Source organism: Colossoma macropomum, unplaced genomic scaffold, assembly GCF_904425465.1.
Source record: "Colossoma macropomum unplaced genomic scaffold, Colossoma_macropomum, whole genome shotgun sequence".
NCBI classification, from domain to species: Eukaryota; Metazoa; Chordata; class Actinopteri; order Characiformes; family Serrasalmidae; genus Colossoma; species Colossoma macropomum.
In genome coordinates this window covers 1,227,937-1,300,025 of record NW_023495007.1, presented here as the reverse complement: position 1 = coordinate 1,300,025, position 72,089 = coordinate 1,227,937, and the positions used below count along the sequence as shown (strand labels likewise).

At 40.7% G+C, this 72,089-nt stretch overlaps 5 protein-coding genes and 1 pseudogene across 5 annotated transcripts; all 6 read right to left on the bottom strand.

The window, feature by feature from the left end:
- Positions 1-4,232: 4,232 nt before the first annotated feature.
- LOC118800894 (putative gustatory receptor clone PTE01) lies at positions 4,233-5,225 on the bottom strand. The gene has a single exon (XM_036561057.1). It carries the CDS (start codon positions 5,223-5,225, stop codon positions 4,233-4,235), a length of 993 nt encoding a protein of 330 aa, XP_036416950.1.
- Positions 5,226-21,984: 16,759 nt separating this feature from the next.
- LOC118800891 (olfactory receptor 1571-like) lies at positions 21,985-22,980 on the bottom strand. The gene has a single exon (XM_036561054.1). The coding sequence runs from the start codon at positions 22,975-22,977 to the stop codon at positions 21,985-21,987; it is 993 nt and encodes a 330-aa protein (XP_036416947.1). The 5' UTR covers positions 22,978-22,980.
- Positions 22,981-28,867: 5,887 nt separating this feature from the next.
- LOC118800872 (olfactory receptor 1E1-like) lies at positions 28,868-29,860 on the bottom strand. The gene has a single exon (XM_036561034.1). It carries the CDS (start codon positions 29,858-29,860, stop codon positions 28,868-28,870), a length of 993 nt encoding a protein of 330 aa, XP_036416927.1.
- A 7,461-nt stretch (positions 29,861-37,321) lies between these two features.
- On the bottom strand, positions 37,322-40,472 carry LOC118800819 (olfactory receptor 2A12-like). Its single transcript, XM_036560962.1, has 3 exons — positions 39,528-40,472; positions 38,601-38,629; positions 37,322-37,328 (listed from the first exon to the last, which is right to left on the bottom strand). The coding sequence occupies exons 1-3, from the start codon at positions 40,470-40,472 to the stop codon at positions 37,322-37,324; spliced, it is 981 nt and encodes a 326-aa protein (XP_036416855.1).
- Positions 40,473-50,729: 10,257 nt separating this feature from the next.
- LOC118800863 lies at positions 50,730-52,041 on the bottom strand (annotated as a pseudogene).
- Positions 52,042-56,638: 4,597 nt separating this feature from the next.
- On the bottom strand, positions 56,639-57,631 carry LOC118800818 (olfactory receptor 2A12-like). The gene has a single exon (XM_036560961.1). It carries the CDS (start codon positions 57,629-57,631, stop codon positions 56,639-56,641), a length of 993 nt encoding a protein of 330 aa, XP_036416854.1.
- Positions 57,632-72,089: the final 14,458 nt, after the last annotated feature.

Sequence of the window (72,089 nt, the reverse complement as noted above, 5' to 3'; positions counted from 1 at the left end):
CATTCATTCTGACACACACACAATAGGTGTTTATGACAGAATTTGATTCATGACCTAAAGATCAAAGCTCACATCAATCAACTGGCAAGGGGTGAGATCAAATGTTATCCTAGATCATACATAGTGTGACAAATCAACTTTTTGAAGGTAAACCTGGCAATATTAACAAAAATCAGATGTTTAAATTGTGAAATTGTGTGTATAAACAGTCATCCAGGAAGTTATACTATTTAAGTTACATGCCATCACCAATCATATTTTTGGTGACAGATGAAGTGGTGAACCTTTAGTGCTTTTTAGGTCTTCAGAGAAGGTCTAATGATTCCTTAGAATTAAAAAAAAGGTCTGTAATTCTTAGCTCATTTTACCTCACAGAATCATAATACCTCTCTGCAAACACACTTATGTGGGTCCAGTGTGGGGTCACTTTGGCAAAAAATTTGGCTGACTGCAAGCTGCCTGTAGTGGAGCCCCACTCACAGTCGTAAAAACAGGAGCACATGCAGGGCTCCATGTTAAGGAATATGAGCATCATATGAGCCCTAACATATGCCCTACACATGGCCCTGGTTTCACAACAAATTGGGGGCCCACTACAGCCAGACTACTTTAACCCCTAATGTGGGCTGCCACCACTGGGGCCCTAACATGGGCCACTGCACTTGCTCCCGGCTTCATGACTTACTAGGGCCCCACTTTGTGAAGCCCATACCAAGCCCTTATACGAGACATGACTGACTGACTGGAAGCCTTATCTGGAGGCCCACACTAAACCCTCATATGAGGGAAATCCACACCAAGCGCTTATATGGGACATGCAAGGCCCCGATTTTAAAGCTTCATGCTGGCAGCCCACACCAACCCCTTACATTTTTGGCCCACATTTTTAGCCCATTGCTTGGGACAAGTTAGCTTTTGATTTGTCATCTGATGCAAAGGCTGCATTCAGGATTTTCTGCAGCACAAGCACCTCTGCAGTCATACTTGAGCAGAGGTTTGTATGCTGGAATGAACATAAGAGCTGTGGTTCAAGCAGCCAAGGTGGGGACAGGGAGAAGCCATGTATGCGCCATGGATGTTGGTATAAACAAAGGTCCATTTTGTTTACTCCATGAGTCACAAAATTAGCATGTTGGTAGAATTTAGGCAACACTGACTTTAGATTTACAGGAATAAAGTTCCTGGTGTCAATGAAAAATGCATGGGTGCCCAGTTTGGGAGTTACTGAGTTCATTCTGAGATTTCTTCGCGTTAGTGCCAGGGTGGACTGTACACCGCAAGAGTGATGTACAACCCCATTTCCAAAAAAGTTGGGATGCTGTGCAGAATGTAAATAAAAATAGGATGCAATGATATGCAAATCATGTAAACCATATTTTTAAAGGAAATTCTGCAAAGACAACATACCAGCTGTTAAAACTGGGAAAATTTATTGTGTTTTGAAAAATATATGCCCATTTTGAATTTGATGCCAACAACACGGGGGCATGTTTACGACTGTGTTTCATCACCTCTTCTTTTAACAAACTCTGTAAGCGTTTGGGAACTGAGGAGACCAATTGCTTTAGTTTTGAAAGTGAAATATTTTCCCATTTTTTTGTTTGATATAGGATTTCAGCTGCTCAACAGTTCAGGGCTCATTTGTCATATTTTTCATTTCATAATGCGGGCAGGTCAGGCAGGTAAGTTTTGCACCCGGACTCTTTTAATATGGAGCAATGCTGTCATAATACATGCAGAATGTGGTTTGACATTGCCTTGCTGAAATAAGCAAGGCCTTGCCTGAAAAAGACATCATCTGGAGGGCAGCATATGTTGCCAAAACATGTATATATCGTATATATGTATACATTGTATATATGAGCACATCACCCATGCCATGTGCACTAATGCACCCCTATACAATCATGAATACTTGCTTTTGAACTGTGCACTGATAACAAGCTGAGTGGTCTTTAGCCCGGAGGACACAGTGCCCATGATTTCCAAAAAAAATTCAAATGTTGACTTGTCGGACCACGGGACACTTTTCCACTTCCCCTCAGTCTATTTTAAATGTGATTGGGCACAGAGAAGGCGGCAGCGTTTCTGGATCCTGTTTATGTACAGTTTCTTTTTTGCATTTTAGAGTTTCAACTTGCATTTGTGGATGCAGTGACAAACTGTTTTCACAGACAGTGGTTTTTAGAAGTGTTTCTGAGCCCATGCAGTGATTTCCACTACAGAATCATGTCTGTTTTTAATGCAGTGCCATCTGAGGGCCCAAAGATCATGGCCAGCAAATACTGGTTTTCAGTCTTGTCCCTTGCATACAGAGATTTCTCCAGATTCTCTAAATCTTTTAATGTTATTATGTACCGTAGAAAATGAAATCCTCAAGTTCTTTGCTATTTTACATTGAGAAACATTATTCTTGAATTGTTGCACTATTTGCTCCTGCAGTCTTTCACAGAGTGGTGAACCCCTCCTTTTGTTGCCCCCTTCCCAACTTTTTTGGAACGTGTTGTTGGTGTCAAATTCAAAATGGGCATATATTTTTTTAAAAACAAATACATTTCTCAGTTTCAACATTTAATATGTTGTCTTTGTACTATTTGCAATGAAATATAGGGTTTAAATCATTTACACATTACACATTACACATTACACAAACTCACGCAGACAGGGGGAGAACATGCAAACTCCACACAGAAAGGACCCTGGTGGCCCGACCAGGAATCGAACCCAGACCCTTCTTGCTGTGAGGCGACAGCACTACCCACTGAAACCCGTGCATGTAAAATTTGGTTCCACGTTATGTTCCTCAATCTTCATACATACTCTGTATTCTCTGCACGACTGCATGCACCAAACGTCCAAACACACCTAGTATGCAAAAGAGAGTTACAGAAGATTACACACAGTTACAAACAGTTAGCCAGAGAAAGTCTGATCAGCTAGAACTGCATGTCTCCAATCTGATGCAAATTGCATAATAGACTGCAGGCCAGAGAGACACAGGGCACAGGGTTTGTTGACATCTGAATGGATGTGGCTGTGTTGTGCTCTAGTTTATTTCATCTTTGCATCGAGCTCGACCATACAGGCCAGCTGACAGGCCAGGCCACGAGAAAATCTCTCATGAGATGAGCGGTCTGAGCCTAGCACCCAGTCATGTTGTGAGCTTGGGGATTATAACTTTATATTTGACATTTTTGTTATGTGCATCTAGTTAACTTTTTACTACTGATTATTGCAGCTGTGATAAATTATTAAAAAATAGATAATGAAGCATATCCAGATCATTTGTCCACTCTTTGTTTGAGTGTTTGTATGGGTCTGAATGCAGAAACATGTAAATACATTAATTACTGGTTACATGACATTACAATAATGATAAAATCAAAACAGGCTGTTTATGCAGCTTTATTTTCATATATGGACTACATGGACTAGACACTGACACTACATTTTGATACTTTAACAATGTTTACATACTACATCAACCTTTTTTCTTTTATTAAAAAAAAATAAAAACCTTAATGTCTGTTACAAGCATTAAACAATTCCATGTTTGGAAAAAATAGGATCAAAAGCTTTTTATGAAGTGAATATTAAAAGTGACCTATGCTGTACTCTGCTGAGGCCATTGCTGAGCTCCCTTTTGCTACACAATGTCTAAACTCCTTACCCTACCCACCTCCTTTGAAATTTCCATGAAAAGACTAAATTATTTTTTTTATCTCAGTCTTAACAGGTGTCTTTCAAACAGTATGTGGAAGTAAATATTACATTCAAAAGATTTAGATTTTCTATTGTTTTTTTATGTGTGTGTGTGTTTCTTGCCTTGGCAACTGCACCTTTTTTGTTTATGTTTCATCTGTTTTTATAGTTGAAGACAATGGCTACATAAATGAAAACATGAAGAATAACCATGGGGGTTCAAAACACCTTTTGGAACATTTTTTAAAATATTCAGTGGTGTATATACATTTTTTCATAGATTTTTAATTCAAATATAGACCTAAATGCTAACCAAATCAATGTTCTAACTTCATACAAAATTGTTAACTTGCATTGTTAAATTTTGTTAAACTACAATCACATGCATATTTTAATAATAATAAAAAATATTATAATGGATGCCTGAAGGGAGGAATTTCAGCCTTTTAACTCAAAAACAAAAAAGAAACAAAACAATAAACAATTCTGTGTTTCATGACAGTAAGCCAAACTACATTTATTATATTATTTTAATTCCTTGCAATGCTTTTCACAGGATCTTCCTTTGCAAAGTTCACCTTGATTCGTTTGTAGAGTACTTTAATAGACTGCAATACCTCCTCTGTCTTCAGAGTATATATGATGGGGTTTAACATGGGTGGAATTGTTTGTGTAAGGACTGAGTTGATTATTCTAGTATTTGGATGTACAGATGTTGTACGAGCAGTAAAATAAACAGTGGTCACTGGTAGATAAAACATGGCCACTAATATGAGGTGGGAAGTGCAGGTTTTCATAGCTTTGATTCGCTCAGCCCCATGTGAGATCTTACACAGAGCAAAACCAATACAAACATATGAGAAAGCTATTAGCATCAACGGAATAAAAAGCACAACAGCAACATAGACATAGGCCATTATGATATTAGGAAAATTATCATTACAGGCTAGTCTGTAGGTGGGACCATGATCACAGAAATAGCTGTCAATTGTGGTAGATCTACAGATGGACAGTCTGGTAATCAGAGCTACAAGGATGGTGATGAGAGATACAGAGAAAAGCCACATAACACCAATGATCAGAGTCATTGTGGTTTTGGTGACAATAGCATGATACCTCAGAGGAAAACATATAGCAATTACTCTGTCAAAGGACAAAGCAAGCAGAGTAAAGGACTGCAGGGTCATAAAAAGAAAAATAAAAAACATGCTTGTCAGACAGTCTTCATAAGATATGTACTGGTTCTCAAGCAGAAACATGTCTGCATACTTAGGAATAATAGAAGAGCTTCCAAACAGATCAGACAAGGCCAAGTTGAAAACAGCTATATACTTTGCTGTGTGTAGAGCATGTGCCAGATATATAGTACCCATGATAAGAAAATTCCCTAAAATAGTCACAGTATATACAAAGCATAAAAACATATAGTAATACTTTGCATCTGGCATGTTGTACAATCCATTGATATAAAATAGAGGGGGGTGAATGAGTGTTGCATTTTCAAGGGACACCACAGACATCATGTCTGTTGAATGCAGGAAAGAATAATAATAGAACCTTCTAACAGGTTTTTTCACACTACAAATCATCAAACCATAAACTCAAATAAAAATGATTTAAGAGATTTTTTTTTACATAGAAAATAAATCAGTAGCAAATAAGTTTTGTAAAATGAGTCATCACATAAGAAACAACAATACAGGATGTTAAAAACCGATCCACAATGGTTTGATACAATACCTTCTGTAGCAGACCAAAACCTTTTAGAGCAGAATTTCAGGAGAGATCAGACACATTTATACCTGACCTATGTTTACATCATCCTCACGTAAACACAAATCCCTATAGAAAAGGCTGTATCCTAAACTGGAGTACATTAATGCAGTAAATTAAAAATGCACAAAAGGAATCTACAAGAAATTAAATGTGTGTACTGAATAAATCAGGACAGAATGTCTACAATGTAATTCATGCAGCTTACTCTTCCAGTGTTAGTAGAGGTTTGTCCAAAATGACTGCATAAAATGCTGCCTGCCTTCGATATTCAAGTGGAGCGCATATTTATCTTTGTTTACAATTTCCCTTAATCTTTTAGGAGAAAAAAAGTCTGAATGGTACAAATGGTTTTAACTCAAGGTTTTATTTGTAATGAAAAAATCATTGCAGCCTTCATTCTGATAAGATAAGTTAAGATAAGATAAGATAATCCTTTATTAATCCCACAACGGGGAAATTTGCGGTGTTACAGCAGCACAGAAGACAGAGTAGCAGGAAATATACAAACAATATTTAAATAGAATAAACAATAAAAGTATAAAGATATATATGTATATGTACAAAGATTATAAGAAAAATATACAAAGTATTAAATTTAAATTTAGAAATGTAGAAATGTATGTATTGTAGTGAGTATTGCACAGTGAATAAAATAGCAAATAAATAAACAGTAAATAAATGGAGAAATATTGCACTTGACATAATTGCACATAATGGTGGTAAACATGTTGACAATGATCCGCAGTGAATATACTACGCATGGTGGATTGAGATATTGCACACAGTAAAGTGCTATGGCAGTGGTGTTGAGAGTTCTTGCACATGGAAAGTAATTGTAAACTACTGTCTACTGAGTGCCGTGACTGTTATAGAGTCTGACAGCGGCTGGGAGGAAGGACCTGCGGTATCTCTCCTTCACGCACCGCGGGTGCCGCAGCCGGGCACTGAAGGAGCTGCTCAGTGCTGTCAGAGAGCGGTGCATGGGGTGGGACAGGTTCTTCAGCATGTTTGTTAGCTTAGTCCTCATTCTCCTGTCCCCCACCATCTCCACTGGGTCAAGAGGACATCCCAGGACAGAGCTGGACTTCCTGATGATCTTATTCAGTCTCTTCCTGTCAGCAATGGAGATGCTGCTGCCCCAGCACACCACTCCATAAAAAATGGCTGATGCCACCACAGCGTCGAAGAAGGTCCTGAGAAGTGCCCCCTGCACGCCAAAGGACCTGAGTCTCCTCAGGAGATGTAGCCTGCTCTGGCCTTTCCTGTAGAGGGCAGCTGTGTTGTCAGTCCAGTCCAGCTTGTTGTTGAGGTGAACACCCAGGTACTTATAGGACTTCACAATCTCAATGTCCATTCCCTGGATGTTCACAGGCACCGGAGGAGAATGTTTGGACTTGCGGAAGTCCACCACCAGCTCCTTGGTTTTTCCTGCATTGATCTGCAGGCAGTTCCTCTGGCACCATTCCACAAAGTCCTGCGTCAGTTCTCTGTACTCCCTGTCATCTCCGTCTGTGATGAGGCCGACGATAGCAGAGTCGTCAGAGAACTTTTGCAGGTGACAACTGGCAGAGCTGTATTTGAAGTCCGCAGTGTAGAGGGTGAAGAGAAAGGGAGCGAGGACAGTTCCCTGTGGAGCCCCCGTGCTGCAGACCACCGTGTCCGACTGGCAGCCCTGGGTCCTCACATATTGCGGTCGGTTAGTGAGGTAGTCCAGGATCCAGGTGGTGAGGTGATGGTCCAGGCCCGTGCACTCCAGCTTGTCCTTCAGCAGTGTGAGTTTGATGGTATTGAAAGCACTGGAGAAATCAAAAAACATGATTCTCACAGTGCTCCCAGCATTCTCCAGGTGAGAGAGAGAGCTGTGTAGGAGGTGGATGATGGCATCCTCCACTCCAATGCCAGGTTGGTAGGCAAACTGCAGTGGGTCCATTGAAGAGCTCACCAGGGGGCGCAGGTGGACAAGAAGCAGTCTCTCCAGGGTCTTCATCAGGTGAGATGTCAGCGCCACCGGCCTATAGCTGTTGAGGTCTTTGGGGTGTGGGGTCTTTGGCACGGGCACCACGCAGGATGTTTTCCACAGCTGTGGGACTTTCCCTAACCTCAAGCTGAGGTTAAAGATGTACCCGACCACGTCACACAGCTCGTTCGCACAGGTCTTGAGAAGCCTTGAGCTGATGGCATCTGGACCTGCAGCCTTCCTGATCTTCATCCTCCTGAGCTCACTTCTCACCTGGGATGTTGTGAATGTGAGGCTGGAGCAAGGGAGAACAGTGCTGGGATGTATGTCAGCAGGAGAGCCGTCTGATGGTGGCTGTGTGTTGAGATGAAGGGGGGTGGGTGCAGGAGAGGGGGGAGGGCCAAATGCCATCAGACAGGGAGAATTCAGCAGTGATGTGCCTGTGGTGGGGGGAGCAGGCGAGTGATCAAACCTATTAAAGAATAGATTGAGTTCATTCACCCACTTGTGGTCCCCCACAGCCCGGGAGTCGGGCTTCTTGTGTCCAGAAATAGTTTTGAGGCTATTCCAGACTCCACTGACATTATTCTGCTGCAGCTGGGCCTCCATCTTTCTACTGTAGCTGGCTTTCCCCTCCCGGATCTTCCTTCTCAGCTCCCTCTGCACAGATCTCATCTCCTCCTTGTCACCTGATTTAAAAGCCCTCTTCTTCTCCTTCAGGAGGGCCTTTATATCAGGATTAATCCAGGGTTTGTTGTTGGAGAAACACCGAATGGTCTTGGTGGGTACGGTATTCTCCACACAGAAGTTGACATAGTCCGTTATGAAGTGTGTGAGGCCATCAATATCTTCTGCATAAGGATCACACATCTCCTCCCACAGTGTTGTGCTGAAACAGTCTTTCAAAGCCTCTTCAGACTCTGCAGTCCATTTCTTCACTGTGCAGGGTGATGGTTGGTTCTCTGTGTACAAGTGGTTTGTACACAGGCAGGAGATGAACCAGGTTGTGATCTGATCTTCCCAGGGGAGGGAGGGGTAGGGAGTTATATGCCTCCTTTGTATTGGCATAAAACAAGTCCAGTATTTTATTGTCTCTGGTGTGGCAGGTGACATACTGGGTGAAGGTAGACAGTGTTGAGGATGGAGAAGAATGGTTAAAGTCCCCAGAGATCAGGAGGAGGGCATGTGGGTGCTGGGTCAGAATCCTGCTCACAGCTGAGTGCAGGACGTCACAGGCAGCGTCAGCGTTAGCAGACGGAGGAACATACGCAGCTATCGCGATAGCATGCGAGAATTCTCGTGGCAGATAGTAAGGTCTCATGCTAACGGCTAACAGTTCAATGTCCTTACAGCAGATTTGCTCTTTAATAGAGATGTGTCCAGAATTACACCATCTATCATTCACAAATACTGCCAGACCTCCTCCTTTCCTCTTACCGCTCTCCACTGTCCTGTCCGCCCGTACGAGGTGAAAGCCATCCAGAGAGACGAGTGTATCCGGAGTTAGCATAGTTAGCCAGGTCTCCGTAAACAGCATGACGCTACACTCACGGAATTCCCTCTCGTGCCGGGTCAGCGCCGCTAACTCATCCATCTTATTTGGAAGAGATCTCACGTTCCCCATGATGACAGAGGGAAGGACTGGTTTGTAGCGTCTTCTCCTCGCACGGCGCTGAGCCCCCGCGCGAGTCCCCCGTCGCTTCCTCCTCAGCTCGCGGGGGATCTGGGGTCGCTCCCCTGGGAGCGCCGCTGTGCCCCTCAGCGCTATCAGCTGATCCCTGGTGTAAACAAAGAGATCCCGCCGGGAGCACGCTGGATCCACTTTCGCGTGTGAAATGCGCGAGAAAAACAAAATAAAAAGAAGCGCAAACTTCACAAGTTTAATGTCCATGGTGCACAGACAGTGTGAAAAGTACTCAGGTTTAGAAAGTATTATAAAAGAAAGGAAAAATAAGAGAAAAAAAGCTCACGGTGAGCAAGAGCTGCTGTAACAGGCTGCCAAAAAAAATACAATAGGTGTTGTGGTTTATGAATGTTATCAAATGTTTTCATGAATCATATATAGTGTTACAAATCTACAATTTCAAAGTAAACCTGGCAATATTAATAAAATCAGATGTTTGAATTGTGAAATTGTGTGTATAAACAGTCATCCAGGAAGTTAAGTTACATGCCATCACCAATCATATTTTTGGTGAGAGATAAAGTGGTGAACCTTTAGTGCTTTTTAGGTTTTCAGAGAAGTTCTAATGATTCCTCATAACTGAAAAAGGTCTGTAATTCTTAGCTCATTTTACCTCACAGAATCATTATACCTCTCTGCAAACACAATTATTTGGGTCCAGTGTGGGGTCACTTTGGCTAAAAATTGGGCTGGCTGCAGGCTGCCTGTAGTGCAGCCCCACTCAGTCGTGAAAACAGGGGCACATGCAGGGCCCCATGTTAAGGCACCGTGCTGGCAGCCCACACTAAGTCCTCATGTGAGCCCTAACATACGGCCCCACATATGGCCCTGGTTTCACAACAAATTGGTGGCCCGCTTCAGGCAGCCTACTTTAAGCCCTCATGTGGGCCGCCATCATAGGGGCCCTAACATGGGGGCCTGCATGTGCACCTGGTGTCACAATTCACTGGGGCCCCACTTCAGGAAGCCCACACTAAGCCTTCATAACACTAAGCCCTCAATAGGTGGCCCCCTTCGGGAACAGTTTAGTGTGGGCTGCCACCATGCATGTGCTCCCAGGTTCATTAGGCTCACTAGGGCCCTCACTTAGTAAAGCCCATACTAAGCCCTTATATGACACATGACTGACTGACCGGAGCCCTTATCTGGAGGCCCACACTAAACCCTCATATGAGGGAAATCCACACTTAGCCCTTATATGGGCCATGTTAAAGCTCCATGCTGGCAGCCCACACCAGCACCTTTTTGGCCCACATTTTTAGCCTATTGCTTGGGACAGGTTGGCTTTTGCTTTGTTGTCTGATGCAAAGGCTGCATTCAGTGTTTTCAGCACACTTGAGCAGAGGTTTGTATGCTGGAATGAACATAAGAGATGTGGTACGAGCAGCCGAGGTGGGGACAGGGAGATGCCATGTATGCGCCATGGATGTTGGTATAAACAAAGGTCCACTGTGTTTACTCCACGAGTCACAAAATCAGCATGTTCGTAGAATTTAGGAAACACTGACTTTAGATTTGCATGAATAAAGTCCCCAGGGTAAAAGAAAAATGCTGAGTTACTGATAGCCCCACAGAGTTCATTCTGAGATTCCCTCGTGTTAGTGCCGGGTGGACTGTGCTCTGCAACAGTGATGTAGAATTACCGGGACTTTACAATAATCAACTCCACTAGCACTGAGCAGTGACTCTACACTACTACAGCATTTCTGTGTCATTTCTTGTTAGTGTAAACACACAAGCCACTACTGTGAATTACTGAATAGCGCTGCCATGTTGACATGTGCTGTCCATCAAGCTGAATGACAGGGTCTCAAATGCTGCCTGCCCCGGCTTGATTTCATCACAAAGCCACCCACTCCCACAGAAATTATGCGTTGTTTGTCCCGCTCCCACCTGCAGCCTAAACGTTTTGTCCAGCTCCCACCTTCAGACTTTATAACTGGTTTCCATCCGCATTAGTCATGATTATAAATGACTTGCAGAAGACACTAGCCATTAGTCTTGTTAATTCTCGCATATTCCACAGCTGTGGCCATCCTACAGGCTCTGCTGTTTCTGTAGCCTACAAGAAAGCAATTCACATGATTCACGTGATTGTTCATGTGACTGGTTGCTTCTATTTAGAACTAATTTAGAACTATTTGAAATGCAGCTGCAAAATATTGTGGTGAATGCAGAATTCTTGTTTAAGGTAGTTCGGTTTAGTGTTGAGAAAGTGGACACTGGAGAGGAGAAGAGATGGCAGCTAGGATTAGCCTTTAGCCTAGCTTTAATTCTGCTTTCTGACATCCTGTTTCTGGTGCTTTCTCTCCCAGTCAGAAGCATCAAGAAGTGTCACGGTCCGAAGGCCTGATTCAAGAAGCAGCCTGAGATCGTGGTGCACCGCCAACAGTCCATCGTTTATTACAGATGAACTCTGTTTTCTGATAAAGCAATGTCTGGTGATGATAGACATGTTCACCAGTGCTTCTTGGGCAAAACTGGGCATTTTTTTTTTACTGACTCACTACAAGAAACAAAAGAACCATATGATGTATGACCTTGTTGTAATCAGCTTAGTAAACTGAAAAATTCCATATTTTATAAGGAAACACACACACACATTTTGTTTGTAAATAATGCTGTATTCCATACAATATTTTAAATACTTGGATATCTGAAATTAAAGATCAGTAATAACTTTAAACAGACAGAACAGAAACCATAAATTTGTGTTGTGCACTAGGGGTGTAACGGTACACAGAAGTCACGGTTCCGTTCACAAAGCAGTTTAGACCTCATGATTCTGTACAAGTTTGGTACAACAGGAAAAAAAGCTACAAAAACACCCAAATGCATAAGGCTAGGTTTCTTTTGATTTATTTTGACAGTAGTGCAAGTTGTATTTTGTTCCACATGGCGTTGTACAGTAGTAGGTTATAGATAGTTGGTACAGCCTGTAGTGTGGGTCATTTGAACTCGGCAGGACACTAACATTTAACTAACGTGTACATTGATAGTTCAACTTCAGTTGTGATTTTGTAGTTAGGAGCAAAGAAAACACAATTTTTTATCAGGCTTTGTGCTGAATCTCTTTCACTGGCTCAAAAATAAAAATCAAAATACTGTAAACTGCAGGGATCTCGTTTTATTCGTTAAATTTCAGCTTGTGTTTTTTTTAAAATCCTTTCTCTTTTTATTTACCTCAATGGCTTTCTTCCTCACCTCTTGTTCACTGTTCAAAAACCTTAAAGTCAGCCACACAGCTGATCGGCAGTCAGGAGTTTTGGATTCGCAAATTTGGTTCCACATTCCGTTCCTCAATCGCCATACATACTGTGTATTCTCTGCACGACTGCATGCACCAAATAGCAACGTCCATACTGTGATGGTTCAGGATGAACACGTTACACCCCTAGTATACACAGGAGAGTTACTGTCACGCTTCCCTCCGTTCACGTTGTCTCTGCCTCCCAACCTCCAGTCTCCATTACTTATAATCCCTTAGGATCACATGACCTCCGATCTCCTTCACATGACTCTACACCGGTCTGCATTACATGACTACTGATTACACACACCTTTGTTCCACATGCTTGTCAGTTTAGTATATAAGCCCGGGCTTTAGCTTAGCTTATTTGCAAAGTATTTTCATGTATGAGATTCTCATCAGCTTTACTCATTGTATCAGTGAGTTAAAATAACAACAGGGCAAGCATTTTTGGTTTCTCGTCTTTCCGATAAGGCTTTGGAGTGGGCTACAGCGGTCTGTTAAGGATAAATCACATGAGCAGTTTTTAACTGAATTCCGCACTGTTTTTGACCCCACCTGTGAAGGTTGCACTAGTGGTGAACCGTTATTCAAGTTATGTCAAGTTAATTGCTCTTTGGCTGTTTATGCTTTGAACTTCTGCATTGAATTTGTCTGGATCAACTTTTGCAAAAATGTTCAATGCAAAGATTAGTACCACCAATTAGAAGTCTGTCTATTTCCAGCACCAGCCCCAACTCCAGTTCTAGCTCCTGCTTCGGTTCCTGTCAGAGATCCATGTCCAGTTCTGGTTTCGGCTCCAACCCAAGCTTCACCTCCAGTTCCAGTTTCGATTCCTGTTCCAGGTCCATCTCCTGAACCTATGCATTGCAAATCTTCAAGGCTGTCCAAGGAGGAGTGACATTGACCTGTCCATGAGGGCTTCCGTCTTTATTGCTGCGCTACGGGTCATGTGTTACATGACTGTCAGGTTCGCACACACAAGCATAAGGTGCCAACCCCGGGAAAGCGCAAGGAGACTACTCCACTTATGGGGTGAGTGTTCCCGCTAAGGGGCTGGTTTCAAAATCTTTCATGTTGCCTGTAACCATTTACTGCCAGAATCCTCTTGTTTTGCCAGCCTTGAGCGACTCAGGAACTGAGGAAAATTTCATCCACGCCAAGGTAGCGTCCCAGCTAGAAATCCCTGTTGAACCTTTACAAACCCCCCTCAAGTGTCAGTGCTGGATGGGGAACCGGTTGTCCTGGAACCTATCACTCAAGCTATTCACCCTCTCGAACTGCAGACCAGCTCTCTACACATTGAAAGAACTACGTTTTTCATTTTAGAATCATCTGAGTTTTCCATCGTACTAGGTCTTCCGTGGTCAGAGAAACATAAGCCACAAATCTCCTGGTTCAATAAAGAAATCATAGCCTGGTCCAACTACTGTAGACAGAACTGTCTAGCATTGCGTACTATCACCTCCACATCCATAGAAAGACCTGATGCTGTTAATGTCATTCAGATCCCAGAAGTGTACTCAAATCTGTCAGATGTCTTTAGCAAGGTCAATGCTACCACCATATCACACCTATGACTGCGCAATAGACCTTATTGAGGGGGCTACCTTTCCAAAATCCAGACTGTATCCCCTAACTCTGGAGGAAGAGAAAACTATGGGTGAGTATATCAATGAGGCACTAGTTTAAGGCTTTCTCCACCCCTCTACATCTCCCTCAGCTTTGGGCTTTTTCTTCATTAAAAACAAAGACAGTGGACTAAGACCATGTATAGATTACAGTGATGTCAGTGATGTCACCAAGAAATTTGCATATTCACTTCTGCTCATTCCTGTCGCCCTTGAGCAGTTCAGGGGAGCTCAGTTCTTCACCAGACTAGACCTCCGCATTGCCTACAGTTTGATTAGAGTCAGAGAAGAAGATGAATGGAAGATCGCTTTTGTGACCTCTAGAGGTCTAAAGGTATCTTGTCATGGCTCTCTAACACCATCTCTCTTTCAATCTTTAATAAATGACATCCTACATGACATAACTGGGAAGTTTGTAAGAGTATACTGATGATATTCTGGTATACTCCCCTGATCTAAACACTCACATTCAGCACATTCGCCAAGTACTTCACAGGTTGCTTGATAATCAATTGTTTGTGAAAGGAGAAAAATGTGAATTCCACTTACAGACTGACTTCAGTTCAGCCAGTGGAGTCCCTGGGCACAACAATCACCAGGGACCTGAAGTGGGATAACAACATTAGCTCCATCGTCAAGAGAGCCCAGCAGAGGATGTACTTCATGCGTAGGCTGAGGAAGTTCAATCTGCCCCCAGAGCTGATGGTGCGGATCTACACAGCCATTATGGACTCTGTCATCACCACGTCCATCACAGTGTGGGGTAGCTCAGCCACCAAGCATGACCTCCACAGACTGCAGGGCATCATCAGGTCTGCAGACAATTGGTGTTAAACTGCCCACACTGCTGGAACTGCATGCTTCCAGGAAGTGTGCAGAGAAAATCTCCACTTGCTCGTCTCACCCTGGCCACCACATGTTCCAGCTCCTTCCCTCAGGTGCTTCAGCCAAATGAGGATCAGGACATCCAGCCAACAGAGACGCTTCTTCCGACAAGCCATCACTCTCTTGAACAGTTAAAACATTACACTGCACTTCTTAAATATATTGGTCTATAGTATATATGGTATATAGTAACATGCAACATTCCATCCTCTGTAACTACCATCTCAGACCAGCGTTTCTTCTAGCACCCAACTTACTTGCCTTATTACCCCCACTTTTCTGTTACCTTACTTATCCCTTTGTAGCCCAGGGTACAAACTGATTCATTACTACTCTAGTGTTTGAATTATTCTATTTAGGTACCTCCTGTCCAGGGTGTATCATGCCTTCCGCCCGATGACGGCTGGGATAGGCTCCAGCACACCACCACGACCCAGAAGGATAAGCGGCTTAGATGATGTGTGTGTGTATTTAGGTACTATCACTTTAAGAACCGTTAGAAAGACTTGCACAATCGTGTATGAGAGACAACCTATTCTCCTTTTAGAATAATTAGAATTATTAGTTGAAACATCTGATTGGGTATTCAGAATGTCAATCACAGATTTCCCTAGTTTGATGGGTTAAGAGGATGGACTAGAGAGAGAGGAGGAGGAGTATACGAGAGAGGAAGACCGCCTGAAAAACGAGAGGAAACAGCAGCGAGAAAAACGAAAATAAAAATGGAGATTAGCTGAGCTGTAGCATTTTTTTTGTAACTCTTTTCTTTTGTATTAGAGCTTTAGAGGAAGACTGAGCGATATAACTCTCTCTGAAGAGATATATTTTCATGTGAGTTATATTTGTTTTGAGCACTTAGCGAGCCAGAACTAACTAACTGTTGATGCTGGTTCTTATGTGCTTGTGGACTGGATTCTTGCAAACTGTGGTTCATTGTGCATCGACTAGTTTGTTTCTACTTAAACAAGCTGATTCTCCAACCAAGAAGCAAGGTCAGATAGACCCCACAGCAGCCAGAAAGCTGTATGTGTCCTCTGATGAAGATTTTCATGTTCGCCGCTGTGATGTTCAGCCCGGAGAAGAAAGGGACTTTACTTCTCACCATTACTCCTTGAAAGCTTCATCCTTCCGCAGCCATTGAACTGTAAGTTGTATATTTTTTCAACTTAAACATGGGGCTAGTTGTTTAGTCACACCGCACTCGAGCATCACACAGGCCTGCAAAATCTTTTTTAGTGTGTGTGAGAGAGAGTGTGTGGGGCCCACACTGAGTTTGTGTTTAATACTGTAAAGGTTACTCGTTTTTAATGTTATGTATACTGTGAACAGCTTTTGAGCTTGAACTGCTAGTATTGTTGACTTCTGGAGCAGAGCTATTTTGACCAGAGTTATAGAAAGAGCTAATTCAGCTTTAGTCAGTAAGCTTTAAATTGATATTTAATTTTAATATTTTACTTGCTCATTGTTTTTTTTTATTTAATTTGCTGTGCTTTTGAAACAGTAATTCATCTCAGTTTAATTTCAAATTTAATATTAATGTGTCTGGTTTAGTTATTCGAGCAGATTTTTTTTTTGGGGTTAAGTAATCCTTATACCCTTTTGCTAAAGCTACGAAGCCATGGCCTCGTCCTAGTGGATTTATACTCCTTTTGGGTGCTTAGCCCGAGCTCCTCCGAATAACCCGAGTGACGACGGGAGGAGGAGGAAGACGACGACGGTGCCGGCAACGAGAGGCACCAGGGCAAGTAGCAAGTCCCGAGCTCCGCCGCCTGGGCCCCGCCCCCTGTTACGCAGCGAGGCCGCTCCATTACACCTCACTTTCGACCCGGGCGGCTGAGCTGCCAGCTGGTGACAAGGAGGCGGAGCAGCGAGCTCTCATTCCCTCTCGGCTCAGGTGCTCAGGTGAGCGCCTTTTAAAAGAGCTGAGAGGGAACGGAGCAGAAACAAGGACTGAAGAGCTGAAAAGCTGAGGATAAAGGACTGAAAAGTCTAGCCATCTTAAGCCACTGAAAAGTGGCCAGCATAGTTTGGTTGTTTTGAGTTGTGTTGATTTGTTAATAAATATGGCTGCTGCAACTGGGAAGCCTGCCTCCAGTGTCCTCCTTGAGCCTGGGGTAGCACATGTCGAGCTACAGTGGTGCCGAAACCCGGGAGGAGGACGCCAACGCACCGAGGGAGTCTCCGCGGCAGAAGAAGAGGCCATCAAGACCCTGGTCCACCTGCACCTGGCCGGCTGGCGGAAGCTGCAAGCTGTCTTCCAGGATGCTGAAAAGCACTGGAAGCAGCTTGAGGAGCAGCAGGTGGAGACCCATCAGATGGTCAGGAGCCTGCTGGCGGAGCGGCAACCCTCGGTGGGCGTGGGGGCAGGAGCCCCCCTCTCACTGCCCCTCAAACCTCCAGTCCCAGCTCCCAGGAGGACTGGAGCCCTTCTCCCCCCTCCCCTTCCTGCTCCGAGGGCGCTCAGAGCTCACCTTCTCCCCCCTCCCCTTCCTGCTCCGAGGGTGCCCGGAGCCTGGCTTCTCTCTCCTCCCGTCCCTGCTCTGAGAGCGGTCGGAGCACACCTTCCTTCCCTTCCCGTCCCCGCTCCGAGGAGGTTCGGAGCGGCCCTTCTCTCCTCTCCTATACCCGCTCTGAGAGGACTCGGGGCTCATTTCCTTTCCCCTCCCCTCACTGCCGCCGTAGACGTCGCCGAGGCCCCGCCTGCCGCCGAAGACGTCGCTGAGGCCCCGCCTGCCGCCGAAGTCAGTGCGACCCTGGCTTCTCCCACCCTCCTGCCCTGCGCTGGGTCCTTCCCTGGGGGGGTGCGATGGCTCAGGCCGGGTTCCCGGCCTGAGTTGGGTGGTGGGGGTATGTGGCATGCGCCCGCCCCCTGGACACCCAGCGACGGCAGGGAGAGAGCCGCGAGTGGGGAGGGGGCAGAGCGCAAAGCCCAAGCTCCTCCGAATAACCCGAGTGATGCGAGTGACGACGGGAGGAGGAGGAAGACGACGACGGTGCCGGCAATGAGAGGCACCGGGGCAAGGAGCGAGTCCCGAATAAAAGAATAAAAGAAATATGGCTGCTGCGACACTGAACCCTGCCTCCAGCGTCCTCCTTGAACCCGGGGTAGCACATGCCGTGCTACAGAGGGATACTGCCCAGGGGAAAGTGGTTCCCGCAGTCCTTCGCTTTCCCATCACCACAACTGCTCAGGGGTTCCGTCGTCCAACACCTCCAGTCGTGTGGATAGTGGTCAACACGGGTGTCCTCGTTCCAGAGCCATGCCTGACTCCTCAGGGGGAGGTACTCATGCTTCCCTCCATTCCCGTTGTCTCTGCCTCCCAACCTCCGGACTCCCAGAACCCCACCCCGGATCGCATGACCTCCGATCTCCCTCACATGACTCTACAACGGTCTGACTCAACTGACTACTGATTACAGACACCTCTTGCTTGTTCCATGTGCCTATCAGTTTAGTATATAAGCCCCAGCTTTCGCATAGCTTCTTTGTGAAGTATTGTCTTTGTTCTCAGAGCATTACCGACCCTTCCGTTTGTCTGTTTTCCTTATGGTGTATGACCATTGCCTTGTTTGTTTTTCAGCCTTGCCTTTAGCCCTGCCTTTTCAGTATTGTTGCATTTTATGGTTTGACCTTGTTTCTGGATTTTGGATATTGCTTTTTTGGACTCACTTGGTTACTGTTTTCGTGTTTTGACTGTGGATTGGCTGACCTTGATTTTGGATCCTCCCATTGTTAATAAACCCACCCATTTGGGTGGTCTGCGGGCATCTGAATTCTGTCCCCGGCCTTATAGTTACACATGACTACACACAGTTACACACAGTTAGCCAGAGAGAGTCTGAAATTCAACAGCAGAGATTGGATTATTATTTTGCTGATAGAATGAAATAGCTATATAGTTACATGAGTGCTCGTGTCAGTACAGGTAGCTTTTCTCCTGACTGACTTGTTGCTGACAATTATTTTGAGCACACATTCTTTTCTTTCCAGCTCCACTCTTTTCTGCTTATCTATGTTGAGAAAATGCTAGCTGACTAACTGAGCTAGCTGGCTTTTCAGCTAGCACTGCTTGTCTCCAATCTGATGCCAATTGCATAACACTGCAGGCCAGAGAGACACAAGGAACAGGGTTGTTGACGTCTGAATGGATATGGCTGTGTTGCAGTCTACTTTAGTTCATCTTTGCATCGAGCTCGACCATACAGGCCAGCTGACAGGCCAGGCCACGAGGAAAATCTCTCAATCCTAACAATGGGCAGTCTGTGCCTAACACCCAGTCATGTTGTGGGCTTAGAATTATAAGTTTCTATTTGACATTTTTGTTGTGCATAGTTAATTATTAAAGTCAAAGTCAAGTCAAAGTTTATTTATATAGCGCTTTTTACAACAGGTGTTGTCACAAAGCAGCTTTACAGAAAAATCTGAGTCCAAGCCCCCATGAGCAAGCCAATGGCGACAGTGGCAAGGAAAAACTCCCAAAGAGCAAGAGGAAGAAACCTTGAGAGGAACCAAGACTCAAAAGGGGAACCCATCCTCCTCTGGTTGACACCAGATAGCAAACAGCATTAGTATAAAATATTAGAATACAAAACGGGGAAAAACAGGTGGAGCAATGGTTAGTTAGATAGTTTGAGTTCATGCAGCAGCAGCAGCATCATCATCAGGAGGGTCAGTTCATGCAGGTGAGGTTTGCACAACTTTGTACGACATGAAACTCCATGGTGGTCAAAACAGTGCAGATCAGCCAACAGAGATGGAGCTCTGGTGACTCTAGCAGCTCTGGTGGCTCACATGTGGCAACTGAGGCAGACGTCTCTTTATGGAGAGATATTAGTGAGTTAATAGTGTAACAACTGATATTAGCAAAATGCTTGTGCAAACAGATACGTTGTGAGTCTAGTTTTAAATGTAGAGTGTCCCAAACAGAGGTCGGGAGATGATTCCAGAATTTTGGGGCTACGTAGGAAAATGCTCGACCCCCTGCTGTGGTTTTTCTAATTCTAGGAACTGTCAGCAAGCCATTATTTTGTGAGCGGAGCGTACATGTGGGTTCATATGACTGAATTAATTCACTAAGATACTGCGGGGCCAGGCCAGTTAATGATTTATACGTTAAGAGAAGGATCTTATACTCTACATGAAGTTTAACAGGTAGCCAGTGTAATGATGACAGGATTGGGGATATATGGTCAAAACACTGAATTGAAACATTGTGGTGAATTATTAAAATAAATAGATAATGAAGCATATCCAGATCATTAGTACACTCTGTGTTTGAGTGTTTGTATAGATCTGTGCCATCAATAAGGCTAATTTTATCATTAAGTCATAGTTTAGTATCCCTCTGGAGTCAGTTAAGATACACTCCCTTTTCATGTTATTCACTTTTAAGCATGACACATCTGAAAACCCACAATAAAACAGGGGGTTACATATGTACCCTTGGTTCTGTGGATGAAAGAAAGGCGGCCCAAAGCTGAATATTAATCCCAACCTACAGATGAGGTAGACAATGTCAAAATAATCATGTGGAACAGCCCTTCTGTTCTAGCATGACTGTGCCACAGTGCATAAAGCAAGGTCCATAAAGGCATGGCTGGGTGAGTTTGGTGTGGAGGAACTTGACTGGCCTGCATAGAGCCTCAAACGCATCCAACACTTGTGGGTTGAACTAAAATGAAGAATGCGAGCCAGGCCCTCTCGTCCAAACATCAGTGTCTGACCTCACACATACAAAATTTCCCACAGACACACTCTTGAAAATCTTGTAGAAAGCTTCCCAGAAGAGTGGAAGCTGTGATAGCTGCAAAGGGGGGGACCAACTCCATATGAATTACTTATGGACTTACAATGGGATGTCATAAATTGTTCTGTAGCTTCTGTAATATGTAGTTGTCCCAATACTTTTGTCCATATGGTTTATATTGTCGCTGTTCAATGAAAAACATGTATCTCCATTTTTTTTCGATTTTTACTTTTCTGCATCATTTGAGCTGAGCTGTCCTTTACATTGTTTGAAAATTTCATGATGATTGGACCATTAGAAATGCTCAAAAATTGCTTAGAATAAAATGTCTTTCCATTAACTTACACAGAAAGTAAAGAAAGTTTTGTCCTCTTCTGTAAAATTACTATTTTAGAGATACTTCGGACAGTGATGATATATAAATGATCTGTACTGCTGGCCTGCCCTGTATTGTACCTTATTCAAAGCAGTCTGGGCTGAAACACTCCTTTTAACTTTAGTGTGTATGAGGCTTATATGCTGCAGACTACATGCAGACACATGTAAATGCATTGGTTTTCATAACATTACAATGATAATGAAATCAAAACGGGCTGTTTATGCAGCTTTATTTTCATATATGGACTATATGGACTGGACACTGACACTACATTTTGATACTTTAACAATGTTTACATACTACATCAATAATAAAGGAGTCAACATTCACACCTTTGCTGTCCTTTGCTGAAGCCATTGCTCCAGCACAATGTTCACACTCCCTATCCTACCCACCTCCTTTGAAATTTCCATGAAGAGACTGAATTAAGTTTTTTTCGTTTTTAATCCCAGTCTTAACAGGTGTCTTTCAAAGATAATGTGGAAGTAAATATTAAACTGAAAAAATTTAGATTTTGTATTGTGTTGTTTTTTGTTTTTTTTGTTTTTTTTTACATGTGTTTCTTGCCTTGGCAACTGCACCTTTTTTGTTTTTCATCTGTTTTTATTGTTGAAAATAATGGCATCATAAATGCAAACATGAAGAATAACCATGGGTGTTCAAAACACTTTTTTGGAACATTTTTAAAATATTCAAGTAGTGTATTTACATTTTTTCATAAATTTTCAACTCAAATATATACCTGAATGCTAACCAAATAAATGTTCTTACTTCATACAAAATTGTTAGCTTGCATTGTTAACTAATGTTAACCTACAATCATAGGCGTGTTTCAATTTTTTTTTTTTAAATATTATAATGGAAGCCTGAAGTGATGAATTTCAGCCTTTTAACTCAAAAACAAAAAAGAAACAAAACAATAAACAATTCTGTGTTTTATGAAAATAAGCCAAACTACATTTATTATATTACTTTAATTCTTTGCAATGTTTTTCACAGGATCTTCCATTGCAAAGTTCACCTTGATTCGTTTGTAAAGTACTTTAATAGACTGCAGGACCTCCTCTGTCTTCAGAGTATATATGATGGGGTTTAACATGGGTGGAATTGTTTGTGTTAGGATAGAGTTGATTATTCTAGCATTTGGATGTATGTATGTTGCACGAGCAGTAATATAAACACTGAAGATTGGTAGATAAAACATGGCCACTAAAGTGAGGTGGGAAGTGCAGGTTTTCATAGCTTTGATTCGCTCAGCCCCATGTGAGATCTTACACAGAGCAAAACCAATACAAACATATGAGAGAGCTATTAGCATCAACGGAATGAAAAACACAACAGCAGAGTAGACATAGGCCATTATGATGTTAGGAAAAGTATCATTACAGGCTAGTCTGTAGGTGGGACCATGATCACAGAAATAGCTGTCAATTGTGATAGATCTACAGAAGGACAGTCTGGTAATCAGAGCTACAAGGATGGTGATGAGAGATACAGAGAAAATCCACATAACACCAATGATCAGAGTCATTGTGGTTTTGGTGACAATAGCATGATACCTCAGAGGAAAACATATAGCAATTACTCTGTCAAAGGACAAAGCAAGCAGAGTAAAGGACTGCATGGTCATAAAAAGAAAAACAAAAAACATGCTTGTCAGACATTCTTCATAAGATATGTACTGGTTCTCAAGCAGAAACATGTCTGCATACTTAGGAATAATAGAAGAGCTTCCACACAGATCAGACAAGGCCAAGTTGAAAACAGCTATATACTTTGCTGTGTGTAGAGCATGTGCCAGGTATATAGTACCCATTATCAGAAAATTCCCTAAAATAGTCACAGTATACACAAAGCATAAAAACATATAGTAATACTTTGCATACGGTATGTTGTACAATCCATTGATGTAAAATAGAGGGGGGTGAATGAGTGTTGCATTTTCAAGGGACACCACAGATGTCATGTCTGTTGAATGTAAGAAAGAATAATAATAAAACCTTCTAACAGGTTTTTTCACACTACAAATCATCAAAACATAAACTCTGAATGAAGGAAAGAATAATCATAGATAATAATAATAGAACCTTCAAACTTTTTTACACAACAAATCATTAAAACATAAATACAAAATAATAGCAAATAACATTTTTTGTAAAATCATTCATCACATATTAAACAACAGTACAGGGTGCTAAAATCTGATCCACAATTGTTTGATACAATACCTTCTGTAGCAGGCCAAAACCTTTTAGAGCAGAATTTCAGGAGAGATCAGACACATTTATAACTGACCTATGTTTACGTCATCCTCAAAACCACACCTCCAAAAAAACACAAATCTCTATAGAAAAGGTTGGATACTAAACTGGAATACATTAATGCAGTAAATAAAAAGCACAAAAGGAATCTATAGGAAATTAAATGTGTGTACTGAATAATAAATCAGGACAGAATGTCTGCAATGTCATTCATGCAGCTTACTCTTCCAGTGTTAGTAGACGTTTGTCCACAATGACTGCATAAAATGCTTTCTGCCAGGCACTCCAACATTTAAGTTGAGCACAGATTTATCTTTGTTTTCCATTTCCCTTAATCCTTTCGGAGAAAAAAGTCCAAATGGTACAAATGGTTTTAACTCAAGGTTTTATTTGTAATGAAAAAATTACTGTAGCCTTCATCCTGACACACACATGTCAATCATTTGGCAAGGGTGAGACCAAATGTTATCATAAATCATACAGTGTGACAAAGTAAACCATCACCAAAAATCAGATGTTTGATTTGTTAAATTTTGAGTATAAAGTCATTTAGGAAGTTATATAAGTTATGTCATCACCAATCATATTTTTGGTGACAGATAAAATGGTGAAACCTTAGTGCTTTCTTGGCCTTCAGAGAAGGTCTAATGATTACTCAGACTAAAAAAACAGTCTGTAGGTCTTAGCTCATTATACCTCATAGAGTCATTCATACCTTTCTGCAAAAACACTCAGGTGGTTCACATAGGCTAAAAATTACGTTGGCTGCAGGCTGCCTGTAGTGGGGCCCTAGATAGTTGTGAAAACAGGAGCACATGCAGGGCCCCATGTCATGGCCCCATGCTGACAGCCCACAATAAGCCCCCATGTGAGCCCTTAAATTTTTGGCCCACATTTTTAGCCCATTGCTGGGATGGCCCACCAACATTGAGGCTGTGCATACACCAATAAATTTTACTTATTAACTAATAAATGTTACTTATTTTTCCGTATTGGCAGACACACACACATACACAAAAGTCCACATACTGTCTCATTTTGCAGTCACATCTAACAACTTAAATATTTCATTTAATGTGACTTACACAGTCATGACTATTTGCCTTGCATTAGAACATGACAGAGTGATATGGTGGTGTGCAAATCTTGAGTGTGGGGATGTATGTTAAAATACATTAGACAAACCTATTCTAATATTGTCGTATTCTGTATGCAGACCTGATTTGCACTATACAGATGTAATGTATGTTCAAGTAAATTTTTTGTGTTAAAAGCACCAAGAACAAACTTAATCTTAATAAATGTTCTATTAAATAAGAACAGTGATAATGTAACACTATACAAACTTTTTACTAAACCAGCAACTTATTTTTAGCTCAACCGTAAAATGTATTATTATTCAGAAACAGAAAACAGATTAGATATTGCCATATAACCTACAATATATAATAATATATATATATATTTCTTTTTTGACAGGGGTCGGACTTTGAATAAGAGATCGAATTATGGAGGGAATTTGTTCAACCGTGAGTGTCTTTTACTTTTTCATTCCACCTTAAATGATATATGATGACAAAATATGTTAAAAGTTTTTCAGTCAAAGAACCAATTTCTTAAGTTGTCAGTTAGTTAGCTAACTGGCTGAGCTGCCTTCGTAGCAGTTGTAAAATACATAATATGTGCACACCTATTACTTTTTTTTCCCCCAACTGAGAGGGTTGACAACTTATTTCTTAACAAGATCTTGGCTAGTCAGAAAACTAACAGTTTAAAAGATAGCTAACAGGCTAAATGACTCCATTTATATCACAGGCTTGAATTAAAGTACTTACAATATGATTTATTGTAAATCTGCAATATAAAAGTCTGAAGAATGTCACTTAACTGGCTTACAAACTTCAAGCACTTCACCTGTTTCAGTCAGAAATAGCATCAAGCCCAGGCTGAATCTCAAATGGCTCTGTACTTCCTAAATATTGTGCTATGTAAGTTTTGAAATTCTAGCTTCTACAGCCATAAAGTGCACTATTTGTCGAGTGTGAATTTGGCCAAATCCCAAAGCACTATTTTAGCTATATTATGCACCGTTGGGTTGCAGTAGCCAGTATTTGAATTCATACATTGTGCACTATGTAGGGAGTAGGGAGGTGTTTGAGATTCAGCCCCTGCATGGGAGGAGTGGCACCTTTAAATTGGTGCTACGCTACATCGACATTAGGACACCAACACATTACACCCACAGGAGGAGCTTTAATGACATCTTATTCTAAATCCATAGACATTATTATGGAGTTGGTTCCCCTCTTTGCAGCTATAACAGCTTCTACTTGTCTGGGAAACTTTCTACAAGATTTTTGAGTGTATCCATGAGAATTTTTGCACATTCATCCAGAAGAGCATTTGTGAGGTCAGACACTGATATTGGACGAGAGGGCCTGGCTTGCAATCTCCATTCTAGTTTATCCCAAAGGTGTTTGATGGGGTTGAGGTCAGGGCTCTGTGCGGGCCAGTCAAGTTCTTCCGCACCAAACTCGCCCAACCATGCCTTTACGGACCTTAATGCTGAGGCTTTAAGATTTCCCTTAACTGGAACTAAAGGGGCCTAGGCTACCCTGAAAAACAACCCCATGGCATCCTCTACCAAACTTTACACTTGGCACAATGCTGTCAGACAGGTAATGTTCTCCTGGCATTTGCCAAACTCAGCCTCGTTTACACCCCTCCATCTGACACTTGGCATTGTGCTTGGTGATGTAAGGCTTGCATGCAGCTGCTTGGCCATAGAAAACCCATGCCATGAAGCTCCTGGCATGCAGTTTTTATGCTGATGTTAATGCCAGAGAAAGTTTGGAACTCAGAAGTTATTGAGTCAGCACAGTGTTGGTGACTTCATGCACTATGTGCCTCAGCACTCTGCGACACCGCTCTGTAACTTTGCGTGATCTGCCACTTTATGGCTGAGTTGCTGTGATTCCTAAACACTTCCACTTTTCAATAATACCACGCACAGTTGATCATGGAATATCAAGGAAGGAAGAAATTTCACAAAATTACTTTTTGCAATGATGCCATTCTATTACAGTACCACACTCAAATTCAGTGAGCTTTTTAGAATGACCCATTCTTTTTTATAAACATAAAGGCAGACTGTATGGATCGGTGCTTGTTTTTATACACCTTTGTCAATGAAACTGAATGAAACACATGAATTCGATGATTAAAAGGTGTTCCAAAACATTTGTCCATGTATACACACTTTATATGACTTGCAGTGATAATTTGGTGACCAAAAAGTACTTATAAAACTCCTTAATATCCCAGGGCTATTACGTACTAAAGCTCATTATTCAGTAACTACAGGCACTTCAGTGCAATGCAAAAATGACAAAGTTAATTAAATGACCACAATATACAGTGACTGTCCTTATTCAGCAGTCTGTGGTTGGCAATTCCCATTCTTAAAGGGATAGATGCCATTTAATGCCTAATCTTTATTATATTATATATATATATATATATATATATATATATATATATATATATATATATATATTCTCCCACTACTTACTTTCTCCCAACATGCCAGCCAGTGGTAGCTGAGCTGAGGGACTGCACAAATTCTGCCATTCATTTGGTCATTCATTCTCTTTTCCTTGCTAACCTTTAGAACGACAATGAAGATAACCGAAAAAACACAGAAGATGACATGAGTAATGCATCAAACAGTGAAGATGATGTGGACAATGAAAACTGCACGAGTAGCCTGTTTGACATTCAAGAGGTAAATACACAATACACATACATCACACAGTTTTTACCTTGGATTAAATAAATGCCTGTCTTCTTAAATCCTTTTTCCCTTAAACTGTAGAATGAGGAAGACCTATCAGATTCTGAAGGGAGCAGGCTTGATATAATGCTTGATATAAATGAACGTGATGGACAATAACAGACATAGCAATAGGGATTATGTCAAAATAGCAGCCTTGTGCCAACATTCAGCAAAAGTAGTAGCAGAATAATTAGAATTACATAAATAATGGAACTGTGACTTGTTATTAGTTATATTTGTATAATTTGCTCTGGATAATTATATAACCCAAAGACTCTACCCATATTGAACGCATACAGGTGGCTACTCTTTCTTTTGGGTTTGCAGCTTTTTAGGATATAATGAAATTGTCATCAGTTTTGTGATAACCCAGGGCAAGCATTTCTAAAAATCAATTTTCTAAAATAAAAGAAATCATGCTAGACTGGTGTTCCTGCTTCATTCTGCAGGTGCACACATTTTTTCATCTTTTGTCTCTCTCTCTCTCTCTCTCTCTCTCTCTCTCTCTCTCTGTAGGGCAGTGAGAAAAAGAGCAGATACTGGTGACAAGCCCTTGGATCCTGATGCACCTCTTTCAAAAGGAAAAAGTGTATTGTCCAGTCTGTTTAATATAATGTTACCAGGTCTTATTCCATATTTACATTACTTTTTCCACAAAGGAAGTTTTTTGGACGTTCATCTAAATTGAAAGTTCACTTTTGTTGTACAAGCTGTTTAAAATACCTTGGCATTAGAGCAGACTGTCCCTTTCAATGTGACTCTTGCAACACAGTTTTTGATGCCAATGCAAACCTAAAGAATGGCTTCTTCTTGTGTTGCCCCTGTGTGCACAGATTAAGTAAATTCTGCAAGAACATGGTGTCAGTCTTAATGAAAAAACTAGAACCTTCACGGTTCTCTCTGTTATGTGACAGTGGAGTTCTTGGAAAGGAAGACTTGACACCAACATATATAGCCTGTTACAACACTCTCACACCTTGGAAGAATATTGTCAATAAAATCTGCCAAATGTTTATGGGTTTCTATGTTGGTTAACACTGTGTTCATAAACGATGAGGTTCAGCTCCACCCATGTACTATTTACTCTAAGCTACAAGCTTAATTTACCCTAAACTACAAGCCAAGTATGGTTACACATTAAGTCAATAATATTTAATTATACTTTTCTTAAGTATGCCAAATATACTTAAGACTTTTTGTATACTTGTTAGTATAAGCAAGGTATACTTAAGTATAACTGTCTAGTATATCGCTGATATACAAAGGCTGAATTAAGTTTTTTCTTTTTTTTTTGAAATCTTAAAAGCTGTCTTTCAAAAATCATGGGGCAGTATATATCAAACTGAAAAAAAGCTATATACAAGGTTCACATTTTTATTTGTATTTCTTACATTGGCAAACGCCCTTTCTTTGTTTATATTTCATCTGTTTGTATTGATAGAAGCAATGGCTACATAAACATAAACCTGAAAAGCAAACATGCAGGTTCAAAACACTTATTTGGAATATTTTTATAAATATTTAAGCAGTGTATAGACATTTATTTAAAAGTCTTCATTCAAATATACAACTGAATGAAATGTTCTACACCCAAATAAATGTTCTAACTCAATGTTACAATTGTTAACTTGTAGTACATTATACTGCAATCATGGGCCTATTCTTTAATAATAATAAAACAAGTTACTATAATGGAAGCCAAAAGGGAGGAATAGCCGATTCTCTGTTTCATGCTAATAAACCAAATTACAGATGCCATTTCAGTTCTTTGCAATACTTTTAATTGAATCTTCAATCGTAAAGTTCACCTTGATTCGTTTGTAAAGTACTTTTATAGACTGCAGGACCTCCTCTGTCTTCAGAGAATATATGATGGGGTTTAACATGGATGGAATTGTTTGTGTTAGGACTGAGTTGATTATTCTAGTATTTGGATGTAGATATGTTGTAAGAGCAGTAATGTAAACGCTAAAGATTGGTAGATAAAACATGGCCACTAATATGAGGTGGGAAGTGCAGGTTTTCATAGCTTTGATTCGCTCAGCCCCATGTGAGATCTTAAGCAATGCAACACCAATACAAACATACGAGAAAGCTATTAGTGTCAATGGAATGCAAAGCACAACAGAAACATAGACGTAGGCCATCATGTAATTAGGAGAATTATCATTACAGGCAAGCCTGAAAATGGGGCCATTATCACAGAAATAACTGCCAACTACGGTAGATCTACAGAAGGACAGTCTGGTAACCAGAGCTACAAGGACAGTAACAATAGATACAGAGATAACCCATATAACACCTATGATCAGAGTCATTGTGGTTTTAGTGACAATAGCATGATACCTCAGAGGAAAACATATAGCAATTACTCTGTCAAAGGACAAAGCAAGCAGAGTAAAGGACTGCAGAGTCATAAAAAGAAAAACAAAAAACATGCTTGTCAGACAGTCTTCATAAGATATGTACTGGTTCTCATGCAGAAACATGTCTGCATACTTTGGAATAAGAGCAGAGCTTCCACCCAGATCAGACAAGGCCAAGTTGAAGACAGCTATATACTTTGCTGTATGCAGAGTGCGTGCCAGGTATATAGTGCCCATTATAAAAGAATTCCCTAAAACAGTCACAGCGTACACAAAACACAAAAACATATAGTAGTAATTTGCATGTGGCATGTTGTACAATCCATTGACGTAAAATGTAGGGGGGCGAATGAATGTAGCATTCTCAAGGGGTACCACAGAAGTCATGTCAGGAGTCTGTTCTTAAATAAAATGCAGGATAGTTATAGTTATAGAACCTTCAAACAGTTCACCACACTACAAATCATCAAAATATAAATGCAAATAAAAAATGAATGAGAATTTTTAATATACACCATAAATCAAATGTAAATGGCAATCTCTGTAATACTAATTAAAACATATGAAACAAGAATACAGAATGTTTAAAACACATCCATAATGGTTTAATACAATACCTTTTGCTGCAGGACAAAATCTTTTAGAGCAGTAATTTCAGGACAGATCAAACTTATTTATAACTGCTAGATGTTTACGTCATCCTCAAAAGTACACCTCAGACAAACCTCTATAGAAAAGATTGTACAGTAAACTGGAATTAATTTGTTGTAATTAAAAAAATCAATAATGGATTCCCTCATAAATAAAAATGCCATAATAAATGATAAATCACGCTAGAATTCAGGATTATCATAATTGTGTCTGCAATGTAATACACCTCCTGCCCTAGCAGTGTTTGGAGGCAGTAAGGTACCCAGGCATTGTCAATAAAAATAAATTCCATTTAGTTTATTTTTATTCCATAGAATCATCATACTCATCACAAATAAACTTTTTCATTGAGAAAACACATTAATAGGAATGTATTTCACACTATAGTTGCCTTGATTGTTACTCTGATGACACTAATAAGTAATAAGTGCTCACCAATTAAATTCTGTTCTGAATGTGCTTGTGCATTCACTCTTAAACTTTTGCAGTGCATCCAGCAACAAAAGCAGCATCATGCTTCTCTTATATAGTGGTAGAAAACATAGAAAGCTGCAATTCCACATGCTGATCCATTTTACTACGGCCAATATGAACATGCATGCATCATAGCTACTGCAGAGGCACATTTATATGAGTTAAAGAGGACAAAATGTATCTCCAGTCAGAAATTACATTTGATTAATGCTTGTCTTGTTTCTCATATTTCTGTGTTTATAATGTCAAACAGTGACTATAAGAGCTAGACCTTTAGTTCAGGTCATACATGTACGATCAAACTCACATCTGGTAGACCTGTGTGTAAATTTGTGTAATAGTTTAACAATCTGAAAAGATGCTTGATTTTCAGTTAACTAACCAAAAAAAAATGATCAATATCATAATAAGGATAAAAATGAAAGATCACAATAAAAGTAATGGTAACACTTTCTATGAAGGTCACGTTTGTAAGCATCTATAAATACATTCATAAGATGTTATAATGCATTCATAAGGCATCATAACCATGGCTATAAATATTTATAAATATGCATATGCTTATTATGCATTATGAATTGTTAACATAATGCATGATAAGTACTGTTCATAACAAATTATAATAGCTCATAACTTGTATTTGTCTGCTCTAAGTAAAGTGAGGCATACTGTACTAAAGCCTCCTCCAGTGTTGAGAGTGAGGCTTCAAGTTGAAGTATTTATTGAAGAATTTATTGAAAGACTAAATTATACACAGTAAAGCACATTACAGGCTTCAAATGCCAGATTTTAAACTAGTGATGTCATCAGTAGTGTTTTTATACTTGGTTTGCTGTGATGTAATGTAACATATAAAGTGAGAGTGCTGGTTAAGAAAAGCACATTGTAGCAATAATTCTAGGCTGGACAGCCTGTTTGGAGCATATGAATATTCAGGACTGAAGCCCCGAAGAGCCCTAACAGCAACAACAGCAAGAAATATAATACTGGAAATCCCAGGGCAAAAATAAAAAAAAAGTCTTTACACTCTCCAAGCTGGGACTGACTTCTGACAGTATAACATGTTATTAACACTACTTATAATGCATTATATTAACAATTCATAATGTATAAAAACAAGTGTAATGCAGTGTAATTCATTTTTTTGAATAAGATTTATAAGCCTTATGAATGTATTATAACATGTTATAAATGTGTTTATAGATGCTTACAAATGTGACATTCATAGAAAGTGTTACCAAAGTAATCATTTGTAATAATTTGTGCACATGGCAAACCAGTACAAAAGTAAGTGGATGCACTTATTTGTGTAGTATGTCTTTAACTATATCCATTTAAAGATATATTAAACAATGCTTTTGTTTTATACTTTTTACCCCGGCCCCCCAAAAAAAATACAAAACACAGCTAGTGCAAACTACAGCATGTACCCAATAACGATTTTAATCCACCATGTAACTTCTTTTCACTTAAGCATTGTTTTGAAATGATCTTTTAGCAATTTCATTCCTTTGTCTTAGGAGTCACATTTCTTTTATAAGTAGAATGGTTAATGATTCAAGTAACTGTATGTAACCATGGTATGGAATACGTTTAGGTATAATAATCCGTAAGGTCAATAATTACTTGTAATAGGTACTTGTGGAGAAGGGGGCGTGGCTGAGCGTCGAATGCAGGATGGAGAAGCCGGTCGGGCTGAACCAGCGGGCTAAGTAGCTGATTATGTTCACCTGTGCCTTGTTTCTGCCAGCCTACTTATCGTCATCTCTTCCCTCAGTAGGTGGCAGAGCCCAGAGAGAGAAGGAGACCTGTGAAAGCGTGAGAGCTGAGCTGAGCTGACTGAAAAGAAAGAAAGAAAGAAAGGACTAAAGAAAAGTCCCAGCAAGCGTCTTGTCTCACTTTGTGGGCTGAAAAGCCGAGTAGTTTTTGCATTGTGTATACAAAATAATAAAAAGCTCTCCGTCTTCACCCCTGCCCTCTGGTGTCCTTCCTCCACCCGTCATTAAAACTGTTACAGTGGTGCCAAAACCCTGGAGGAATGGATTCCTCACCTCTTGGAGAGTTAGACAGGAAGTTTCTTCTTAGTTTGTTGTCAGCCACCAGTACTCCAGCTCCGGCTACCATCTCTATTTCGAAGATGACTCCACAAGACGACCCAGAAGTGTTCGTGGAGCTCTTCAAGAGAGCGGCGGAAGACTGGGGGAGGCCGAAAAAGGACTGGGCCACCCGACTGCTGCCCCTGCTCATGGGGGAAGCCCAGCTTGCCGCCCAACAGCTCCTTGCTCAATCGCAGCTGGAGTACGATGAGCTGAAGAAGGCCATCATCCATAGGGTTGGTCGAACTCCGGAGCAACACCGTCAGCAGTTCCGCACACTGATGGTCCAAGAGTTTGACCGGCCCTTTGTGCTAGCTCAACAGCTCCGTGATTCCTGCAGGAGGTGGCTCTTGTCCGAAGAGCATGATTCCGAGGAGGTGCTCGACCTGGTGGTACTGGAGCAGTTCATCGCCCGCTTACCCGAGGAAATGGCAGCTTGGGTCCAGTGGCACCAACCGGAATCGCTGGACGAGGCCACAAAGCTGGCACAGGCGCCCATGGCGGCGTATTCGGGGGAGCCCACAAGAGCTGGGGTGAAGCCTGGGCAGGTGTGTTGGTGATGTGGGGAACCCAGACATTTCCATGTCAGTTTCCACGTCGCCACCCACCACCCCTGATCGAGCTGGAGCGTACCGCATACCAGTGAGTATTCAAGGGGGTACATATCAAGCCTTGGTGGATTCTGGCTGTAATCAAACCACGATCACCAATGCTTCAAGACGTGGCATTGGTAAATGTGCAGCATATCGGGCATATCGGGTAAAGGTGCAGTGTGTCCATGGGGATGTACACAATTATCCTGTCCTGCTCATTTACAATCAGGGAAAAAAGCATAGCGTGAAGGCGGCCGTTAGTCCTCACCTTACCCATCCTCTGATTTTGGGGACAAATTGGCTGCAGTTCGGGGTGTTAGTGAAGGCTTTGGTAGAGGATGGGTCCCGCATAAGGAAGGGGGCATGTGCCGCGCTCGAGGCAGGCTAGCTTCCACATCCATCTGTGACAGCTCCTGAGCTAGGGGGTGTGTGAGATGGTTCCTCCGGGGGTGGGGCCAAACCTGACAGCGTGGCCATACCTCCGGGAGTTACACTCCTGGCTCCCCTTGGGGATTTCCCTCTGGAGCAGTCACGTGACGATTCGCTGAGGCACGCCTTTGACCAAGTGAGGGTTATTGATGGTCAGTTGCTCGAGCCAGGTTGTCCCCTGTCATATCCGTATTTTTCCCACATTAAAGATAGATTACACAGAGTGACGTGGGACGCTCAAACTTCGGAGGTTTCAACCCAGCTGTTAGTACCGAAAAGCCGGTGCAAGTGGTGCCAGCTTGTAAACCCTCCGGCCATCCCAAAGGTGCCTTTCCGCCCCCTCCATTAATCGAGGTCCCCTTTGAAAGAATTGCTATGGACCTCGTCGGACCATTGGATCGAAGAGCACGTGGGTATCGCTTTGTATTGGTCTTAGTAGATTATGCAAAGCGATATCCAGAGGCAGTGCCTCTTTGCAACATTTCAGCATGTACCATTGCAGAGGCACTGTTGAAAGTGATCTCCCGAGTCAGGATCCCAAAAGAGATCCTGACTGATCAGGGCACTACGTTCATGTCACATACTTTATGCGAACTCTACGAATTGTTGGGCACTAAATCAATTCGTACCAGTGTTTACCACGCCCAAAAGGATGGACTGGTTGAATGCTTTAACCAAACCCTTAAAAATATGATTCAGAAGTTCGTTCACAAGGACGCTAAAAATTGGGATAAGTGGCTAGAACCCCCTTTGTTTGCAGGGCGAGAGGTCCCGCAAGCCTCCTCTGGGTTTTCTCCTTTTTGAATTATTGTATGGGAGGAGACCCAGGGGCATCCTAGACGTCGTTAAAGAGGGACCTTCAAACAGCAAAAATGAAATCCAGTACATTCTTGATCTGAGAGCAAAACTCCAAGCACTGGGGCACTTAACCCAGGAGAATTTGCTCCAGGCTCAAGAACGTCAGAGCCACGCCTACAACAAGGGCACCCGGCTGTGTAGGTTTTCACTGGGAGACAAAGTTCTCGTTTTACTCCCCACATCGAGCTCCAAATTTTGAGGTCACACAGTGAGTGGGAGAAGTTGACTATGAGGTCAGAAGGACAGACAGAGGCGGGGCACTTCAGGGATACCACCTCAATCTCCTTAAACCCTGTTTCTCTGACGACGGTGGTTCCTGAGAGAGCTGAGTTGGGGCCGGAGGTCCCAACCAAACTTAATCACACGCCGGTCCCCTGTGGGGACCAGCTCTCCCCGTCTCAGAAAGCAGAGGTGGCAAAGTTACAAATGGAGTTTTCCGATGTCTTTTCGCCTCTGCTTGGCCGTACTGAACTTATAGAGCACCATATTGAAACTCCTCCTGGTGTGGTTGTATGCAGCCGGCCTTATCGCTTGCCTGAGCACAAAAAAAAGCTGGTTCAGGATGAAACGAAGGCTATGCTCGATATGGGGGTAATCGAAGAGTCCCACAGTGATTGGAGCAGCCCCGTGGTGCTTGTCCCCAAGCCCGACGGGACTGTTCGTTTCTGTGTGGACTACAGAAAAATCAATGCTGTGTCTAAATTCAATGCCTATCCAATGCCGCGTATTGATGAACTGCTTGAGCAGTTAGGTGCTGCTTGTTTTTACTCGACACTGGATTAGACCAAGGGCTACTGGCAGATCCCCTTGACTCCAGTATCCCGAGTCACCCTCCCTTTCGGAGCACCAGCCACGTTTCAGCAACTCATGGATAGAATTCTCTGCCCCCACTATGCTTATGCCGCTGCCTATTTAGATGATATTGTCACATACAGCAATGATTGGCAGCGGCATGTGCAGCATTTGAGAGTGGTTCTGAGATCGCTGAGACGGGCAGGGCTTATGGCCAACCCAAAGAAGTGTGCGATTGGACAGGTGGAGGTATGGTATCTGGGCTTCCACTTGGGTCACGGACAGGTGCGTCCCCAAATTGATAAGACAGCGGCAATTGCGACCTGTCCGAGACCCAAGACCAAAAAGGAGGTGCGACAGTTCCTGGGGCTGCCTGGTGATTATTGTAGGTTCATACCTAATTATTCGGACGTCACCAGTCCGCTGACCGATCTCACTAAAAAGGGAGCGCCAGATCCAGTCCAATGGACAGAGCAGTGCCAACAGGCTGTGAACCATGTTAAGGCAGCTCTCTGTGGGGGCCCGCTGCTGCATTCGCCTGACTTTGCTCTCCTTTTTGTCTTGCAGACTGACGCGTTGGACAGAGGGCTGGGGGCCGTTTTGTTCCAGGTGGTGGAGGGGGAGGATCGCCCCGTGCTGTACATAAGTCGGAAATTATCATGTTAAAAAATCAAGTGACTGTGTCGCGTCACTCAGTATATATACACATAGTTGTGACACACAACTGTCCCCCTATTAATCCTGAACACCAAGTCTGAAGCTATGACAAAGTCTTTCAAGCTTTCTTTCATTCACAAAACAATGCTTCCATATGTTACCTCATGTTCTGTTTCATTCAAGAAAGGCTGCCAAAGGGCTTAACACCATACAAGTAATTAATTGAACCAAACAAGTTCTCAAAACTGCACAACAATGAGGTAGTAGATGCTCTCTTCTGACTGTAAAACCTGGCAAAAAGGCATTGACCACGCAGCTACCCTACAAGTGTTAGTGAGTGCAACACCAAGGCCCATGCCCCTAGTACAGCATGCAACTGCCCTTAATGGGTCTGGAGTATCTGCCTGCTAATAGACTTCCCTTATAGCCTCAACCACCCAGTCTGTCTTTGCTTGCAAAGACCTTTTCCTTGCATGTCATGTCTGTGACACACAAACAGTTGGTCTGCCCTGCCAATTTGCCAAGTATGAGCCGTATAATGCTGTAGTGCCCACACTGGACAAAATAGACCCACCTCAGATACAAAGGGACAAGGATAAAAGTAGTGGCTGTTGCTATCTGTCTTTTTCTCAAAACCCAGCCCAGGTTTAATAAGCAATGTCCAAAGGGTGATAACTCTAGAACCTAAAGGTAATGAACATTTATTTACTAAAAGGATCAACTCTGGGTCCCATTGGCTAAGGCTAAGACACTTAGTAACTAGTTCCCCTGACACTTTTCTTGCTTTTTGTCTCAAGCCATAAACTTCAGGACACTCTCCACACAAGCATACTGTGATCTGAATTCTCAATGAAATCTGTTCATCCCACATAATGGAACTTTACCAGTTCTTCAAATCCAGAGGTGTGTAGCATCCAAGACATTCTGTGACCATGTGACGCACCAAGTACATATTCTCTGAGTGATGCGACACAGTCACATGGATATTTTGATGTAGCCTATCTACACCGTATGGACAAAATTATAGAGACACTGTACAACGGCAGTAGTTTTATAACATACCATTTTAAATCCAAAGACATTAATATAAAGTTGGTCCCACCTTTGCAGCTATAACAGCTTCCACTCCTCTGGAAAGCTTTCTACAAGTTTTTGGAGTGTGAATGTGAATTTTTGCCCTTTCATCCAAAAGAGCATTTAGCTATTTTTAGCTATATTATGCAGCATTGGGTTGCAGTAGCCAGTTTTTTGAATTCCTACGTTGTGCACTATGTAGGGAGCAGGGAGGTGTTTGAGATTCAGCCCCTGCATGGGAAGAGTGGCACCTTTAAATTGGTGCTACACTACATGGACAAAAATATTAGGACACCTACACATTACACCCATAGGAGGAGCTTCTATGACATCTTATTCTAAATCCATAGACATTATTATGGAGTTGGTCCCCTCTTTGCAGCTATAACAGCTTCCACTTGTCTGGGAAACTTACTATAAGATTTTGGAGCGTTTCCGTGAGAATTTTTGCACATTCATCCAGAAGAGCATTTGTGAGGTCAGACACTGATGTTTGGACAAGAGGGCCTGGCTCACAATCTCTGTGTCTAGTATACCCCAAACGTGTTTGAAGGGGTTGAGGTCAGGGTCAGGTGCAGGCCAGTCAAGTTCTTCCCACACCAAACTCACACAACCATGCCTTTATGGACCTTGCTTTGTGCACTGGGGCACAGTCATGCCTGAACAGAAAAGGGCCTTCCCTACACACTTTTCCACAAAGCATTACGACGTCCCTACCCTGAAACTAAACGGGCCCTGAAAAACAACTTTGTAGCATTATCCCTCCTCCACCAAACTTTACAGGTGGCAGGCAAGCAGGTAACATTCTCCTGGCTAGATAGAGAAGCTTTATTTGTCACTCCAGAGAATACAATTGCACTGTTCCAGAGTCCAGTGGAGGCATGCTTTACACCACTCTACCGACACTTGGCATTGCGCTTATTGGTGATATAAGGCTTGCACACAGCTGCTTGGCCATGGAAACATATGCCATGAAGCAATCAGTGCACAGTGAAGATGTTAATGCCAGAGGACGTTTGGAACTCTGCAGTTATTAAGTCAGCAGGCTGTTGGCGATTTTTATGCACTATGTGCCTCAGCACTCGGCGACCCCACTCTGTAAATTTACATGGTCTGCCACTTCATGGCTGAGTTGCTGTGGTTCCTATATATTCAACAATACCACTCACAGTTGATCGTGGAATATCTAGGAAGGAAGAAATTTTGCAAACTGACTTGTTGCAATGGTTGCATCCTATTACAGTACCACTCTTAAATTCAGTGAACTCTTTCTGACCCATTCTTTCACAAATGTTTATAAAGACAGATTGCATGGCTAGGTGATTGACTTTATACATCTGTGGCAATGATACTAAATGAAACACTTGAAATTAATGATTAAGAGGTGTGTCCCAATATTTTTGTCCATGTATATGTGTATGTAATATCATAGCTGTATTGTGCATGATTAGACTAATATTCAGCCCTTTGATCATGTAGTCCTTTTGTGTGGTGGAACAATACCATAATGCAGTAGGACATAATGTCAAATTCTGAGTCCTATGTGGACATGTTTGGAGGTTATTTGTAGCTAGGAAATTAAACACCAAAATTAGCCAACTCACCTACTTTATCTAGCTGGCTAATATCCAGCTTAATTAGCTAAATTAACTAATCTGCAAACATAGCTAAAATAATTTTATAGAAGTATATTTTAAACATTAAGTTTCAGAAATACTGATGGTAACTGCAGAGAGATAGTGGCACTGAAGCAGAGGTACAAACAGCACAAAGAGAGAGACAACAGCAACTAAACACAGCCGTAGAGAGAGGATATTTCTAATGTTGATGTACTAGAAGATGTACATTTTACAAATATTACAAGCATTAAACAGCTCTCCTTAAGGGAAGACATCTGCTATAAAATGCGAATATACACCACCATTACCTTGGTGCTAACACACCATTAAAAATCCAATAGATATTCTTGAGAAAATTAGCATTACCTTATTAGTGGTAATTGGGTAACCAAAGGCTATTATGCAAATTAAAACTTTATTCTGCTGCAGCCATTGCTGAGCTTTCCTTTACCACACAAACTCCAGACTCCCTACCTCACCCATCTTCTTTGACATCATCAGTGACAATGGTGGTCATAGGGCATACAAACAGCACTTCAGAGAAATGTGTGACAGACCTTCGATACAAAAACTCAATTATGTTTTTTTTTAATTGTACCAGTTGTATTTTAAACCAAAAAAAATTTCTTTTAGTTTTATGTTTGTGGCATTGGCACCTGCCTCTACCCCATTTCCAAGACATTTGTTTTGGAAACATTTTTTATAAAATTGTTACAGCGGAGAATGCTCTGCCAGTAAGCCGAACTGCAGTTATTATATGACTTTAATTCTTTGTAATGCTTTTAACAGGATCTTCCGTTGCTAAGTTTACCTTGATTCGTTTGTAGAGTACTTTAATAGACTGCAGTACCTCTTCTGTCTTCAGAGAATATATAATGGGGTTTAACATGGGTGGAATTGTTTGTGCTAGGACTGAGTTGATTATTCTAGTATTCGGATTTAGGTATGTTGCAAGAGCAACCATATAAATGCTAAAGATTGGTAGATAAAATATGGCCACTAATATGAGGTGGGAAGTGCAGGTTTTCATAGCCTTGATTCGCTCAGCACCATGTGAGATCTTACGCAATGCAACACCAATACAAACATATGAGGCAGCTATCAGCGTCAATGGAAGGCAAAGCACAATAGCAATGTAGACATAGGCCATCATGTAATTAAGAGAATTATCATTACAGGCTAGTCTGAAGATAGGGCCATGATCACAGAAATAACTGCCAACTGTGGTGGATCTACAGAAGGACAATCTGGTAATGAGACCTACAAGGACAGCAATGATAGATACAGAGAAAAGCCATATAACACCTATGATCAGAGTCATTGTGGTTTTGGTGACAATAGCATGATACCTCAGAGGAAAACATATAGCAATTACTCTGTCAAAACACAAAGCAAGCAGAGTAAAGGACTGCATGGTCATAAAGAGAAAAACAAAAAACATGCTTGTCAGACAGTCTTCATAAGATATGTACTGGTTCTCAAGCAAAAACATGTATGCATACTTTGGAATGAGAGCAGAGCTTCCACATAGATCAGACAAGGCCAAGTTTAAGACAGCTATATACTTAGCTGTATGGAGAGTACGTGCCAGATATATAGTGCCTATTATAAAAGTATTCCCTAAAATAGTCACAGCGTACACAAAACACAAAAACATATAGTAATACTTTGAATGCGGCATGTTGTACAATCCATTGATGTAAAATGGGGGGGAGTGAATAAATGTTGCATTGTCAAGGGACACCACAGAATTCATGTCAGGAGACTGGTCTTAAATAAAATGTAAGGAAAGATTGTTATAGACTCTTTAAGCAGTTTATCAACCAATATATTATTGAAATGTAAATGCACATTAAACAATTTGAACATTAAACACACAATAAATCAAGAGCAAATAATTACTGTAAAACTAATCAACACATATGAAACAAGAGTACTTGATGTCAAAAAATGATCCACAGTGGCTTGATACAATACCTTTTGCAGTAGGTGGAGCAGAATTTCATGAGAGATCACATTTATAACTGACCTATGTTTACGTCATCCTCAAAAGCACACCTCCAAAAACAAAACAAAAAAAAAGACAAAAAAACAAAAACCCAGAAGTCTCTACAGAAGTTGTTGTATGCTAAACTAGAATGCATTTACGGTAAATGAAAACATGTAAAAATGGATTCTCTTATAAATATAATGACAAATCATTATAATAAATGCAAGATTATGATGGCTGTGTCTGCAATGTAACATGCTTCCTACTCCAGTAGCAGCTGCCACCCAGTCATGGCTGAACTGAAAGTCACCCACAATCACCCACATTTGCCTGATATTTGAAGACAATGTAAATATATCTTTTTCTGCTTTTCATTTCCCATAATTCTTTGTGTCAACACAGATGTAAACAGCTTTGTCCAAGTTGGGAGGGACCTTTTTTTGTAAAAAAAATTAAGTTTTGCTATCATTTTCAATAAAATAAGCTGCATATAGCATTATGGCCTTGTAGGCTATCAGAGAAGGACCAATGATTTCTCAGAACTAAAACATACAAGTCTGTAATTTTTATTAGGGATGCATCATGCCATTTTTTTCAGACCGAGTACATGTTTTTAGTACTCTCTGATTCATATACCGATTCCAATACCGATATCACATGAATTAACCTACTTAAAATTAAGTAGCCATTACTGTAAATGAATGCAATGAAACATAATAAGTAAATCATTAAAATCTAGTTGATTTTAAATGAAGTGCATTAGTAAGCTATGTTACATCAGCTTGAATCGAGTAGTGCTGTAACACAGAACAGCAGGTTTTTTCCACATCAGAAAAGCGCTGTCGCACAGCTGTAAGTGAAGTACATTTCATAGTTTTCATCCTGTTCTTATCTGTCTCTTTCAATAACAGTCTCTGTAGCACAGTTAGAGCGGGAATCATATCCGAAATTAATGCATAAGAGGAGCTCATATTTCAAGTTTTGCGTGTGTTGGAGTAATTTTTCGGCTTATTGAGCTGTAGTTAAATGTCCTCTAAAGTCAGGCATACAATGTGTGATTTTAGAAATCTTGTTCTTTGGTGTCTCACCCTGTATGTTTGAATAAACCATTGAGTATGGACAAAGCCTGCGCTTTATTTGTTCACACTGCTCATAAACGCTCCGATTGACATGCTACATGAAATGCAGCCTCTACAGACAGCTCTGTTTACAAACAATTATCAATAAAGCTCATCACAACTACTGTGGAGGCAGCTTTAAACAAGTTAAAGAGGACAAATGTATCACAGGTGAGAAATTACATTCAATAGGCCTCATTCTTCATGGTTATTTGCTTACAGTGGCAAACTGTGACTATTAGAGCTAAGGCCTTCAGTTCAAGCCATAAATCTCAAACATTATAAATATGAAAAAAAAAAGAAAAAAATCAACCAAATACCCTGCTGTATTTGAATAAACACTTTTAAACACTTTCATTCATTCATCCTTTCACAGCTGCTGTTTCTCATACAAACATCTCTCACAGGCCCAGCTAAGCAGGAGATTGGGAAGCTGGCTGAACAGGGCACTGGGAGGCCAGCAACCCATGGGGAACAGCCTAGAAAGACACATTGGGCTGGACTTGCATCACCACTTCAGAACAACAATGGGGGTTCAAAACACTTGTTTGGAACATTTTTATTTATATTTAAGCTGTATATAGACATTTATACTTTATTCGAAAAAGTTATTTATTCGAATGCTTACAAGCACTTGAATGCTAACCAAATATGTATTGTAACTATATACACAATTGTTACCTCTTAATACTGCAATTATGGACTTACTTTAATAATACATTTTTAAAAAACTAATTTCAGTAGCAGCCAAAAGGGAGAAATTCCATTCTTTTAACTCAGTGAAAGAAAACAGTGGAGAATTATGTGTTTTATGCCAGTAAGCCAAACTACAATTATGATATCATTTTATTTCTTTACAGTTCTTTCATAGGATCTTTTATTGCAAAGTTCACTTTCATTCAATTAATGACAATTAATTGTTAGACTACAGAGTATATGAAATGAGGTTTAACATACACTACATGGACAAAAGTATTGGGACACTCATCTTAATTATTGAGTTCAGGTGTTTCAGACACACCCATTGCTAACAGGTGGATAAGCACATAACCTTGCAATCTCAGCAAACACTGGCAGTAGAAATTTCTGCCTACTAGATCTGCCCCTGTCAACTGTAAGTGTTATTATTGTAAAATGGAAGCATCTAGGAGCAACAACAGCTTAGCCACAAAGTGGTAGACCACACAAACTCACAAAGTGGGGCTGCAGAGTGCTAAAGCGCCCAGTTACTATCCTCTTTGAATCATTTACTAAAGAGTTTCAAATTGCCTCTGGAAGCATTATCAGCAAAGGAACTGCACATTAGGAGCTTCACGGAATGGGCTTCCATGACCAAGCAGCTACACACAAGCCTAAGATCAAAATGCACAATGTCAAGTGTCAGGTGGAGTGATGTAAAGCACGCCACCACTGGACAGTGGAGCAGTGGAGCATCTGATGGATGAGGCTGAGTTTGGCGAATGCCAGAAGAACATTACCTGCCTGACTGCACTGTGCCAAGTTTAATGTTTGGTGCAGGAGAGATAATGCTATGGGGTTGTTTTTCAGGGGTTGGCTTATGCCTCTTAGTTCCAGTGAAGGGAAATCTTAATGCTTCAGCATACCAACACATTTTGGACAATTGTATGTTTCCAACTTTATGGGAACAGTTTGGGGAAGAGCCTTTCCTGTTCCAGCATGACTGAGCCCCAGTGCTCAAAGTAAGGTCAATAAAAGCATGGCTGGGTGAGTTTGGTGTGGAAAAGTGTGACTGGCCCATACAGAGCACTGACCTCAACACCATCAAACACCTTTGGGATGAACTAGAACAGAGATTGTGAGCCAGGCCCTTTCATCCAACATCAGTGTCTGGCCTCACAAATCTGAACGAATGTGCAAAAATTTCCACTGACACACTCCAAAATCTTGTAGAAAGCTTCCCAGAAGAGTAGAAGCTGTTATAGCTGCAAAGAGGGGATCAACTTCATATTACTGCCTGTGGATTTAGAATGGGATGTCATTAAAGCTCCTGTAGGGGTAATGTGTAGGTGTCCCAATACTGCTGTCCATATAGTCTAGGTGAAACTGCTGAAAGATAAAACATTCCCACTAATTTGAGGCGGGAAGTGCAGCTTTCCATAGCTTTGATTAACTCAGCTCCATGTGAGATATTAACCAATGCAAAACCAATACAAACATATGAGAAAGCTATTAGCATCTATAAAGAAAAAGTGCATTGCACCAATGATCAGAGTCACTGGCTTTGGTGACAAAAGCATAGGTCCTGCAAGCCCAGCTTTTCAATAAGTTGCTGAGGAATGATTGTGGTATGATGTTTTGAATGCTGGCCCACTAAGACCTATGAATAGCATTCTCACATAATTGTCTTTTCTGTCCAGGTGTGTCAGTGAGAGGTGAATGGCAGAAGGCATGGTGTCTTCTGTTTACTGATTAAGTGAACTGAAATGGATCCACTGTGGAAGAAATATTGCTCCTTATGTGTTTCATTACAACTTGAAGCACTTTGTGATGATGGGAGTGAATGCTATGGGTCGGTAGTCACTTAGGCAAGAAACAGTCACAGGGTAGTCCTTTTGAAGCACTCCAGGACAACTGCCTGGTTCAGAGAAATAATGATCATGTCTATCAGGACATCTGCATGCTGGTCCACACATCCCTTGTGCACCTGGTCATGTATGTTGTTAGGATGAGCAGTCGTCTGTGGGTCAACTCTAGAAAGAGTTGTCCTAATATCTACTGTGGACAGACAAAGGACCTTTTTGGCAGGAGAAGGTGTGATGGGGGCGAGGCAATTACGCAGTAATGTTAGCTACAAAGAAAAGCCACACAACACCAATTATCAGACTCATTATGGCTTTGGTGACAATAGCATAATATCAAAAACATACAGCAATTACTCAGTGATTAGCTGAAACATCAGAGACATGTCATTTTGATGCCCTGCCATACGTTGTGTGTCTCTGGTGTCTAGAAAGAGTCCATGTTCAGAAAGTTCTCTGTGCATAGTTGCACTTTACCTCTCTGATAGTCCAGGACTAAGCCATTGCTGTGCTGAGAGCTACACTGTCATCTGACCTAAAGTCAGCATCCACATTTTTCAAAACAATTCAAAAATTGATTTTCTAAATTGTAATTGATAATGTAATGTTGACAGAACGCAAAAGGCGGAAGCGCAAAAGGCAGAAGTGCAGCGCCTGGACAGACTGTGGCATGCACATAACAAAGACACAAATGGATGAGCGAGAAATATGATAGACACCCTCTACATTCAAAGCTAGGTCAGGGGTCGGCAACCCAAATGTTAAGAAGAGCCATTTTGTCCTTTCAACAAAAATCAAACTACCTTTGGAGCCACAACATTTTATGTCCAATACGTCTCAGTACATACTAATGTCCTAGTATAAACGAAAACACAGATTTTGCTCTGCTTTAAGCTTTTGCTCAGCTTTAACCGCTCTCCTCCCATCTCTGACAGGACACTTTTCTTCAACAGTAGAATACTTTCTTGTAAAATGTCTCTCAACATTCGACTTTTTACAAGGCTGAAGTCAGTTTCTCATTTGCCAGCTTCTTGTTAATCCTACCGATACCTGTCCACTGCCATTTTGTAAAATCTGAGCCAGACTTCCTTAATGTGATATCAAGGTTGCCAAATAATGACAACAAAATATAAAAAGAGGGATGCCCTTTCTTTTGATCATCTCATGCAGTGTTTCTAGTGCAGCCATTATTAATGGATTCGGTTACACTTTCTATGAATGTCATGTTTGTAAGCGTCTATAAACACAATTATAACATGTTATAATGCATTCATACGGCATTATAAACATGATTATAAACATTCATAAAAATGAATTACACTTTATAGCCATGTTTATTATACATTATGTATTGTTAATATAATGCATTATAAGTAATGTTGATAACATGTTATACTGTCAGTGTCAAAGAAGTCAGTCCAAGCTTGGAGAGCGTAAAGTAAAGACAAATACCAAGCTAACGGTGGTGTCTCTTATAATTTGTTATGATCAGTACTTATAAAGTATTATGTTAACAATTCATAATGCATAAAAAGCATGGCTATAACATGTAATGCATTTTAATAAATATTTATTATTATTTTAATGCCTTATGATTGCATTATAACATGCTATGAATGTTTTTATAGATGCTTACAAAGGTGACATTCATAGAAGTGTTACCATGGATTCTTTTTAGTTTAGGAGGGTATATTGCATATCTTTCTACCTAAAAGATCTTCATCTCCACCCAATTGCAATCTGATGGTGTATGAATCCAGTGATGAATAATTGTAGCCTGTGTAGACCATGTATAGTATCTAATGTTTGGGAGAACGCACCCACACCGATCCCAGGGAAGCTGTAATGTTTTAAATTTAATCCTACACTTTCTGCCCGTCCATATGAATAAAGCTTTATTTAAATCTTTTTCATTGTTTTTGGTAATGGGTGTATAACATGGAGAGCAGATAGAGGAGTGGAAAAAACAACATGCTTCTAGTTCAAAATAAAACTTCACCTAATACAAAGCAGAAAACAATTAAACACCAAGAATGGCAGAGAAAGGTACAATCTCTTATTAAAGATTAAGGATTCACAAATGAAAGCTGAGTTGCCTGAGTTGCCTGGGGCTGCAAATGACCAACTCACAAAAACCCACGGTTCTTGTACTCTTTCTGGGCAGGGGGGGTTTCCACCTGGCCCTCCCTTGCCCCTCCCAATTATTTCTTACCTTTTTGATTTGCACACCATTATCTCCAAAATAGCTCCCACCAATATTTCCAAACCAAAAGGTAAAATATTTTTCAAAATAGTCACAGGCCAAAGCCACTATCAGGCCTTGACCTTACAACTAAGTCTCTCTGTGTATGTGTTTTTTTTCCCCCCTCAAAAATAAAACAGACATTAGACACGGTAAATGGACAGTAAACAGACAGGACAGAGTAGCGCTGACACAGCACTCATTTCTGGGCATGAGGTAGTGAGAATAAGGTGCAAAGATTATTTAACATGCTGCGATCTGTGAGTTACGCAGTCAGATAACATACATTCGCACAACAGTTGCTGAGGTAGAATATACACAGTACTTGAGTAAACGAAGTGTAAACATGTGGCTTTGCAGATGCAGTGTGTGGTGTGTGGGGAGAGAGACCCCGATGATCTTCTCAGCTTTCCTCACTATTCGCTGTAGGGTCTTGCGGTCAGAGGCGGTGCAATTCCCAAACCAGGCGATGATGCAGCTGCTCAAGATGCTCTTCACAGTCCCCCTGTAGAACATGGTGAGGATGGGAGGGAGGAGATGAGCTTTCTTCATTCTCTGCAGGAAGTAGAGGCGCTGCTGGGTTCTCTTGGCTATGGTGTTCAGGGACCAGGTGAGGTTCTCTGTGATGTAGACACAGAGGAACTTGGTGCTCCTGATGATTTCCACAGCAGAGTTCAGTGGGGGGTGGTCACCTCGCACTCTTTGGAAGTTAACCACCATCTCCTTAGTTTTGTCCACATTCAGAGACAGGTTGTTGGTTCTGCACCAGTCTGTTAGTCATTGCACCTCCGTTCTGTAAGCTGATTCATCATTCTTGCTGATCAGACCCACCACAGTCATGTCATCAGCAAACTTGATGATGTAATTTGAGCTGTACTTTGCAGTACAGTCGTGAGTCAGTAGAGTGAACAGCAGTGAACTAAGCACACAGCCCTGAGGGGCACCAGTACTCAGTATGGTGGTGCTGGAGATGTTGTTGCCAATCCTGACTAATTGAGGTCTCTCAGTCAGGAAATCCAGGACCCAGTTACAGAGGGAGGTGTTCAGGCCCAGCAGACTCAGTTTTCCAATCAGCTGCTGAGGGATGATGGTGTTCAATGCTGAACTGAAGTCTATGAACAGCATTCTGACGTAGGTGTCTTTATTGTCCTTTTTTGTCATGACAAGCCTCTCAAAGCACTTCATGATGATGGGAGTGAGTGCAATGGGACGGGAGTCACTGGACACTGGAGACTTCTTCAGCACAGGGATGATGGTGGTGGACTTAAAGCATGTTGGAACCAGTGTTGAATATGTCAGTGAGAACATCAGCCAGCTGTTCAGCGCATTCTCTGAGCACTCTGTCCGGTATGCTGTCAGATCCTGTGGCTTTTCATGGGTTGACTCCGTGTAGAGTTCTCCACACATTAACAGTGGACAGACACAGTACCTGTTCACTTGGAGGAGGTGTGGTTTTCCTTGCTGTCGTGCCGTTCTGGGCAAACCAAGCATAGAAGTTATTAAACACATCTGGAAGGGAGGCATCACTTTCACAAGCAGGTGGAGGTGTCTTGTAGTTGGTGATGGCCTTGATGCCCTGCCACATGTGCCGTTGTCAGCAGTGTCTTGAAAATGTTCATGAATTTTCTTTGCGTAGGCGCTTTGCCTCTCTCGGACTTTTGCTATTCTGAGGCCTGCCTTATCCCCTGACTTGAAGGCCTTATCAAGATTCTCAGCAGCATGCGCACTTCTGCAGTCATCCATGGCTTCTGGTTGGGGTTTGTTGTGATGAGTTTGGAGACAGTAACATCATCAATGCACTTGCTGATGTAGCCAGTCACTGGTTCTGTATACTCCTCCAGGTTGATGGAGTCACCAGAAGCTGCTGCTTCTCTGAACATCTCCCAATCAGTGTGTTCAAAACAGTCCTTTTTCACACCATTCAGTGTTGATGTAAACACACACACACCCACCTCGAGTCTCACCGCTCAGTTCAGCGTCTCTGTCCGCACGGAAGCACAGCAGGCCGTCAAGCTGAATGGCTAAGTCCGGAGTGGAGCTCGCCATCCATGTCTCTGTAAAAACTAAAACGCAGCAGTCTCTGAACTCACGCTGGGTAGCCCGCTGGATCCAGAGGTAGTCCCGTTTATTCTTCAAGGAACAAACATTTGAAAGAAGAAGCGATGGAACAGCTGGTCACCTGGAGTTAGCCATTAGCCTAGTGTGCACCCCGACTCGCTTGTCTAAATAACAATTATACTTTACTTTATACATATATCACACATTGGCCATTTTCATTTTTAATCACAGAAATTAAATTTTCAGTTTGTTTAATTTTAAGATAGGTTTGCAAGAAACCAGTTGGGCTTATTGACTTTTTCATAAAAGACGTGCCCTGGCGTATAAAAAATATCTCTCTCAGCCTTGTGAGTCAGCAGACTGTTAAGTTGTAGTTTGGAATCCTTGATGTCATATAATATTTTTTTCTGATTTTGATGCATAGAAGTCTTTTTCTGGGTTTGTGAATTTTTTTTTCTCTAGTAAAAACTGTTTGGCAACATGCTCTATTTTGCTAATACTTATGTAATAATAATAATAATAATAATAATAATAATAATTTTATTTATATAGCACTTTTCATGCCAGTGGCAGCTCAAAGTGCTTTACAGACAGGTGACAAAACATAGTTATAGAAGAGATCATTAGTACTTAATTAGAATCATGTAGGAAAATTATCATATATGCTTTCCATATTGTTCTAGGATGATTATCTTTAATGTTATTGCATTCTAAATATAAAGCTATTTCATTAGAAATGAACCATACATTAGATGATGGTGCTATACCTGAGAGCTGTTTATCTACTACTGAGCAGAAAGAAAAATGAAAATCACCACTAAGAATAATATTCTTACAATCCATCATGTAAATTTGGCTAAACACATCAACAAAGAAATGTTTATCCTGCTCATTTGGGGGATATACACACCCAATGAGAGTTTCTTCACCATGTAACAGTGCAGTAGGTAGTGAAGACTGCCCAGTCCATCACTTTGTATGAATCTGTGCAATTGATAATGCTATTATCATCATTATATCATTGCTTCCTTCTGTAGTTCAAATGGCCTACCTTTTCATTTGACTCACTGTTAAGCATTACTAGTTTGAAAACCCACAATAAAATCTTTTTAAGCTCTCACTGTATGTGTATTTGCAGCATGTAAGCAAAGAATAAATCCTGCCAATATGTCAGAACAATATGCAGCATGAAATGACTTTGATTCCCAAGTCCTATATGGCACTATAATCATTGAGAGTTATTGGCTGCTAAGAAATTAAATACTAAAATTAGCTAACTTATTTTCCACAAATAGCTGGTGTTACTTAGTTAGCCAGCTAGCAATCTTACTAATGCCTTAATTTGCTAAATTACCTAATCTGCGAAGCAGAAGCAAAAGTATATGAATAGCATGAGTATCTTAGAGAAGCTAAATGTGTAACCAAAGGCTATTTATAAAGCAAATCTAAAAAAGCAAACCATGATGTACAGCTGTTGCTAAATTCTTTGCTACCATACAATATAACTACTTCCTACTCACCTCTTTTGAGATCAGCAATAAGAGTGGTGGTCCTTAGCATAAATGAAAACCATGAAAAAGATCTTTTCTTACAGAGGAATAATTAAAAGGGTTAAACACACCATACAAAAGCTGAATTAAGTTTTTTTTTTTTTTTATTTCCAAATCTAAAGACTGCTGTCTTTCAAAGAACAATAAGGAAGTATATGATAAACTAAAAAAATCATTTTTTTAAATGTACTATGTGTTTCTTGCATTGGCAATTGCCCCCTCTATGTTTATGTTTCACCTATTTGTACTGATGAAAATAATAAACATTATCAGCCAGGGGGGTTTAAAACATATTTTCATGAACAGTTGATCAGTGTCCAGTACTTTATTCAAAACTTCTTTATTCAAATACAAATTTTTCAGCACATTAAACTACAATCATGCGCTTATTTAAATAATAATGATAGAATGTAATAGAAGGCTGAATGGAGCCATTTGAGAATAGAATAAAACAAAACAGTATGGAATTCTCTGTTTCATGCCAGTAAGCCAAACTACAGTTATTATATATCATTTTAATTTTTTGCAATGCTTTTCACAGACTGTTCCATTGCAAAGTTCACCTTGATTCGTTTGTAGAGTATTTTAATAGACTGCAATACCTCCTCTGTCTTCAAAGAATATATAATGGGGTTTAACATAGGCGGAATTGCTTGTGTTAGGACTGAGTTGATTATTCTAGTATTTGGATGAATGTATGTTGTAAGAGCAGTCATGTAAACACTAAATATTGGTAGATAAAACATGGCCACTAAAATGAGGTGGGAAGTGCAGGTCTTCAAAGCTTTGATTCTCTCAGCACCATGTGAGATCTTAAGCAATGCAACACCAATACAAACATATGAGAAAGCGATTAACAGCAATGGAAGGCAAATCACAAAAGCAATATAAACATAAGCCATTTTGAAACTAAGAGAATTATCATTACAAGCTAGTCTGTAGGTAGGACCATTATCACAAAAATAACTGGCTATTGTGGTAGATCTACAGAAGGACAGTCTGTTAAGTGGAGCTACAAGCATGGTAACAAGGGATACAGACAATAGCCACATTACACCAATGATCAGAGTCATTGTGGTTTTAGTGAGAATAGCATGATACCTCAGAGGGAAAACATATAGCAATTACTCTGTCAAAGGCCAAAGCAAGCAGAGTAAAGGACTGCATGGTCATAAAAAGAAAAACAAAAAACATATTGGCTAGACAGTCTTCATAAGATATGTACTGGTTCTGAAGCAGAAACATGTCTGCATACTTTGGAATGAGAGCAGAGCTTCCACACAGATCAGACAAGGCCAAGTTGAAGACAGCTATATACTTTGCTGTGTGCAGAGTGCGTGCCAGGTATATAGTGCCTATTATAAAAGAATTTCCTAAAACAGTCACAGTGTACACAAAGCACAAAAACATATAATAATAGTTTGCATGTGGCATGTTGGACAGTCCACTGATATAAAATCCAGGGGGGCGAATTAATGTTGCATTGTCAAGGGGCACGATGGAATTCATGTCAGGAGAAGACTGTTCTTAAATAAAATGCAAGATAGAATTGTTATAGATCCTTCAAGCAGTTCATCACACTAGAAATCATCAAAATGTAAATGCAGAAAAAAAATTATTAAGAGAATTTGTAACACTGGCATAATAAATTAATAGCAAATGACAACTTCTGTAAAACTACATCTGAATTAAGAGAACAAAATTTTGAAAAATAACTGAACTGTAATGGTTTAATACAGTACCTTTTGCAGCACGACAAAACCTTTAGCAGCAGAATTTCAGGACAGATCAAACACATTTATAACTGACCTATGTTTACGTCATCCTCAAAAGCACACCTCCAAAAAACAACACAAATCTCTGTAGGCAAGGTTGAATGCTGTACTGTTATACATTAATGGTGATTTTAAAAGGGCAATAATGTATTCTCTAACACTCTGAAAGTGATACTGATATTCTCTTATAGTAATCAAACCAGTATAATAAATAATAACTCAGGACAGATTGTGGGATTTTGATGGCTATGTCCGACAACGTAACTCATGCTTCCTACTCCAGCAGCGTTCGGAGGCAGGAAAGCACCCAGTCTGTCTGAATTTAATGTATACATAAAATACTGCCTGCCAGGCAGCTGTATTTGGATGATGTTTGAAGGCAGCATGGATATAAGCCACATATGTAGCTATTTAAGGCAATATAACAGAAAAAATGTCTAAACAGGGAGAGACTGGTTTCTGAACACATTTTTTTGTTTTAACAAAAGGTTCTATTGCTAATGAGCAATGGTCACTGTAGTCTTCATTCTGACAGACAACAAGGCATGTGGTTTCTGACAAAATCCGATTTATTACTTAAAGGTCACAATCATTTTCACAGGGATTAGACCAAAAGCTGTTATTTTTGCCAGGTGTTAGGTCTATGGAAGGCAAATATGGCCAAAAAAACATAATTAAAACAATAAATTGTAAATGCAGATCTCTTTTTGCCATTTCTTTTTCCAAACATCTGCCAAAATTGAAAATGATAAACCTACATTTGCAGTAAAATTTTTCACATAAGCATGAGTCATTTGTGACAAAAATAAAAATACTTTTAAAACAGCTAGTTTTCTTTTTCAGATAAGCAAGGGGTGAGTCTACAATGCCAGCCACCACTAGGGGGCCTGGGCATCATGCCAGGAAAGCTGCTAGGCGCAGCTGCCAGAACTCTAACTTCCAGAAGCCCAAGCAAAAATCAGTGCTGACTGGTTGCACCTATGGAACGCTGCATAAAGGCAGGTTGGTGAGCTGGACTCACCCTTATGCCCTCTTGAGTTTGAGGGTGATTTTGTGTTCTTTCTAGTTTCCCTTTTTATAGAAGTTTCTTTGTTTGAGCAATCTGGTCTTAAGCATCTCTTTTATGTGCCAGTCCTGCAATTTTTTTTTTCCACCACCTAGCACAGCGGCTTCTCCACCTCTTTTCCTGTAGCCCCTGTGGTGCAGTGGTATTTGCAAAAGCCATGTGCCAAACCTTTTACAACCCAGCCAGGGGTAGGGATGTGACATCCTGCCTTCTTGATCTCTCTCAAGACTCCTGTTCGGTGACAGATTATGTCATCGACTTCGGCTGCGGAAAGTGGGTGGGAGGTCCTGCTTCCCACTCTGGATGGTGCAACCTTCCTGCTAGGCCACTGTGTCATGGGGAGGAGCCGAACGTATGCAACTGCATGGGCTCGCAGGTCTCCTTAGGACACCTTCTGTCACACGGGCACTTCCCAACGCAAAGGCCTACGCAGGCCAGGGGAACTGAACGCAGGACAAATTTACCCCATTACTTCTGGGCTTGACTTGGACGTCACCCTTCATCGGGTCCCCACCAACACCAAGCTGCGGGCTTTTGTGGACTCTGGGGCAGTAGGGAGCTTTAGCAACTCCTCGCTTGCCTCAGCCCTTGGGCTATTAGTCCCTTACCCATTCTTGCCATCAATGGGCAGTCACTGGGCTCTGGCCAGGTTACATACCGCACGCATCCCCTTACATTACAGGTAGGCCCCCACACTGAACAAATAGAGCTGTTCATCACCCAGGCTCCACATCTCCAGTTAGTTTTAGGGTACCACTGGCTTGAGCGACACAACCCACGCATCGACTGGTGCACTCAATGGTGTATGCATGGGGTGTCCTGGGGACTTGCCTGGGGCTTTCAGAGCCCATGTCTGAGCCCCTAACACCTCGAGACCCAGTTGAGCCTGACCTCTCCCACGTCTCCGAGGTCTACTGGGACCTGCAAGAGGTGTTCAGTAAGAAGAAGGCTCAAATCCTACAACCACATAGGTAGTTTGACTGTGTTAGCAACCTTCTTCCGGGCACCATACCCCCCGAGGAAGGTTGTTTGCACTCTCTCCTCCCCCTCTCCAAAGTGAATTAGTACTCATGTCTCAAACCAAAGATGAAGAAGGAGATGTGTAAGATCTCAGTTAATGTGTGGAAGAGCACATTACCAAACTAGAAAAGAGCATTTCCAGAAGAAGAAATGTTAAATCAGACATTTTCTTGTCATTGAAGCTAGCATCAGAGCCACTATGGTGAGTGAGTACAGCTACTTGATACGTTGTAGGTGGAGCGAGGGTGCGCATGCCAAAAATGACACAATCGTGGTGCCTCCAACCCCACGCGATGTTCGGTAAACTGCATTATAGACTAGAGGGCTTGTATGTGTTTACACTGACCTCCTCATTTTAGGAGCAACTTGCGCCTGCCAGGTTCTAGTACTGTCGGAAAAAAACATTCAAACATGCCAAAAAAGGAAGCAGATTCAAGAATGAAAATTTATGGCAGATATATCACCATTCATGTTGCTTCCAAATGTAAGCTGGTCAACAGTGTCTCTATTCAGTCTAGAATGGACTTATTGCTTACTTACTTTAATTATGTTCATGTTTACCAGCTTTAATAGACCAGAAATTAGCTTTATCACAAAAGTGGGTTTTTCTCATTTGACAGTTAGTTTATTTCCCTAACTGAAGGTCTAGCATTAATAGGCACACAGTATGCCACTGAAAGCAAAGGCCCACAAGGAAAAAGACGAGCCCTATCAAATGCAGTTTCTCGCTACATGTTTCTCTTCTCAGGTCAGTGATCCCTGGTGTCCTGGCTAATGCAGCCCTTCAGAGCTCCACTTCCTGTGCTTTGTCTTGCTCCTTAGCCTTGGGGCCATCCACTGGAGCTGGAGCCACAGGTTAGGAGGGGTACTGTCATGCCCCCATCAACACCTCCTAAACTCCAGATCATGCATTAAAGATCTTCCTTGCTGTGCACCTGTGTCCTGCCTCTCTGAGTCAATCATTACATTATTAATACAATACTTGCAGAGTTTAAATATAAGATGTTTATATTCATTACAATGAAAAAAATACAGGAATGTATTTTTACTTTCATAAAATGAATAGGAGACCTTAAAAAACTAGGGCTCCTGGGTTCCCCACTGCTTGGTTTCTTAGTACTTGTTTTGCCAAATCCTAATAGTTTCTAGTCTATTGTATTTTCTAGTCACCTCTGTTTTTTACCTTCTTTTGCCTGGTATTCTGGTTTTGGTTGAATCCTGTCATGAACTGTGAGAATCATATAAAGAAATTTACTTGAAATTAAGACTTGTTTTTACATCTGACACCAATGTGTTATAAATTTAGTGGTTATCTTATACTTCCACTTGTGTTTCAACTGTTTGTATATGTGATAACAGCAATTGAAACCCAAAAAAAGGAAGGCGTAGAGGCATTTTCCTATGGCCCAATCCTGCCACATAAGACCTTCTTGGGCCTCATTTTGCATGCTGTATCTTTGAGCTAAGACGGAATACATACAGATGACTTGATATGTGGAAAAATGTGACTACCTTTGGCCTATCAGCTTTCTGCAGGCATTTGACAGGGTTGTCATGGACATGAAATTTGAAAGGTATGTTCTAGTCAGCACTTTCTAATAACCAGTAAGGTTAAAAAACATTGGCCACACTGTTTTGTACTAATATTTCCAACACTAAAATAAAGTGTATCTCATTCCGACATTCACTTGTGGAGTTGTGAAACCGGATCTATATCATACTCTGCAGCGACCCTAGCAACCTTTCATAAAATGAATTGTATTCCTCATTGTTAGGTTATTTGAAAACAGCATTTTTTCAACTAGTCTAAGGATGTTCATCCAATCACCTCAAAATTGGTCTTAATACAGTCTGTAGAGTCAATAGGTAAATAATTAATAAAAACATTTTAACATTTTTGCTACAACATATTAATTGAACATTAAAGGCATGGTTTATTCAAACAGGCTGGGTATAACTGAAACATGCATTGTCTCACTGGGTTCAAACTTGAAATGTTTGTTCACAATAACAATCTGACAAAGCATATTTGACTTGAATCAGCCTCTGGATAGTGATAAAATGCTAAAAATGTACTTCAGTTTTACAATTGTTGTTTGCTGTGCATGAGTCCAAAAATTGTATTAAAAACATGGCTGACATCTACCAGTCATTTTTAGTAAAAAGAAAAAGAAAGATTTAAAACTGATGGAAAAAAACTTCACTGGAATGTGCACCTGTAAATGTGAAACTTGAAGCACAACCACATGAGTTCAAAATACTTGTTTCTACAACATTTGTGGACTTAGAAGTCTATATTTTATGTGTAAACTTAAAGTTTATAAATATTCATCCAAAAGCTTTTAATTCAAATATACATACATATATATGAATGCTAACTAAATAAATGTTCTAGCTTTATGCAAATCCGTTAACTAACAGTACATTAAACTACAACCATGGGCCTATAAATGATAATAAAAAAGCAATCAGTGGTAATCTTAAAAAGGCATTTGAGCCTTTTACATTTTTTATTTCATGAAAATAGGCCAAACTACAGTTATTATATGATTTATTATATCGTTCAGTTCTTTGCTATGCTTTTCACAGGATCTTCAATTGCAAAGTTCACCTTGATTCGCTTGTAGAGTACTTTAACAGAATGCAATACCTCCTCTGTCTTTAGAGTATATATGATGGGGTTTAACATAGGTGGAATTGTTTGTGTTAGGACAGTGTTGATTATTCTAGTATTTGGATGTAGATATGTTGTAAAAGTAGACATGTAAATGCTAAAAACTGGTAGATAAAACAGAGCAACTAGTATGAGATGGGAAGTGCAGGTTTTCATAGCTTTAATTCGCTCAGCACCATGTGAGATCTTAAGCAATGCTAAACCAATGCAAACATATGAGACAGTTATTAGTATCAATGGAAGGCAAAGCACAATAGCAATATAAACAAAGGCCATTTTGAAATTAAGAGAATTATCATTACAGGCTAGTTTGAAGACAGGGCCATGATCACAAAAATAACTGTCAACTGTGGTAGATCTACAGAAGGACAGTCTGGTAATCAAAGCTACAGTGAAAGCAATAATAGTCACAGAGAAAGCCCACATAACACCAATGATGAGAGTCATTATGCTTTTGGTGACAATAGCATGATACCTCAGAGGAAAACATATAGCAATTACTCTGTCAAAGGACAAAGCAAGCAGAGTAAGAGACTGCACAGCCATGAACAGAAACACAAAAAACATGCTTGCCAGACATTCTTCATAAGACATGTACTGGTTCTCAAGCAAAAACATGTATGCATACTTTGGAATAATTGCAGAGCTACCACCCAGATCAGACAAGGCCAAGTTGAAGACAGCTATATACTTAGCTGTATGCAGAGTGCGTGCCAGGTATATAGTACCCATTATAAAGGAATTCCCTAAAACAGTTACAACATACACAAAGCATAAAAATATATAGTAATACCTTGCATGTGGCATGTTGTACAATCCACTTATGTAAAATGTAGGGAGGCGAAAAAATGTTGCATTGTCAGGGGACACCAAGGAATTCATGTCAGGCAGACACTAGTCTTATACAAAATGCAAGAAAAATAATTGTTGAACACAAAGCACAAATGCAAACAAAAATATTTGCAAATGTAAAACATACATAATAAATCAATTGACTGACTCTGTCAGAGTAGTATTGTACTCTGTAATACTAATGAAAGCATATAAAACAAGTACCGGATACTAAAATTTGATCTATAGTGGTTTGATACAATAATTTTTGCATCTGTTGCAGAATTTTAGGAGAGATCAAACACATTTATAGCTGATCAATGATTGTCATCTTCAAAACACACCTCCTCTATAGTCTCTATAGACAAAGTTGTATGCTAAATTGGAATGTATTCCTTTCCAATACATTAAACTGCAATACAATACAGTGAATAAAAATGCTGCAATGGATTCTTCTCTGAAAACTGATATGGCATAATAAATGAAAAATTTGTACAGAATGCAGGATTTTGATGGTTGTGTCTGAAACATAGCAAATGCTGCCTACTCAGAATATTTGAATAAAATGCTGCTTGTTAGGCACCCCTACTCAATTGGCACATCTGGCACATGACCGACTTTCAACATTAAATATGTGGTTTAAATAATTTCAGTTATTATAATGTTAAATGGTTGTGAAAAGGTTAACAAAATACTAATGAATTCACATTTGACTCATAGCAGATGACCAGGATATGTTCCTCCTGCAGTTCCTTTCCGGAAGCTCTGTTCCTGCATACCAGGAAGGTTTACAAACCCAATTCCAAAGAAGTAAACAAATGTAAATAAATGTAAATAAAAACAGAATGCAAATATTTGCGCATTTCAAAGATCCGTATTTTATACACAATAGAACATAGAACATATATCAGATGTTGAACATGAGACATTTTACCATTTCATGAAAAACATTAACTCATTTAGAACTTGATGGCAGCAATGCAACAAAGTCTGGAAAAGTAAGTGGTACTAATAAAAAACAGCTGGCTGAGTGATTTGCAATTAACTCACATGACTGGGTATAAAAAGAGCATTTTAGAGAGTCTCTCAGAAGCAAAGATGGGCAGACGTTCACCAATCTGCGGAAAACTGCGTCTAAAAATTGTGGAACAACTTCAAAAAAATGTTCCTCAATGTAAAATTGCTAAAACTTTGGATATCCCCCCATATACAGTACATAATATCATCAAAAGAATCTGGAGAAATCTTTGTACATAAGAGACAAGGCCGACAGTCTATATAGGATGCTCATGATCTTTCGGCCCTCAAGTGGCACTACAATAAAAACGGGCATGATTCTGTACTGGAAATCACTGCATGGGCTCAGGAACACTTCCAGAAATCATTGTTTGTGAACACAGTCTGCCCTGCAATCCACAAATGCAAGTTAAAGCTGTATCATGCAAAAGAGAAGCCATGTGTCAACACAATCCAGAAACGACACCATTTTCTCTGGGCCTTAGCTCGTTTAAAATGGACTGAGGCAAAGTGGAAAACTGTTTTGTGCTCAGATAATTTAAAATGTAAAATTCTTTTTGGAAACCACGGATGCCGTGTCCTGCGGACTCAAGAGTAAAGGGACCATCCAGCTTGTTATCAGCGCACAGTTCAAAAGCCTGCTTTTCTGATGGTTTGGGGTTGCATTAGCGCCTGTGGTGTGGGCAGTTTTCACATCTGGAAAGGCACTATCAATGCTGAACAGTATATAGAGGTTTTAGAACAACATGTGCTCCAATCCAGACAACGTCTCTTTCAGGGAAGGCCTTGCATATTTCAGCAAGACAATGCTAAACCACATACTGCATCCATCGCAACAGCATGGCTTCACAGAAGAAGAGTCCGGGTGCTGAACTGGCCTGCCTGCAGTCCAGACCTTTCAGCAATAGAAATTATTTGGCGCAAATAATGAAAATGAAATGAAAAATCTGGCAAAGAAGACCCAGGACTGTTGAGCAGCTAGAACCCTAATCAGACAAGAATAGGACAACATTCCTCTCCCAAAACTCCAGCAATTGGTCCCCTCACTTCTCAGACATTTACAGACTGTTGTTAAAAGAAGAGGGGACGCTAAATACTGGTAGACATGGCCCTGTCCCAATTTTTTGAGATGCGTTGCTGCCATCAAGTTCTCTTCATGAAATGGTAAAATGTCTCACTTTCAACATCTGACATGCGTTCTATGTTCTCCTGCGAATAAAATATGGGTCTATGAGATTTGCATCATTACATTGTTTTTTTGTTTTTTTTTTTATTTACATTTTGCCCAGCATCCCAGTTTTTTTGAAGTAGGAGTTATATAAAGGAACAGTTAGATGATAGTTGAACTAACAAATTCATTCTGGTCCACTATAAAAAAGTGATCGCAAATAGAAAAACTCACATATTTCAAATGTTAGCACACAGAAAAAAGGAATTCTGTGTGCAAGGAATCAACTTTAAAACCTTTCTTTTCATTAATGTGCTAAATATGTAGTTCCTTTAAAACACCTTTCATGTGGCAGTGTCACAGATCCCATGGTGGGAGCTGTTAATTGTGAACCGGAACTCCAAAAAACATTTATCCCAGTCCTCATGATGTTCCTCTACAAAAGAGACTATTGTAGTCTTCAGGGTTCAATTAACTCATTCTGTGAGATTGGTCTGGGGATGATAGCTGGTGCTCATCTTCTGTATGACTCCCCATTACTGCAGAGGTCTGTGAGGAGCTGACTGGTGAACTGAGAGCACCAGTCTGAGACAAGGTATTTCTGACTGTTAGGTTTGTACTGTTGGCAGATTGCACACTGTTAAACATGTTGCCACACATCCTTCCCGAGTGTAGGCCACCAGGCCTCTAAAATCTGCAACAGCGTCTTGTGCCATTAGAGGATTGTTGTGAAAGTAGTGGAGGTAAACATTGGTCAGTTCCCTGGGTACTGCCAAGTGATATTTCAAGCTCACCCCTTCAATTGGTATAGCCCTCTAGAGTACCTTCCATCCAATATGTCCCATCTGCTTGCCAGAGCTAGTTTCCCTTGCACAGATATTTCTGACTTCCTGGTCTTGGCTTTGTGCATGTGGAATCTCAGCCAGAGAGGTTGTCAGATCAGACATGCATATGTTAAGATGGGTGGGTATATACGTGGGCTTGGGATTTTTCAGTCTCCACTTTCCCCAACACAGTGTATCTGGCACAATGTCCCTGCAGCCTTTCTCATAATTAACCTCTAAAATAAACTGCTGCAGACTCAGGGTCCAGCAAGTCAGCATAGAGCTAGTCTTGGAACAACTGAGTGCCCATGATAAAGCATGATAGTGAGGGAAGACCTTAGACTTGCCCGCTTCCAGATAATGGTGCCATTTCTCCATGGCCCAAATGATTATCAGGCACCCCCTTTATTTTCAACATGGAGTAATTGTGTTCTGCTCCTTCAGTATTCTGGAAGCATATGCTATTACCCTCTCACCTTTTGAAGTTTGTTGGATTAGAACTGCTCCTAACCCTACATCACTGGTGTCAGTGTGCACCTGGAATGGCAAAGGTGTTTTCATGGCCACTTCAGCTGATCCAAACTCTTTTGGCATTCGCCTATCCATGCCCACTTGACAACTTTTTTGCTTCAGGTTGTTTAAGGGAGCAGCGAGGTCTGCGAATGAGGTGTGAATTTGTGACCCCACTAGGCCCAAGAACCATTGCAGGGACTTGATATCTTTTGGGGTGGGATAATAAGTTACTGCTATGGTCTTTTCCGAGCCAAGTTCCATCCCTTTTTCTAAGACAATGTATCCCAGACACCTAATGTGTTTCTTGAAGAAGAACTTTTTCAGGTTCAATGTTAAATTTGCAGCATGCAGTTTTGAGAACCATTTCCATCAGGCTTTGGAATGTTGCTGTGGCATTTTTTAGCCCAAAAGGCATGGCCTTGAATTGGTAAAGTCCCATGGATGACTGCGGCCTTGGCCTTGTTCTTTGGATCCATAGCCACCTGCCAGTAGCCAGACTGGAGTTCCAAAGTACTAAAACACACTGCTCAATGAAGTGACTCAAGGATGTAATGAATTGTTGGCATCAGGCAAGTGTCCTGAGGAGTCTTAGCATTTAACCTCTTGTAATTAATACAAAAGTGATAAGACCTGTCAGCACCACAGGAGAGGCCCAGGTAGATGGAGATCGTTCTATGACATTATCTTCAAGCATCTGTTTACCTGTTTCTCAACAACCTTCCTCATCAGTTGAGATACCTGATATGCCCCGGAGTGAACTGGCATTTTATCACATGTATGTGTGTAATGCTGTATTACTGTGGCCCTTCCTATCTTTGCCGAAAACACCATAGGCCAGGCTGGAACAGCTCTTGCATCTCTGGAGGATGGGTTCTCAGGAGTGCCTCATGGGCCTCAGATCTACCAGCTGCAGCCAAATAGAAGAAGAGTAAAAGAAGAGCCTTAGTCACATACAAATTCACATTCTTTCTCTGTTCTTCTGATGGTGGCCAGGTCAGGTTGCCTGGAGCGCAATTTACGAATGGAAAGAAAGTTCACCTTCTGTTGAACTCGGGTTTTGAGTAAAAAATCCAGAACCAAATATGTGGAAAAGCTAGGTTATCATCTGCCATGATGTAGGTGTCCAAACCTCATACAAATGTAAGCCAGTTGTACTTTCCCTTCAGCCCTGTGTGCTTTGCCATCAGCTAAATCTGCAGTCCAGACTTTCCAACATTGAAAACATCAGGTACATTATGAAAGAAAAATAAGACAAAGGAGACCCTTAACTGTTGAGCAGCTGAAATCCTATGTTACGCAAAAATAGGAAAACCTTTCACTTTCAAAACTACAGCAGTTGGTCTCCTCTGTTCCCAAATGCTTATAGAGTGTTGTTAAAAGAACAGGTGATAAAACACAGAGGTAAACATGCCCCTGTCCGAACATTTTTGCATCGTGTTGTTGGCATCAAATTCAAAATGGGCATATATTTTTCAAAAAACAATAAAATTTCTCAGTTTCAACATTTGATTGGTTGTCTTTGTACCATTTTCAATGAAATATGGGGTTTAAATACTTTGCACATCTTTGAATTTAGTTTTTTATTTACATTTTGCACAGTGTCCCAACTTTTTTGGAATTGGTGTTGTATTTAGAAAACATTTACCATATATAGTAGAAACACACACAGCTGGTGTTTTAAGCTTTGTTTACTGACTTTGCGTATTTGGTGCATGGTTCATGTTGTCAGCCTCCATGCAGTTGAACTTATCCTTGTCATCCAATACCATAGCACTGTTGGAAACTGGAATGACTGCAAGAAGAACGTGGAGAATAACTTAGATTGTGAGAAACAATCTAAGAAATTCACAGTGCTCAAGCACTTTGAGTATTTAACGAAATGTTTTATTACAGGTTCAGACAAGGCTTACATACAAGGCAGGCTGATATGAGGACAGAAGCCATAGCAAAAGGTTCAAGGACACTATGAAAGATGGCCTCATGTATATGAGAAGACAGAAGCACGACATCTAGGAGAGGAAAAGGAGTTTGTGGCCATTGATAAGAGCAGTTCTCAATAGAAGGTATGCATCAAGACAGGATTTAAAAGGGCCACATGCTATTAATTATTTATTTAGTTAGTTATTTTAGGTTGTAATGAAATAAATTGGAATAAAGGACAAATAAGTTTTAACACAGATACAGTTTAACACAGATCTGCCTCAGCAGGGGTGGTGAAGTCATGAAGAAGTAAAGCTTTAGTAATGCTAAATATTTCACCACTTTACTTTGAGGGCCACAAACATCATTAATTAATGGAAAAATTATGCTTTAGTCATCCTGAACATATAACTTAACATTCTTCTGTTTGGTATTGTATTGTATGAATGAAATAATGTATGAATGAATGCTTTTTTTCATGTACCCTTACTGTAAAGTGTTACCGCCATCTCGTGTACTATGTTAATACCACGCTTAAATATGTTATTTTAGGAAAATAATCACACTACACAATAACATTATTTTATTGTCTTAATTTAGATTATTTCACATTTTATGCTTTCAATTTGTTATAATTTTTGTCATGTAAAGTTTGGCTGGTAGGGGGAGCAGTGTACTCATTGCTCAACCTCAAACACCAACTGCAAGCACAGTCATTGGCTCATGAGCCACTGAATGCTGTCTTTGGCTCCCTACCGAAACATCTGCATGAATTAGGGCGTGCTTCATGTAAGTGATATGTAAGTGAGGTACTGGTAGCCTGAAAGTTGATTGATGGTAGACGTGAATATTTTAAAAATTGTGGGGTCAAAAAAATGAAAAAAAAAAACATCAATTGTTTTTATTATTGCCCCCAAACAAATAAAAAATGGAAAATATAAAAGTCCATTGCTTTTCTCTTGGTGAGGACATTAAAGGGTTAAGTAGCTTGTTAAAATACTTTTTAAACAGGTACTGTGATCTCGTCATAAACCCATCTGCAGTGATCATAATTGTAGAAAGATAATGGTGGAACTGTTTCAGAAGAAAAAAATGCTACACTCCAGTCTGGCAACTTTTTAGATTTAAACCTGATGGAAAGGGTCAACCACTCAATCTGAATAATGTGGTGTGTAAAAATTGTCACCACAAAAGATGGTAACACTTCAAACCTTCTGAATCATCTAAGGCTGGCTTTACACTGTGAAACTTTCATAGAGCTTTCGTTTCTTGATGTGAAAATAAGTACTTCTGGTGCCGAGCATTTCTCACAAACTTAATTTATTTACAGCCAAACATATCTCTTACCACATAATATTAGCAGCTAGTGTAAATTTGAGTTGAAATACCTCAAGACCAGCTATTTCTCAAAGTCTCACATGAGTGATAGCAACTGCTCTACGAGCTTCCTCAGAGGAGTAAAAGCCATCGCATTTCTCAGAGTTGGCAGCACAAGAAATAACTGTACACAACTTCAGCCTCTTTTCCGTTGCAGGGCCGAACATTTCTGAGCATGCAGAGTAACCTATTGGCCAAAAACCTAAAGCCTAAAAAACAAAAAAAAAAGCCTAAAACCGGGCTCAATGCATGGGTAGCTAAATGTTCTTGGGGCCACAGAACCATTCAGTTCGATGATGTAACGACATAGCTATTTGCTGATTGCTTCTATGTTTCCGTTGGTTTTCTGCCACAGCATCCTGACTCATTATTTTAAACTCAAAAACAATGGCACAATGATGCCAACTAAATGAAAGCAGTGCACAATCCAACACCAATTTAAAATTGTTAAAAGGCTTCGAAAAGCAGAAGAAAGTAGCTAGTTAGCAATAGCTTAGCATGCTGCCAGCTCTGCTCACCAGAGAACACGTTTGATTCTGACTAACAAAAAGGTTTACTGACATGATTTGGATTATAATGACTTAAATCTGAGGAAGCGAAGTTCAGTGGCTGGTGTTGGAAGGACAGTAAGCTGAAATTAAACCTGTTCTGTGGTGTGTGGAGCTGTAGCATCCTAGCTGAGGTAATGCTTGCTGGCTCCTCTCCTGGATAACTCTGTAACTGATACTCAAATAAAACCCGTTTAGAAGATAAAGAATCTGAGAGCATGCAGAGAGACTGGTTTTGGTGTGACAGATGGAATCAAATGTATTTTGTGGTGGGTGGAGTGTATGTAGCTATTAGTCTGTTAGCAGTTAGCCACTAATTTGTGTAGTTCCCTTTAATATTTCCTGGTTCTGATATAGTGAGAAAACCGATTGAAAGAGAAACCGTAACAAGTCTCACAAGTCAGGACAAGAGCATTATGCCAGAGTACAGCCCTGAGAATCATTTCACTTAGTGTGAAAAAGAGGCTCTTGATGTCCCTCAGCATGCTCTCATAATCACAAAATGCTGCAGCGCAACTGTATTATTATTATTATTATTATTATTATTATTGCAAAATCACCAAAAATTAAAACTTGTTCAAGATGGTGTTCTTCATAACTAGTTGCTCGACAGAAATGTGCTGCCCTGTTCGCTATCCCTCAAGTCTAGTCCACTAGTCTTGTGGTTTTGTACCGTTTTGTTAATAACAGTTTTCTTTTTGAAACTGCCCATACAGGTTGATTTCATGCAGTGTCCCACGCACTGTCTGGCATGTATATTTTTGTTTTTACAATACAGTCTGTAATTTCAGTTGAGTCTGTCTAATTAAATTTTTAATGAAACTTAACAGCAGGTATCCTGCTTTTCAAAGTAAAGTGTTTGTAGTTACTTTAATGAAATACTGCTTTAAGGCATTTGAGTTTTAATGACACTGAACAGGAGTGTACTCACTTTTGTTTTATACTGTATATAGTTTCAAAGTAATCGCTGCAATGTCAAAAAAACCATATGTTTTCATTGTACATACAAACAGCTATAGAGGATGTGTACTATAGGTTATATGTCTTTAGCAATCACATTTAGTGTGACAGATACAGTGGTGAACTAGGCCTTTAGAGAAGCCCCAGTGATTTTTGGGTACTATAAAAATAAATGTCTGCAAATTTTAGTTTATTTTTATGTAATAGATTGATCATACTTCTTGTACTTAAAACACATCAATTTTATAGTAATATTCTTATTTAGTTCTTAATTTTTGATTGGGAACAAATAGGTTAAAATCTTGAAATGTCCAATAGAAAATTGTCCTGTCATTGTTTATTTATTTACTTTTTGCTGTGTTAGGTCAAATTAGCTCTTCCAATGGATAGGCCTTCAGAAGCTGAACAGAACGCGGTGCCAATGGATTAACTATGAGTATACACTGATGTGCCAAAAGTCATGGGACAGGAACTTGTATCGCGTCGGACCCCCTCTAGCCTGGTAAAGCACAGCAACTCAACATGACTTCGATTCCACAAGTGGACTGAAGATGTCTAGAGGGATGTTGAGCCATGCTATATGGATAGCCACCCACAGCTCCATGGTATTTGTAGGTGCAGGATCTCAGGTGCAAATGGACTTCTCCACCACATCCCATAAATGCTTGATTAGGCTCATGTCGGGCAAACATCCAGAATGTTCCTTCAACCATTTCTGGACAACTTGGGCCTATAGTACATTATCCTGCTGGAATATTCCATCATTATGGGAGTACATGAAGTCCATGAAAGGCAGCAAGTGGTCACCAAGCATTGAAGTATAGTGTTCACCGGCCAATGATGTGTTTTGGTGGACCAGTGGACCCTACCCATGCCATGAGAACACACCCCACAAACCACCACCTGCCTGCACAGTGCCTTGTTGACAACTGGGATCCATGGCTTCATGGGGTCTGCATCACACATGAACCCTACCACCAGCCCAAAACAATTGATACTGTTAGTCACTGGACCTTGCCACATGTTGCCAGTCCTCTAGGGTCCAGTTTGCAACCTCATGAGCCCAAGTAAGGTGCTGTGTCCTTTGTCGTGGTGTTAACAGAGGCACTCTGGTGGGTCTTCTGCTCCCATATCCTCTGGGAGCTAAAGAATGCTGCACTGATCTGTAGGAGATGCGTGTGGGGCCTCCTGCATTGAATGTGGATGTCATTTCTGAGTCGCTTGTCTGTTTGCATTACCAATTCTAGCCAGATGCCGCTTGTCACTATTATTAAGCACCTGTGACCCACTATCATGCCTTGTTCAAACTCCAGTAATTCATGTCACCTTATGATGAGCTGGCCAGTGTTCAGCCTTACTCACAAAATTACACCTCACAACTTATACCAGTGGGGCTGTTCCCAAGCCAGTCCCTGAGGTAACGCCTCTTCATAATCAATTTACTTACTGCTATCCCATGACTTCACATCAGTGTAATTTGCCAGGTACATCAATTAGCCATTACTTTAAAACCACTTTCTTTTATCCATACTCACGGTTCATTTTTGTAATAGGGTGGCTTGCCAGAGGTGGTGTTTCACAGGCCAACTGGGTGAGCCACCACAGTGTTTTGGAAGGCAGGACCCAAACGCTAAGCTTCTGTGTGGAGCCAACCCTTACAATTTTATCAGCTCCATTCACCATATAGGTGCACTTTTACAATATTACAATGTTCTACTATTACAGTTATTTTGGAAGTGGATCATTCTCAGCACTGCAGTGATGCAGACGTGGTGGTGGTGTGTTAGTGTGCATTGCAATGGTACAAGTGAATCAGAAACACAGCAGTGGTGCTGGAGTTTTTAAACACAGTGTTCACTCACTATCCAACATATTAGACACACCTACCTTGTTGGTCCACCTTGTAGATGAAACATCAGAGACAATAACACATCTGTTGCTGCACAGTTTGTTAGTCATTCTCTAGTCCTTCATCAGTGGTCACAGAAAACTGCCCACAGGATGCAGCTGACTGGATATTTTTGGTTGGTGGACTATTCTCAGTCCAGCAGTAACACTGATGTGTTTAAGACTGTAGTATCTGGTGTTCCATGTGTTATCTGACTTTGCAGGTTTGGAATGTATAAGTTAGGGGGCCCCTGGTCCAAAAGAGCAAGGGTCTAAAAGGACCGTATGTTCTGTCTCCTTTTTCAACAACAACAACAAAAACAACCACCCTATATAAGCAGCTGGTTATACTGTTCTGGAGGGGACACTTCAGAATTGGCACAGATCCCCTCTCAGGTACTTTATAGTGCTTGATATGATACTGTTTTACTTTGTAATAAACACCTTATACAAGCAAGACGGTGTCAGCAGAGACTTCTTCATCATCTTCAAATCATTGCTATTTAATAAACAACAAGAATTTGGCGTCACGAACAGGATTGCAAACGAGAATTTGGTGTCACGAATCCCGGACGTGTTGTGGCTTGCTGCATCGCCGACAGCCTTAGCGCACTTACTTCTGCACCAAGCCGGCAAATAGGCTGAGTGTTTCTCTCGTGATTGGGCGCTGGTTCGTTCATTGGGGCTGTTCTGTGTTTGCTGTCCAGTCACACCATAAAGAATCATGTGTGCGTGCATGCCATGCTGTGTTGATGTTTGGAGTGCTTATGCGTTCTAAGTTTGGGGTTTATTGCGTTGTAAATGCCGCAATAATGGGGAGTATAATAGGGAAAAGGAAAGCTGATGTAAAAATGTAGAATAGCCTAATTAGGAACAATAAGATGAGCTAAATAACACCATGCGAGATTAACGAAGGTTGGGCCCTTATCTTCTTAATGGTAAGACGTGTATATCAGTCACTGCGTGAAAGTTGGTTTGGAGAAATAGTCAGATTAGGTTAAAAAGGAAAAAGAGTGAAAAGTAACAGCCCGGTGCCCTGGGAAATTAGATTAATGGGAAAAAAAGAGGCAAGAAAATAGAGAAGATAAGAGTTAAAGAGAAATAAGAGAGGTTAAAGAAAGTAGAGAAGATAAGAGTTGAAGAGAAATAAAAGAAGTTAAAGAAAATAGAGAAGAAGAGTTAAAGAGAAAGAAGCCACAGATTTGGACCATTTAGACGGGCCTTACTGTGTGTGTGCACGGAGTTGGTTTCTGTGTGTGTGCGAAGCTGGTCTCTCTCTGTGTGTGTTTGTGTGTGTGTCGCTTGTCTTGGCTGTGTTCCAGCTGAGTGAATGGCTGCAAGTATGAATAATAACATGTAAAAACATGCAAGCCTCTTCAAGAGGACTTTTTTTGATTTTGTTAAAACTTATGAGCCTTTTCTTTCAGGGGACTTTGAAGGACGTTTATGATTTTGAAGAGAAGTGGAGAGACCAGTGCGGATATTTTGTGTGCATGGGTAAAGAAAAGTTTAATGAATATTTAAGGTGTTATTAGAGTGAAATAAACTGAAATTTCTTTATTGATGACAACTGGGTGTTTAAAGGAGGAAAACATTTGTTGTAGATAAAAATGATCTAAGTGTTGGCAGATAAAGGGCATAAATCATATTGAATTGCTTATTGTGTTGTTAAAAATACTTAGTGGGTTCATTTGATATTTAATTCTGATCTGTTTCTTCCTTTATCCACCTATGGTGTGTGAGAATTGGAGGGGAGAAAGAGAAAGAGAAGAGGGAGGAGGCATCTGGTCAGTGCCCACACGGATTGAGGTCTGATGATTCAGGAGGCACATGCGTTAGCTCATGTTGCAAGGGGGGAAGATAGGAGAAAGATTACAAAGGAGTACGTAAGTTTCTGAAGGCAAAGAAAAGAGGAAGTGCAGGCGAGGCTTGATGAGCAAAAGAGGAGCACAGTGCAACCTGGAGACAAGGTGTTTGTGAAGGTGTTTAGAAGGAAGTGGTATAATGAACGCTGTGAAGGACCATTTGAAGTTGTTCGCAGTACTGGAACTGCGGTCCAGGTTAAAGGGTCTCCAATGTGGTATCATTTATCGCATTGTGTCAAAGCACCAAGGGAAGAGGTGCCACGCTTACAGAGTCAAGATGTTGAAGGCTCAAGAGAGCCAGAAGAAAATGTGGAAGAACATGCAGAAGAAGAGATGCATAAAGATCTCCAGAGTCAAAATCCAGAAGAGGAGATTTACCATGTTGTGGACAACGTTGATGATTCTGTGCACCTTTCTGATGATGCCAGAAATGACTCTGCAGTTGATGGACAGGAAAGAAGATTTGGTGACATTGATTTTCAACATGTCACAGAAACAGCAGAGCCTATTTCAGTGGAGTGCGAAGCGCCAAAGGTTTCAAAGGGCTGTGATTCCGCTGCAGGAGAATTCAGAGATTCAGTTAGATGAAGGTGTCCAAGACCAGTTCGGAAAAGGGTCAGACCAAGATGTTACGAGGACTAGGGTTGAAGTGACCTTAGGGAATTCTACTCTTTTAGCGTTGAAGGTTACTGAAGGTATAAATGTGTCGCATTTAATTACGTTGGCGCCTCAGATGATTTCGACGACATCAACTCCTTTGAAGACGGTCATCAGAGCTAAGTTAGGAAGAGCGGTTCATCTCCCCTGTCGATGTGGAAGATTTAATGTTGGTGGTAATAATCCTCCTAAGTGGGAAAAATAGTTGTGGTGAAGATGTGTTGTTAACAGGACCTGAAGTTGATACGGTGCCTCATGATCAGAGGAAGTATCTTTTGTTTAATGACAGGAGGTGGTTGAAAGTTAGGGATGATTGTTCACTTGTTGTGCATAATGTTACATGGGAAGACCAAGGGGAATACACATGTACTTATTTAGAGGCAGAATTTAAATTTAAATTTGTTCCATTTCAAAATGTGTGGCGAGAGGGTTATATAATTCATAAGGTAGTAGTTATGATAGAAGATTTGAGTTCTACTGGAGTTTTCATGGTTGCTAAAAGGGTTCAGGAACAATTCACCACAGCAACCACTCCAAGGGTGAATATTGCATCAATGAAGCTTACTACTTTGGCTCCAGAAACAACTAAGAGCGTTAATACATCAATTCAGGCTATTACTTTAGCTACGACTTTGAAGGGGATGAATGCTACTATAGGGATGGTGACAATTTCTACCTTTGTCACTTCTGGAAATATTACAAGTGCCAATAAAACAGTGACGACATTTTTGTCACCTAACAAAATTGGTAAATGTGACACAGACACCTGATATGACATCTTTGAACTTTAAATTTGATTCCTCTGTGTTACAAATTGCAGACCCATGGGCAGGTAGGAACTTATGGTTCCAGCAGTTAACTCATTCTGTAAGATCAGTTAGGAAACTGAATTGTCCATGTGTGGACAAGTTCCAACACCAGGCACATGCCCTTCAATTTTAGAGACGGTACCAGAACCATTAAGTGCTAAATGTCAATCTTATGCATGATTGTGGCTGTTATATCAGCAGCAATCAGCAGAAGATAAGGTGATGGCTCTGTCAGTGCATCTGTTTAGACCTAGACATAATTGTTCTTGGTTGAGGCAGTTACCATATGTGAATTTACTTGATCAGCATGAAAATATGATAACAGTGATCCCTGATCCTTGGAAGTGAAATCTGTGGGGGCTAAAGACTGTTTTTGTTCAGATGATACTCATAATGGGCCTGGAAAGTTTATGGGAATATCAGACTGTAACAACTTTATTATGAACTTGGGCAAGAGTAAACATAAGGCTATGGATGACTTATATAAAGTGACTTTTCAGGTACCACATCGCAAACTGAGTAGAACTTTGATGGTGCGGAACCAAAAGTTGCCTGGAAACGTGACTATAGGGAATTTTAAGGATATTTGGTGGGTTTGTGGTGATAAGGCATATATATTTCTACCGTATGGGTGGATAGGATGCTGTTATATGGCAACGTTGAAGCTTCCATATGAGGTTTTTACTGTCCAGAAGGGAAAAGTATCTGATGAGGTTCAATCTGATGCTATTTCTGGAAGTAGGAAGAAAAGGGAACTGGCACAATTTCATAATCTGGAGTCCTATCATTGGAGGATAAGTCTAGGTGAGAAGTGGGGTATAGGATTATTTCCATGGTATGGTGTGACATTTTTGGCAGATCACATTGATAATATTACCTACACCCTACAGGGTTTTGCAAATGAGACTATAAGAGGTACTTGTCAAATACTCAAAAGAGTCACAGACTGACATTGCTGAAACAT

Coding starts and splice junctions, on each gene's coding strand:
- LOC118800894 (XM_036561057.1), bottom strand. CDS start 5,225: ATGATGTCTGTGGTGTCCCTTGAAAATGCAACACTCATTCACCCCCCT.
- LOC118800818 (XM_036560961.1), bottom strand. CDS start 57,631: ATGAATTCCTTGGTGTCCCCTGACAATGCAACATTTTTTCGCCTCCCT.
- LOC118800819 (XM_036560962.1), bottom strand. CDS start 40,472: ATGAATTCTGTGGTGTCCCTTGACAATGCAACATTTATTCACTCCCCC. Junction 38,630..39,527: donor TACTCTACAAACGAATCAAG/GTAAACTTAGCA, acceptor CATAGGACTCAG/AATTTGACATTATGTCCTAC.
- LOC118800872 (XM_036561034.1), bottom strand. CDS start 29,860: ATGACTTCTGTGGTACCCCTTGAGAATGCTACATTCATTCGCCCCCCT.
- LOC118800891 (XM_036561054.1), bottom strand. CDS start 22,977: ATGACATCTGTGGTGTCCCTTGAAAATGCAACACTCATTCACCCCCCT.